The following is a 72,089-nucleotide window of genomic DNA, read 5'->3' as shown; positions in this document are numbered from 1 at the left end:
GGGAAAAGGATTGTCCCAGTTGTTTGGGAGACGGCGTGACTGAAGTACATCTAAGTTCTGGCAGGTGTTACGAATGTCCGCAACAGATGGAGGGTGTTAAGCAACGGGAGTGCAAAATGCAAAATCGTATATTCATTTGAGAAAATGATGAATCTGGTCGGCTTCAGGCGTGGTATTGTCCACACACTGACAATATAGGCGTACATCCTCAATATCTGACGTGTAACTTTCTCCACATTTTGTTCCCTTCAATCACTATCCAACAAGCTCAAGCATCTATCCTTCTGATATAACGAAGATCTTCCACTGCCGGCGACAAATGAAGACGAAACAACAATTACACCGCCGCTAAAGTAGATGACTACGCAACCAGATTTCACTCACACAACCACCCAGCTAAATATGACCAATGTACCCGAAACTCAATCTCGTTACGCTACGGAGCCCACAGCGGACACCAACGCCGTCATAATGAAGCAACTTTGAAGTTGCTCTATATGCTCGGGGGCTATTAAGTCACCAGTGGAATCTTTGCCTCCCAGGTAAAGAAAGTAACGGCTGCTGGGATGGCTTCCTAATTCGCATAGCTGATGGTAAGCTCTTTACCACATCGGTGGGAAGGGGACCAGCCGCGCAATGTGATATTGTCACGGGTTCTATCGCTACCCGGACGGCAGTCCAGAAGGACACGGTCAAAGGACGGGGTTGAGGCACAGGAGGCAGAGAGCAGGCGCTTGACCAGGCAAAAGCAGCGGCGTCCCAGAACCACGCGCACTCCGCAGAACTTCGTCTTCTTCTCCCTCCAGAACTGACACGGTTAGCGCGGGTTACACTACTCCTCCCCCTGAAAGGCGCATCGTCCCGATGCGCGCTCCAGCGTAACTGAAACGTTAAATCAAGCAGAGCTCAGAGTCAGAATACGTGGTTCTAGCGTTCACAGTAAGTTTTGAGGCGAACCACATGCACCACTTCAGGATGAGGGGGCCGACTAGATGTGCTCGGAACAATCGGAATCACCTCGTAATTCACGTCGCTTATACGGCGAACGACCTCGTATGGGCCAAAGTAACGTTTTAGCAGCTTCTCGCTGAGACCGCGACGGCGAACGGGAGTCCACACCCACACTTTATCACCCGGTGCAAAATGAACTTCACGATGCCGGAGGTTGTACCTGCGTGCATCGACGTGCTGGCGGTCTTGGATGCGTAGTCGTGCCAACTCTCGGGCTTCTTCTGCGTGCTGGGTTACCAGTTCGACATCGTCGTAAGAGTAGGCCTCCGGCTCATTGGGAAGCATGGCGTCAAGCATAGTGGTCACCTCTCGGCCATGCACCAGACGGAACGGCGAAAACCCGGTTGCTTCCTGAGTTGCGGTGTTATAAGCGAAAGTTACGTAGGGAAGAATATCGTCCCATGGACGGTGCTCGACGTCCACATACATAGATATCATGTCGGCCATAGTCTTATTAAGGCGCTCTGTGAGCCCATTCGTTTGGGGGTGGTATGCGGTAGTTTTCCGGTGGTGCGTGTTGCTTAAACGCAAGATCTCTGCCATTAGCTGGGACACGAACGCGGCACCGCGATCTGTGATCAAGACTTCGGGAGCACCGTGGCGGAGGACGATGGACTCGACGAAAAACTTCGCTACATCAGCCGCTGTTGCAGAAGGTAAAGCTCGCGATTCAGCATACCGTGTGAGGTAATCAGTAGCAACAGCAATCCAGCGGTGTCCCGAGTTGGATGTAGGAAAAGGTCCGAGCAGGTCCATTCCTACCTGCTGGAACGGAGTCATAGGCGGCGGAATGGGGTGAAGATGTCCTGCGGGTTGTACGGGCGGAGTCTTACGTCTTTGACATTCGCGGCAGGTCCTGGTATAGTGACGAACAGTCTTAGCAAGTTGAGGCCAGTAATACTTGGAACGAATTCGTGCGAGTGTTCGGCTGTATCCCAAATGCCCGGAAGTTGGGTCGTCATGACAGGCGTCCATAATTTCATTACGTAGGTCAGCCGGAATAACCAGTAGCCAAGACCTCGCACTCGCTGCGAAGCTCTTTTTGTATAGCACATTGTTGCGAAGACGTAGTGCGGGTAGAACGCGCAAGAAGACGCGTGGAATGGTGCCTTCTTGACCTTCCAGATGGGCAATTACTTCACGGAGTTCAGTGGCGTGTCGCTGCCGCGCTGCCATATCGACCGTGCTTATGGTACCTATAAAAGCATGTTCATACTCATCGTCTTGACCATCAGACGCTGATTCTATAGGGGCTCTCGAGAGGCAGTCAGCATCTGTGTGCCTGCGACCGGACTTATAAACTATTGTAGCATCGAATTCTTGCAACCGAAGGGCCCACCGTGCAAGTCGCCCTGAAGGGTCTCTCAGAGTGCTGAGCCAACATAGAGAGTGATGGTCGGTAACCACCTGAAATGGGCGTCCGTACAAGTAGGGTCTGAACTTATTAATCGCCCAAACTACCGCGAGGCATTCTTTATCAGTGGTCGAGTAGTTAGTCTCCGCCTTCGATAATGTTCGACTTGCGTAAGCGATTACACGCTCGGTCCCGTTCTGTTTTTGAATGAGCACGGCTCCGAGGCCCTTGTTGCTGGCGTCTGTATGAACTTCAGTCTCGGCGTCCTGGTCAAAGTGCCCGAGTACAGGGGAGGTCTGTAAGCTTTGTTTAAGGCGGTCGAATGCACGCTGCTGTTCATCCGACCACTGGAAGGCGACGTTCTCCTTCGTGAGATGAGTAAGTGGTGCAGCGACATGAGAAAAATTGGGAACAAAGCGCCTCTAGTAAGCACAGAGGCCCAGAAACCTCCGTACAGCGTTCTTGTCCGATGGTGTTGGAAAGGAGGCGACGGCGGCTGTTTTATCGGGATCTGGATGAACGCCCGCGCTACTGACGACGTGGCCAAGAAATTGTAATTCCTCGTAGGCAAACTTGCACTTTGTTGGCTTTAGAGTGAGGCCTGCGCTTCTTATAGCTTGTAGTACTGCTCTCAGGCGAAGAAGATGATCGGAGAACGTGCATGAGAAGATTACAACATCATCAAGGTAGACCAGACAAGTTTGCCACTTCAGTCCGGCCAAGACGGTGTCCATAACGCACTGAAAGGTTGCTGGCGCGGTACAGAGGCCGAACGGCATCACTTTAAACTCATATAGACCATCCGGGGTGATAAAAGCAGTCTTCTCTCGGTCGCGCTCATCAACTTCGATTTGCCAATAACCACTTTTCAGATCTATGGATGAAAAGTAACGGGCATGTCGTAGATGATCAAGTGCGTCATCAATGCGAGGAAGGGGATAAACATCCTTCTTGGTGACGTTGTTGAGACGGCGATAGTCAACACAGAATCGAAGAGTGCCATCCTTTTTCTTTACTAGTACCACTGGAGCTGCCCATGGGCTGTGCGAGGGTTGGATTATATCGTTGGCCAGCATTTCTTGCACTTGGTTCTGAATAACTTCGCGTTCTTTGAAAGAAACTCGGTAAGGCGACTGAAGAACAGGGTGAGCAGCGTCATCGGTAATCATTCTGTGTTTGGCAATGGTCGTCTGGCGAACTCCGGATGACGTAGAGAAGCAGTCTTGGAATTCTGCAAGCAGCGCTATCAATTTGGCCCTCTCGCTCACAGAGAGATTAGGTGCAATGCTTACACCCAAAGGTGCATCGTTCTGCTGCGAAGAGAAAGAGGAGAAAGCACCTTCGGACAGGGCAACAACTTGAATAGGGGCGGTAATGCTCTCCATGGTACCGAGAGCCGTGCCTTTCGTAAGGCGCTGTGGAGTGCCACAAAAGTTGGTGACTAGGACGTGTACGCAGCCAGTATCCAGCTGCGCGATACCTCGAGCAACACCAAGACCCCGTTCAAGAAGCAGCTGAGCACTTCCTTCCAGCAGAACTTCGCCAGAAGCAACGTGGTCGGACGTGACAGGGAGAAATACGCTAGACTGGGGCGGTACGGTTACGTGCTCTGCCAAAACGCGTGCCGTGCAAACTTGGGGCTTTGTTTGCGCCGAGGTATATCGAGGTTGACGAAGCGTGAGGCGGCGGTCGGTAAAGTCGATTACAGCGCTGCAATCACTCAAAAAGTCCATGCCGAGAATAATGTCTCTGGAACATTTCGATAGTACAACAAAAGTAACTGGGCACCTGAGACCGTTAATCTCAATACGAGCAGTGCATCTGCCGATTGGTCTCACGAGGTGGCCTCCAGCGGTTCTGATATCGGGGCCATCCCACTGCGTCGTTACCTTGCGAAGTCGGCGGCATAGCTCCCCACTCATAACAGAATAGTCTGCACCGGTGTCAACGAGTGCCGTCACGTCGTATCCGTCGATCACAACATCGAGGTTATTGTACACTGTGGCGCGACGGTCGTCGGAAGCTCCGTCGAGGAGTTCGTCGTGAAGTTCGTCAGAAAGCTCGTCAGAGAGCTCGGTGGGAAGTTCGGCGAGAAGTTCGGCACGAAGTTCGTCGGGAAGGTCGTCGGGTTGATCGTCGGTTCGCGTGGGGGAGCGGAGCGAAAAACGTGGAGGCTCTTTAACAGGAACGGGTTCGGCAACGTCACCTCCAGACGTCGCCGGGCTTAGTTTTCCCGATGAGGGGACAGGCTTTGCCGTCGATTGCTGCGAAGGGGAGATTCGTATCGGCGGGACGGTGTCGAGCGAAGGTCGCGACGTGAAGATCGGTCGGGTGGTGGTGAACGGCGCAGATAATCCGCGATCTCACGGGGTTGCTCGCCGAACTCCGGGCGGGGAGCATTCCGCTGGAAACCGCGAAGACCAAGCTCGCGGTAAGGGCAGCGACGGTAGACGTGGCCTGCTTCTCCGCAGTGGAAGCATAGTGGGCGTTGGTCGGTTGTCCTCCACGCGTCAGCCTTGCTCACCCATTGCTGCTGCGGACGACGATCGTACACAGGGATACGGGGTTGTGCAGGCAAGTACTGACGGCGAGCAGGCGGCGGTGGTGGCTGCTGCGGCGGCGGGCGACTAGCAACGGACGCGTACGTCTCAATGGGCTGAGTAGGTGAAGAAGCAACGGAGCACTGTGGATAAAGGGCACGTTGTACTTCTTCGCGGACAGTATCCGTGAGGGCGCAGGATGCCGTACCATCAGCAGATGGAACCAGCTGCCGTATTTCCTCGCGTACAACTTCGCGGATGATCTCGCGTAGGTTTGCGGTGTCGAGGGAACCAACAGGGAAGCGAGCAGCTGAAAGGTTCGAAACGCTGGGACCTCCAGCAAGGCGACGATAATGGTCCGCTCGCGTAACCAAGGCTCGCTCAATGTTCGTCGCCTCATTTACAAATTGTGCCACTGTAGTCGGCGGATCACGAATAAGCCCGCCGAAAATGTCACTCTTGACGCCCCGCATGAGTGCACGCACCTTTTTTTCCTCGGTGGCACGGGGATCGGCACGGGAGCTAAGTCGTAGGACGTCTTGAACAAAACTCGTTACAGTTTCGTCGGGTCGTTCTACTCTTGTTTGCAGAAGGTCTTCTGCTCGCTGTCGCCGATACTGATTGGCGAACGTCCGTCGCAGCTCTTCCTTACAGGTGTCCCAGGATGTAAGGGAGGCCTCGTGGTTTTTGAACCAGTGCCGAGCCGTACTGTCCAGGCAGAAATACAAATTCTGAAGACAGTTTTCGGCATTCCAACCATTGTGGCGGGCCACACGTTCGTACTGCTCCAGCCAATCCTCCACATCTTCGGAGGCATCGCCATGGAACGTGGCAGCCGCTCGAGGAGCCATCGGTAGGTACACAACGGATGGTGCGAGAAACGAGTCCGTCTGTTGACATTGGGTCGTGGTACTCCGGGCCATTGTAAGTTGTGGAGAGCCGGAGTTCGGCAACAGACCAAATTCAGGAGCAAGCCCTTGAAGTCGCCGGCTGGCACGTATCTCGGCCTCCTCGTCGAAGGGGCGGCGGCTGAGACTTGGGGGCGAACTCAGAGTAGCGGGTTTTGAGGGGCTGTGCTGCATTTACCCCGCGTCTCCACCAGAATGTCACGGATTCTATCGCTACCCGGACGGCAGTCCAGAAGGACACGGTCAAAGGACGGGGTTGAGGCACAGGAGGCAGAGAGCAGGCGCTTGAGCAGGCAAAAGCAGCGGCGTCCCAGAACCACGCGCACTCCGCAGAACTTCGTCTTCTTCTCCCTCCAGAACTGACACGGTTAGCGCGGGTTACAATATATATATTTTTTTACTCTTGACGGCACATTGTATAGTCTATTTGCCCTCCGTTGCCGAATTTTACTTGTCATGCCTATTAATTCGCCACTGATCCGAACACCTTGATAACCGGTTCACTCCAAATGACATACAACGTGCCCATCGCCCCGGAATCCACTGTAAAGACGAGGAGCGTCCAATTGTCGTTAAATTTATATCCTCCAAGATTAGGCATTCCGTTCTTTCCAAAGGTCCAAAATTCAAGGGCACTGGTTTTAGTGTCGTCGAAAATGTGTCACGCCGCGTCCATAATTGGCGGACACATATTGTCACTTGTGGAAAGAAAAATACTTCTCCGTGAGGTTTAAAACACTGCACTAGCCCAAAACGCTGTTTTTTAACAAAAAACTCAGTCTGTACAAAATATATCATAAAAGTGAACTAATCCATCCCGGGAATTGCGATCTTGTCGGCCTACTACCCGTGCCAACTTCAACTTATCGACGTTAATAATAACATTAGCAGCTTCTTGCCTAAACTTGATATCGTGCCAAATCTTGTAATATCCTCAGGCAGTTATCTATTTCTACTAACAAAAACATGGCTGAATAAAATCACTGATTCACCGAATCTGTTTGACCGGCCTCATTTCGGTCTTTTCCGCGCCGATGGCAAAGATGGTCCTGGGAAAGAAAGAAGCCGTCCACGAGCAAGTATCTTATTCTATCATTGATATCATGTCAGACGTAGACATTTTATGGATCATGTGCCATTTATCTCCAATAGCACGACTAATTGGTGTGTGTGGCATCAGTTGTGACTTTCAGCAATAACTTACCATTATTTCATCTAACTTAGTTTCCAACCATCGAAGGTACACATCCTCCTTTTCATATTTCAGCTGCAACAACATCGACTGACACAATAAGCCTCAGTCCATAGTCAGTCAGGATGAGTCGAAAGAACTTGTATATATTTGCTTTATTTTTCATTTAACCCAACTTGTTTTTGACCCAACTCGTGTCCCAGGGGAAGAGGTAACACAATCGACCTCATACGGACCACCCATCCAGGCAGCCTAGAATTCATTATGTGTCTCTAGGAAATCAGCGACCATAAAGTAATCCATGCTAGTTTCACCTTCTCATCGATAATATAAACTTCACAGACAACTATTAGCTCCTAAAATAAAGGACCCTGGGAAGCAATTACCACTGAAAAAAATTTCTGGGATGTTTCAAGTGGCTCTTCCCAGAAGGGTCAACAACAACTGGACGCTATTCAAACATAATGTGGCTCAACTGACCAATAAATGTATCCCAACAAGCAGTTTTCGAAATAATAATAGGACAACGTGATATACAAAAAAATGTGAACAAGCTCTAAAGTAGCAAACACGCGCTTTTCGCACTGCTAAGCATCAAGCATGCCTACACGCACGTGAGAAACGCTACGAAACTTAACGCACATATTTGGGCACGTTTATCAGCGTGAAGCGTTCATTTTACGAAGTTCATCTGGCAACAGGGACAACTGCTAAACTCAAAGAGATCTGGAATGTGATAAACCAGAAGGAATGCACCCGCTGACTGTAACTAATAAATCTGGGGAAAGGGTGACATATTGAATGTGCAAAAACGTTTCACACTGCGTTTTTGTCGGGTTTTTACCGACGAAACTGAAGCCCCGTGTTTACATTATCTTTTTACAATCATCACCGCCATGGATGCGATAAACTTCACCAGTAATGAAATTTCCTACATATTCGACAAAATTATTTCCTCGGCCGCAGGCATAATGAAATATATTCGAAAATCATTCGTAACATTACATATGCCTGTGCAGGTATTTTTGTTCATTCTACTAGCAATCACTCTCCGAAGGAACCATTTCAGGCGTCTAGAAAGTGGGGAAGTTCGCTCTTGTCCACAAAATGCGTAGTACTGACTCACCTCTTAATTATCGCCCCATTTCGTTAACAAGTGTACCATGAAACTTGTGGAACATGTCATTTACTCCCAAATCATGCAATTCTTGGGTTCAATTAACTTGCACAGGAATTTAGGAAGGGCTTCTCTCATGAAACTCAACTAGTCATTTTCTACATGGCATTCGTGCCAACCTTGATATTGATCGATAATAAGACTCCATTTTTCTAGACTTCGCCTCGAAATTCGGCAAAGTACCTGATCAACGCATGCTTTTTATTCTTTTCCATTTAAACGTACATCCTAATATAATTACAGGAATTAAAAATGCCTCACGCATCGCTCTCGGTCTGTCATCATTACTAACTAACCTTCTAACTCGCTTCCAGTCACCTCCAGTGTCGCACAGGGTTCTGTTCTCGGTACATTGTTATTCCTCACATGCGTTAACGACTTACCCTAGCATATCGCTTGTCAAATCTATGATTTTGTCATTTATCCCTCAGGCACTAACTAACCCTTGTGAGCAAGAATCCCTTCAAGCAGACATACACCATGTGCAAGACTGATACTTGGAGTGGAAGATGGCAAATTAGTCACCAGATATCATCGGTTAATAAAACAGTATGTTTCTTAAACATCATCTGCGGGAAGCTGTGCAATCAGAGGTAACAAGGATACATCACACTCGTTAAACTAAACTGGTATACGCAGCAGCCATCTGGAACCCTAGTCAAGCGTATTTATCAAGTGCTATCGAAGCTGTTCAAAACTAGGGAAACCAAAATAATTTACTCCTCAAACTAGTACGACGTGAGTACATCATCCCTAAAGTCGCTACTCGCCATCCTATAGCCAGTCTTGTCTTGTTGCACTAGTTATTTTATTCGCCACTAAAACAAGAACTCCCAAGATGCAGATCCCCTCGCATCGGTCATTCTCTCCAGATTTTGCGTCCATGTTCTCGTACCATCGCTTTTGCCAGCTGAATTATTTTTCATACCAACAGCTGACACCGGAACAATCTTTCCACAAATCGCTCAGATCACATGCTCATCAACATTTTCAAATACTGTATATAACTGTATATTGTGAACGCCACCTTTTTGTAACAACCTCAGAAGTGGGTTAAAGAAAAATACAGTGATGTGATGTGAGTAGTCGCAAAGCTGACCACGCTTACAAATTCCGCTGTGGAGCCACACTATTTGGGACTCTTGGCTGGCATCGTAATGCTGCGGGTCGAGTGATGCATTAGGTCTAGAGCAACCTCATTTTTCCTGAGTGCATACGTGAATATCGCTTTGTCTATCGGAGCACAAAAGTTGGGAATTAACTGCTACATTTTGGTATTCTAGCGCGAGGGTGTTAACGGTCCTCTACAAATTCTAGAGTTTTAGCGGAATACTACAAAATGCTTCTCGCAGAAGATCATAGGCAGCTGACATGGCTATACACTGATTTGTCGGCGCATATTGTGACGTCACTTGACCGCACAGCATGGCTAAGTTCGCAGGAGCTGCTCCCTCAAGTGTGCATTTGGGATGAGGGGGCTTGTAAGGGAATGGGACGCTGTGAAATTCCTGGATCATTATTCACTCATGCTGCTCATAGCTGACGCAAAAGACATTAATAAAGCCTGTTTAAAGCGATGGCTTTATATCAAAGTCGAGTAGTATTTAGATACCATACGAGAAGCGCCACACCAGCACGATGGACAAAAGTGACGAGAACACACCGCAACACAGTCACTAACTTCCGTCTGACGAAGAAAGCCAAAGAAACCATGTCGGACAGAACCTAAGCAAAAGAAGCGCATGCGCTGACCTAAGAGCAAAATAATAAATTGAAAAAAGATGGGGAAAAAAATGGGTGATTACGGATGTTTCGAACACAAGAAGGCCAGCTCTCGTTTATACAAGAAGCTGAAGGAAATGGGTGTCTCGTTTCACTTGGGGCGGTTATGTCCGAATCAGCCTGCTAGGGCCCTGGCATTGACGTTACTTTATAGGCCACTATGGCAGGTTGATACGGCTTGGTTAAAGCGGGTCTTTATATGTGGGCTAAGGAAGACGAAGAAAAGAGCAACAACGCTCGGTCACCCGCATCTAATGCTATCGCGCAATATTTGGTTCAGCAGCGTTGAACTCTTGTAATTTTTTTAATGCGGAAGCAATACTTCGCTATGTTCACAGATGTCTCTCCGCAGAATTATTATTACTATTATTAACGTGTCCGCAAAATCATATCCGCAGCAGTTGTGAGTAAATGAGAGGGCTCACAGGATCCGGTGTGCATTGTGTTTAAACGATCTAATTAATGTGGCGCTTCTGTCCGTAGGCGTCTCTAAATAATGGATGCACCTGCCAAAGCAATTCAACTGATGTCCCAAACGCAGCGCCAACTATTGAGGAACGGGAGGCTACCCTATACAGTTCCGAACGTGAAGCCAGAAAAGGCCTCTTGACAAGTGTACAGATTGTACCGGCATCGCGGTAGTGCCGGACTAGAGACCCCACCCACACAACCGACTATCTTACCTCTCAATAATGATTTTATTCAAGAACAGCAGCGCTTCCCTTACAACTGTGGAAATCACCGATCTGTACAGGAGCAGCGTCTACGCAGTACAGTTCATAGACAAGTCCCTTCAAAATACACCTTCAGAGACTTGAGCATCAGTGCATGAAAATTGCACAGAGAAGTGCATAGAGAAGAAACCCTCTACACTCAAGAAACCGGCCGGGCGAGCATAGCTACTATCACAAATACAATCGGTCTCGAATGTTCTCCAGAGAAATAGGTGCTCCTAATCCTGCCGCCGAAAGGTGGGATCTACCACACGAACATTGAGATACACATCCAAAGTAGACGCGTTCCTCGTGTGAACACGCTACGCATTCTTGGTATGTATTTGCAAAACGACGGGAAGAACAAGGAGACACTAAAAACGCCGAAACAAACCCTCGCGGCAACCGCGCAACTAATAAGACGAGCCACGGGAAAAGCGCACGGACTCCTAGAAGATGATACTCTCCGCATAATCCATACCTAGACAGTTAGTCGTATCCTCTATGCGACCCCTTATCTTAGACTTAATGCAGGCGAAACTTGACAGCTAGACGCCATAATTCGGCGAGCGAAAAGAACGGCTCTTAATCTACCAGGGAATACTAGAAACGAAAAATTGCTTGCCCTGAGGCTGTACAATACAATACGAGAATTAAGTGAAGCCCACCTTCAGGCCCAATACATACGCCTTGCTGCCACACCCACAGGTAGACAAATATTGCTCGAACTCAACATCAGCATTCCTGCCAATAATCCAAAACAAAGCACGCTTCCATCTCACATCTGAGAATCTCTCTACACCAAACCGCTACCTCAAAACATGCACGCTTTGCTTGACAAAAGCTGTAGGACAGCACGGGCAAAAGCACTGCACAAGGGGCACGGGGACGCCCCAGATGCGGTCTGGGTATATGCAGCTGTGGACGATCGGGGAGCTACGGCTGTAGTATACCAACCAAATACCGACCCCTTCAGTTTCGAACTGCCACCAGGTACCACAGCAGAAGATGCTGAAGAGACCGCATCGCCATAGCCCTGACAGGCACTGGTGCCGACTACATCATCAGCGACTCCAAAACCGCAATCTTAAATTATGTTAGAGGCAGGGTACACCTTTCTGCCAAATGTCTGCTAGCCACAACAACCCCCCATCACCCATCACGTTGAGCTCATTTCGGTGCCTGTGCACTCGGGAACTCCTGACAACGAGGCCGCCGACTCCTTAGCCCGAGAGTCAAGAAACCGGGCAAGGGCGGAACTCGGGGGGGATTTCTCGAAAGAACGCATGCATATCTTTGCTGACCTCACCGCACACTTCAGCGCCGAACGGCAACAATACCCACCACAACCGCCTCCCTTACCACCAGTGAACAGCATCTCTGGCAACGATTGCAAACGAGGACCCTCCTCACTCCCTCCCTATTATCTCACCATCAATCAATCCCGCCAACCTGCAACCTCTGTCAAGCCCCTAAAGCAATACTGACCCTTACCCTACTAACCTGCCCGTCTTTTCCTCCCCCCGGCGGATCGGTTCCACTCCGGACTTGAGAAGACTGGGAGACCACAGTACGCTCCAAGGACCCGGTGAAGCAAGAGATCGCAGTTCACAGGGCTGCCGACGTCATGGACAGATTGAACATGAACGTTTGAGTACGGTGAGGTCGTGCGGGGACTCAAGGGGACAGGGGGCCCGAATATTCGTGCGAAAATAAATGTTTTCTCCTCCTCCTCCTCCTCCGCCTCCACCTCCTCCGTGCGAATAGCTTTTGCTATCAGGTGCGCACTCTAGTTCCTCATCAAGACCACCGCGCCCACCACTTTAGAAGAGACGGTCGTCGTCTTAGATGTTTACTCTTTCGAAGATAACGCCCTCTTCCCCACAATATTCGCTCGGAGCAGCTCACTGAATGCACTCGACGTTGCGTAAAGCAGAAAATATTTTTTTGTGTGTTCAAGTCGGTATCAAAAATTCAGCCCTCCCTCGAATCGCTGCTACAAGGATGAAACCCTAATCGACAGTGTTGGGTGAAAATAGCACGCTATCATCATTCACAGTATACCTCTTTGCCTTTTCTGAAGGAGACTATGGTGCATTCATGAGCGCCATGGGTTTAAAACTTGCCTTAAAGAACAATTATTACACGCGTTAATGGGAAATGTAAAAACATAAATACATTATATCGAAAAATAATCGCAGATTCTGTTAAGTTGACCAAATGCGGAATATGTGTGAAAATAGGTCAGGTTCAATGCGGATTCGGCTCGAGGCTAGGTGATAAAAATCACACTCTATGCAATGCTCGCCAAAATTGGTTGCTGCTGAACACAGTGGAAGGTTAAATGCGGCGTATGAGAAAACATTAGAAAAATACGATAGCGGTGTGTTTTGACCCCTTGCGAGTTGATGACTATGACATCCAATGGACAGCCCTTGAAAGTGTCAGTTTTAAACATGGAAGATGGCATAGCTGTGGCGATAGCTTTTAGGTTCAGAACTCGCTTCACTCAATAAATCCCTAGGTTCACATTTGCCAGTAATGCCAAAGGTCGAGGTTTTGAGGATGCCTTGCAGTTCCAGATTGATTTGCATGGTGAAGTAGAGTTTTTGAGCTGGAAAACCATTACAATTTCATAAATAAAGAAAATGCGACAGGCCGAAGTTTGTTTAGTACCCCTAATTAAATAAAGACAAGCTGGATGAACTGTTTTGAAACTCATACAAACGAACATCATATAGGCACCACCCCAGGTAGCACATGCGACCGGCCCGATATTGGAAATTCACTGGCGACGTCTGGTCCGCCAGTGGCCCCGCATTGCCAATGCGCTACCAATAATTGTACAGCCATGCGATAACATTGACCACTCTTGTACCAGTGATTTACATGTTCCCCCATTATTGGCATTCAGGGCTATCAATGGGCAATAATGACTTGCGTATGGAATCGCTTGCAACATTGAATTGACAATGATATATGATGGTCAATATTACCCAGCCATCGGCCATGTCTTGCCTATAATTCGCGAATCATGACATACATTGGTATATATTTTCCTGCCAGTATATATGGCCTGACGGCATTAATGGGTCAATATCATCCCGCCAGTCTTAGTGGCTTGCCAACATTGTATGCATCTTCAGATACAGTGGCCGATATTGCCCAACGAGTGGTGGCCACTGGCCTACATTGGACATATCCCGACATGCATTGCTAAATATTGTTTAGCCAGTATTGACGACTTCTCTACATCGAATATATCTTGGCATACATTGGTCAATACTGGCTTTGCTTGTAAATAATAATAAATCAATTCTCAACCTGTATATCCTGATGTATTTTTAACGTCCCGAACAATAGTGTCGTGTCCTTCGCAATGGCTTTCAAGTATGCTTTATATATCGTCAATGACATAGTAACAGTAGTGTGGAGCATCGGCTCAGGCGTTAATGGCTTAGGCGTTAAGGACATGGTTGGTATAAGGTCCTTCCCCATTGCTCCGGTGGCTAAACCCCGGCCGTCGTAAGGCTTCATTTTCTAGACAAACCCTTGCCGTGAGATAAAGGCAGAGATTCTTGAGCCAAAAAGTGCTGGTAAGGAGAAAGCCCCAAAATGAATGATTGGGTGGCACTACGCATGCAAGCAGGGCATGTTTTGTGCAATGTTGCCATCGAGTCGGACTCGTGGCTTATGCCGTCTACAAAACGCATAGAAATATTCGACTGTTGCGCTTTTCTGAACTGTGAAGACGTTTAGTACAGAGGTAGAACGCGCAGCAGTTATAGACCCTATCATTGATTCTATATGTCTTCAACGCGATGAGTAAAGCCACTCATACGTCAAAATTTTAAGAATACTTCGTAGTCCTCCTCGATAAAATCGCAAAACATCAGACGCATAATTTCCTTTTCAGCTGACAACTGTCGCTGCCTATGTATAGAAACACAATACGGCGCACTATACAAGCATACACACTTCCGCAATCTGCAGTAAGCCATTAAGACGTAGCACCTTCAAAATCATATATACTATAAGCTGTCAGCCCGGGTTAATTCGTAGCAATGAGGTTTTACATCCGCATCCTGAAACCTTTTGTCCATGACTAGAAATAGAAACATAAATGCTTTATTTATGCAATATTTCATTTCCATAGTGATAGAAAAGATCAAATGCTGGAAAACAGAAGTCGAAGAGATTGTGCTAGTGAAGGCAAATGCTGCACTCTTTCGTCATGTACGCTCTCCTCAACGAGGCGCCAGTGCCGACTATATTGCGCCGTAGGTGTCTTGTAATTACAGAAGGCGGGCCAGCTGCAGCGTATTTTGTATTGTAATTTACATCCGTCATAAACTTGGACTTGATTCTTATATGCCGGCGTGCTCTGCTTTGAGTGCTTCAGCAAGGGATGAATGATGCCCGAACCCTTTAGGCTGTTGATGCAGCATAGCTTCAAAAGGTAGATCTGTCCACATAAAAAATACAAAAATTATTTCTATATATTCCCTACCTTCGCCTGGCAGAGAAAAAAATCTAGCTTTCTCAGATGTTCCGGATCGAAGTGTATTTAAATTCAATAGCATTGCACGCTGCCCAACATTTTACTGCAAGTTGTGTAGTTGTTGTGGCAGCTGTTTAACTAGTTCGGAATTAACATGTGCTGGTAAGGACTTAAGAGAAAATATTCAAGATTGAAGCATAGCAACCCCACAATTGATTACTGGAAATAAGTGTCAAAGAATTTTTTGTGTTCCAGGAACAAAACATGAATGCGTGCTCGTCACCGAAAGATTTTTCATAAAATTCTTGTTGCCTGGTCGTGCTGCGGTTCAAGAAAATTATTCTTGTCCGAAAGCTGTATAAGCGCGTATATAACTCTCATGACCTGCCTTGGAACATTTTTGTAAAGTCAGCTTTATATCACGCGTTTAGACTTGTTCCTGCGCAGTATTCTGGGAAGATTCTCCAGGCTATTATGAGAGTATTATCAAAATATATTGCGACCAGACCGAAGGTATTTCAGTATAGAAATTGCGTTTGTTCGTTCTAACAGTTTAAAGAAAACGTATGTTTTTTCTAGCAGTAGTAGACAGGCGGCGGGAGCCTTCGCCGTGGCAGCGTACGTCTTCTTAGATCCCATGCCTCAGCAGCGGGCAGTGAACGACGGGGGAGTTTCAACTTACGGTGTCATATGAAACCATGCGCTCAGCCCTGCTGCGCTCACCCGACTGGCGCCGCTAGCTCCAGCGAGCTCTCGCTCCGCTCTTCCCTGTTCTCTCTACCAGCGCAGGTGCACGCCTCGCGTTGGCTGCTGCAGCTCCCCTCGCACTCGGAGAATAAACAGTAGAGCCACGACATGCCTCGTCCTGTCTCGCGGATCTTAGAACAGTCTGCAACTCAGTGTGAGTACCATTGACCCTTTATTTTAAATTATTTTTTTTGTAACAGAGTAAGTTTTGGGGAGCATTTGTCTTGCTTTATTTACCTGCCTTGTTGCTACCCCATACAAAAATTTCCTATGGTCAGCTATAGAAAATCCTTTGTATGGTCGGCTATAGAAATTTGGCCCAAATATCTATAGCCGCTTCTATGGCTGTCGTTGGGTTTTTCTATAGTCTGTTCTATAGGAGTCTTTAACCTGTTCTATGAACTTATGGCTCCCTATTTACTGCAGTCTTTAGCATTTTTATGGTCAGGTATAATTTTTTATGGTCAGCTATAGAAAATCTTTTGTATGGTCGGCTACTGATATTTGGCCCAAAAATGTATAGCCGTTCCTATGGTAGTCTTAAGGTTTTTCCATAGTCTATTCTATAGAAGTCTTTAACCTATTCTATAGACTTATGGCTCCCTATGTACTGCAGTCTTTAGTGTTTTCTATGGTCGCATACGAACGTTTACGGCCAGCTATAAAAAATCCTGTGTATTGTCGGAGATAGATATTTGGCCAAAAAAGATAGAGCCCGCTATAGAAGTCTATAACCTATGGACTAATTCTGGTGTCTTAATATAAGTATTTGCAGTCTTTAGCATTTTCTGTGGTCAGCTATAGAATATTTGCGTGCGCGGGCGTGTGTGTATGTGCGTGCGTGTGTTCCTGAATGCGCAAGTGTGTATGTGCATGTGTATCATGCTCTATATCTTCGGACGTTTATTTTCAATTAGATGAATAAATAGCTGAAAATTGGCCAGCGTCCTCACGAATAAAATCATCATGGTCAGAAGTACTCATTGCAGGCGTACATTCATACGGCGACAGTGCTCCCGTCAGTTATACCAAGATTGTGACGTAATCCATTTATCGTACAGCGTTGTAGTTGATGACATACAGTTTCTCGTTAGATACATCACAAAACTCTTAATCAAGCTAGAGTACAAGTCGCACGAGGGATTCGAACCGACGATATATGTACATTCATATATAAGGGTGTACGCCTACTAGTCCATAGCTTTTGGTATATATTTTATACCCTATATTCTATATTCTATAGCCAGCTAAAACAGGTTATATGACTTGACGTCTGTAGATTTAGAGGCATTGACATTTCTATAGATGGCTAAAGATAACTTTATGGCTACCAGTCTATAGCTTCGAGAGCATGCACTTTTCTATAGCAGCTAAAGCAGCTTATATGACTTGCAGTCTGTAGCTTTAGAGCCATTTAAATTTCTATAGACAACTGAAGATAACTGTATGACTAATAGTATATAGCTTTAGGAGCATACACTGTTCCATAGCCAGCTAAGTAGCTTATATGACTTGTAGTCTGTAGCTTTAGAGACATTCACATTTCTATAGACAGCTAAAGGTAACTGTATGACTAGTAGTCTGTAGCTTCAGGAACATACACTTTTCTATAACCAGCTACATTAGTTCATATGGCTAGTAGTCTGTAGCTTTAGAAGCATTCAAATTTCTACAGAGAGCTAAAGATATCGGTATTACTAATATTCTATAGCTTCAGGAGCATAAACTTTTCTATAGCTTGCTAAAACTGATTCTATGGCTTGCAGTCTGCAGCTTTAGAGGCATTCAAATTTCTATATAACAGCTAAAGATAACTGAATCACTAATATACTATAGATCCAGTAGCATAAACTTTTCTATAGCTTGCTAAAACTGATTCTATGGCTTGCAGTCTGTAGCTTTAGAGCCATTCAAATTTCTATAGACAGCTAAAGATAATTGTATGTCTAATAGTCTATAGCTTCATGGACACATGGTTTTCTATAGTTAGCTATAGAGATTTTATATGGTCCAGAAGCTATAGACAAAGTGGTATAGAATTTTCTATAGCTGCCTATAAATATCTCAATGACACTTTATAGCCGACTATAAAAGTTCATAGATAGACATAGCTGACCGCAAACTTTTCTATTGATGTACATAGACCATTTTTGTATGGGACACCTCACTGCAGAAGTAAAGACTCAGGATAACTATAGGAGTGACCTTTGCGCGCCAATTTCCTCTTGGGCTGCTTCTGTTGACGTGTAATGCAAGGCTGTGTTTTACGATCGGTAAGAGTTTTTATACAGTGCGGCGTATTAACTGGAAATTAATCATTTTGTCAGTCATTGGCCCTTGATAATTAAGATTAACAGAATGAGCCTATCTGCTGTTTTTTTACGCCGAGAGTAAGGAAAGATTTTGCTTCAACTCTATTGCGCCAAACAGAAGGTATGCATTCTTCATGAATTCCAATTTCAGCACACTGACTTGGACAAACTAATTTTTTAGCAGTGGCAAATTTTACTGCTCATGAACAATTTGCCGAGACTGTACTAAAAAAAAACAATTCTGCATAATATTGTATCTTATTTTTGTTTTCGCTTGCAGATCTTTGTACGAAAGGGAAGATGGTGACATGCGAGCTGCTCGAGCTTACATCGGCAAGGTCTGCTGAAAGCTGCTGTCCTTATAACCGAGAGAAAAAAGCGCATGCTTGAGGTGCTGGCTTTTCAGACACCTGAAGCTGCCTTTATTGCGGCCTCTTCCTACAATCTGGGATCTGCCGACACCTTGTCAATGGACCCAACCAGAGGTGAAGTCCTGGAGGTCGGAAAGAATTTTGCCTATACTTCGTTTTCCACTTATGTACCTCATGCGCACCTAATAAATATCCATGAAACATGCAATTCTGGCTTTTTATGTGAATGCATGTATACTTTCAGGATGCTGTAAATATATTTTTAGCTCTATGTAAAGTACCTGCACAAAGACAAATTCAACCCTATGTTTGGCGCATGATGGGCTTAGCTGCCTCTGCGCCGTGACACTCATCAAATCAAAAAATAGTCACAAAAACAACATTCAACCATAATGTGATTGCCTGGATGCCAGTGATGTAAAGCCAGTGGACAAGCTTGGGTGGGCGATGTTGGGCAGCAGATGAGCCTAGCTGGATAGCAGTTATTAAAATCCAGTGAGTAAGCTTGGTTGTAAGTATTGGATAGCCGGTTAGAGTGGCTAGGTGTACGTTGTATAGGGGCCAGTGGGTATGCCTGGGTGGAAGATATTGGGTAGCCGTTGAGTGAGGCTGCATGCCAATAAATAAACCAGTCTGCCATTGGTGGTCGTTGTAGGAAAGCCAGTCTAGAAGGTTAGATTAAATCTTGGCATGGGCATCGCACCAATGAAATGCCACAATTGACCCCAATATTGATGCTGGTGTCCCCCCAATATTGGGCAGATGGCGGTCCATTGACGGCATGCTACTTGGGACGAAAACATTTTATAATCCTTCTTAGTTAGCACGTAATGCTATAGTAAAGTGCAGTTTCTTTCCCAAAGGATAAGCTATGAAGCAGGATCCCAGCTTCCCTATAGCTGTAATCCTTTGTTTCAATATTTCGGGTAATTGAAACGCTGTTACATGATTGGTAGAAAAAGGTGCGAGCAACAAATTGTTCCCACGTTTACTGATTTGTTTTTGTGTAGCGTAGGCTTTGTTTTTCTTATAGTGTGTTCCCCGTTCCTTTTGAAAGAAGTCGAGCAGAGAATTTTCTGCTCGCACGAAAGAAAGTCTGCTCAGTTTGTGACAGGGAAGCTGTTGAAACTTCACATTCCTGTACTAACTGCAAAATTTTGGTGCAGTTATTGTAAAAACGCACAAGACCACTAAAGGATAGGGATACATAAGAAACTAAAGAAATAAAAAACTGGGCACACAAGCTAATACTAATATATCTGTTAAACAAATGCAATAACATAGATTGTTACATTATTCTCCTCGTTCTGTTGTGTTTATCAACTGGGTTTAAACACAGTACGATAAGCACGAAATAGATTTCTGTTTTCCGTTGGGATCAGACGTTTATTTATGCATGTTTACTGCTTGGATTTGTCGACACTACAATCCGCCTATTTTGTGTTCACTCCATGGAATAGTCCCTAAATTGGGCACAATCGTGAAATGAGCAACGCAGTTTAATCTTCTAAAGTTACCGCCACATAATGCACAAATTTACCAGAAACTACACTTCTTCACCGGGTTCATACGGTCACCCGGTTTACAGGAGAACGCGTCGGCGAACTGGGGCATGTTCCTTAAGGGAACAATGCAACGTGACCGGCTGTGCCAGTATAAGCTGTACTGATCACGCCTAGTTCCTCGTTCTGTGCTGCACCACTTCAGGCAGTGCGAAACAAAGAACGTTTGCTCGTTAGTGAGCTCAACATCTGACATGGTTGCCGAGGGCTCCGCATCTGGAAGACTCCGGTAAGCAGCATAAGACAACTGGATTCCCGCAAAGTCGGCGAATCCTTCAGAGTCGATCACCGGGTCCAGACTTCTGCCCCTTGACTCGGATTCCGCCTGCACACGCCAGTTAAATACTGCAAGCACTGGGAGTGGGAATATGTGACTGCAAAGACAGATAAGATTATAATTGTTTCGGGAAAGATAGCAGCGATGGCCCTTTGTAATTAAGCCAAATGGGGTAACGCTGTGACCTCTGGGCGCACCTTTACAATAATAATAACGTCTGTATACTCAGGCTGTACAAGTCTAATAAAAGTTTTTGGAGGCACTTATATCTGAACTGCGCTAAGGTGAAAAACGTTCTTGCGACTCTTTGCACTCATTGCCGCTTTCTTGCTCATTACTTTTTATCTTTTATTTCCTTTTTGATCATTTTACTCAACGTTTTTTGCACAATTTTGAAGTCCGCGGCTGTTTTTACATCTGCCTATTACATAGCAGTCTTTGGATACTTTGACGGGTAGTTTATGTTTAGACTTTAATTCGTAACTAATTAATCCACATCAAACAATTAATGCAAACAGATGGATTTTTCGCTGGTTATCTCATACAAAGATTCTCGTACTCTTCATTCAAATACTCCTTTCACGGACGCATGAATAGTGTCCACACATCAGCTTGCAGAGGTTTTCGCATTGTAATTTGTATAGGAGATAAATTAGGTGCAAGTGCAAGCTGCAGTATAAGCGGGTGCTCTAGCTTAGTCCTGAAAGAAACCACATGACAGCGCTATTCACAGTGCGTTTTAATTCTGCGAACTCTGTGATTTTTTTCTTTCAATTGGGTTTGGGGAAACTGATTGCGCATTACATGTCTCACTTCTCCGTGTACATCTACACTTATAATCAAATTGATATATTTGGAAGTGCATATCTCGTCATTTCGAATTCCTATCAGACACTATCATTCCACTTTACAGTATTAGCCTAGAGGAAGAGTGTTTCCTGGGCTGTATGCCCATCTTGGCGAAGCCTAAAGTACAAAAGAACAGGGACGTGGGGTTTAATTCGAAGCTAAATCTCACAACGTGGGACCCCCTCTAATGGTAATGATTTCTAAACTTGATTCTCGGTATCATATGGTTGCTATTTTCTACAAGAATCAACGATCCGTTTGTAGTTGGAGATTCAGAAAGCATGGCAGAGTTTCTAGCAAACAATTCCACCAAATGCATGATTGCAATGTCTGAAGACATGCAATACCTGCATTTTCCTTCACCATGACCGACTGCTTGCATGTGAGGAAGATGACATTGGTTCTTTTGGCTCTGTAACGTTTCAGAATGCTGCTGACGTATCTGTGGCAGAGTTCATGGAACTGCTGAATGCTTATTTTACCTCCGCCTATGTCGAATAGAACTACGCAAATTTAGAGAAACGGGGCTTCTGCGCAGGTTATGCGTAACTAGGCGCTTTTGTGACCAGTCTTTAGCCCTCTGTGACAGATTGATTGCCACCAACTTCAAGTTTGAAAACTGTTCTGCTACGCTCCTAATTTTTATTATACTTGAAAAAAAGCCCAGTTAGCATTAGGCGGGATCTTTTAGAAACCACTCGTGTCTTATTCAGCATCCCACACGGAGCTTGAGATAGGGTAATAAACATAACGTGCTTTACCAACACCAAGAATTCATCTTGTCTGCTCTTGATGTCCACCAGCATTAGCGAGCAGGCCAGTCGCCTATCTGACCAGGCTATCCAGTCACAACCACTTGGTTATTTCGGTGACAGATTGTTTGGCGAAAAAGTAACGAAGAATCTGTTCCGAGCAACGTAGAGCTATAGAAAGACTTCGGTGATTCCGTAATTCCGTATACGCAGAAAACTTCCCTCAGGCTCAAGGAGGTGGCCAGGAAGGACATACTGAGGCTGGTTTCCTCTATCCTAGACAAATCTGCAAAACTGTCTTAAATTACAAACCGGGTTACCAGCGGCACAAAAGGGTGCATTGAGAAGCAAAGAAGTAAATTTGGGGAGTGTCCAAAGAAGTGGTAAACCATATTCTTTTGACTTGTTGCCAACTGTACATATAGAAAACTGGCAAATGTTTAAATGAAAGACTGGCAGAACGCAAGACAATGTGGCACAGCCAATGAAGGGAAACCTGTCTGAACAATGCTATGACGGCCCTAGTAAAACCTGCAAGCCACTGTTCGGAGACTGCACTGTTGATGAAAGGAGCAGGGATCGATGCGTACATTGAAATATATAGGTACGTTCGATTATCAAGAATGGCGCTTGGTGCGTCAAGACTTCTTCCGTGTGTCTATCAGAAAAGAAAATCTCATTATTTCTCGGTGGTCCTTGCAGGAGAGTGCGACGAGCCTCATCTCTATTTTTCTTTGCAGGGCGCTTTCATATGTATACATGCTATCGTGCTCCATGCAAAAATGTTCCATGTTAGTGCTTTGTCCTGTGTCTCATTCATGTCCTTGTCCTTTTTGCACTTCTGTATTCGCCAAAATGTGTACAGCCTTCAAATTGAGCGCAATGGTGCGACACTACCCATGACGCTACACAAAGTAAAGTTGCGTTATAAATATGATACGAATTCAAGTGCACAATTTTTCTCTGGCACGTCTGGAACAATGCCAAGCTTTTAGACCCCAATTCAAGGGTGTGACAATGCCTTTTCGACCCAGTAAGCTTTGTAAGCTGTCTCGTTTTAATCTTAGTTATATCTGACACAACGCTCCTGGCAAACAGTAGGCAAGTTGGGGGGGCCAGCCTCTACGTGGCATATCTTAGCCCAGTATCATAGCCGATAGAATCACGGCCAAAACTCTTCATTGCCGATATGGAGGTGCGGTTGCCGATAGTGTGGTCTCTCACGGGTGCTTGAAGACGGCAGTGCGCGGTAGATGAATTTGATTATCGATGTAAACGTTGTCCCATAGGTGCACCTAAATATCTATTTTCTCTCGTCCTTGAGACTTTATAGGCGATTACTGGTAATTCTGATGGCACTTTGAGTAGACTGAGAATAAGAGCCCTCAGCCGCTTAAGTTAAAACATCTAATCCTTTGACCTTAGCCATCCAAACGAGATTGTTCCTTTCTGAACATCTATTTACAAACTTTAACCAGCATTTAAGAGACAGTAGATAAATAAACAATAGAATATGATGAATATAGAATTCAGCGCGGACACCTAAAACTGCTTAGGTGTACAAACGCGAAAGGAATAGTGCTTTCGAGTGATGTCTTCGACGTGCAACAAGGTTTTTTTTTTTTTGTTGGTATTTTATTCGGCGCATCTATGACGCGGCCTTTTCCCTGCACCCTTTCAAAGACAGTTGCTGTTTGAGTGCTGACGCGACTAAGCCACGCGAAAGGCAGCCTGATGAAAACGTCTGTGTGCTCACTGAGACGCTCCGTTCTTTTCCGGTGCTTTTCTATTGGTAGCAAGCATTCCACTATTTCAATCTTCCTACGCAATCTGCACTTACATTCCTTTGTACTCATTTCGATCTTTTTCCTGCCATGTTTACTGGCTCAGTAGTAGATATGACAACTTCCTTCATTACTTCCGGAATTCATGAAGGTGCAAAAAGCGCTAAAGTATGTTGCGCACCACGATGCCGATTACAAGGATGTGCTTCTTCATAATTGGGCATAAAAGAATTTCGCCTCAGAAGTTAAGCGTTTGACAGCATGGACACAGCTTACTTGCTTGATTCCAATGATGGTACAATGGAATCATTCACAGGGCGTTCATTGCAGGTAATGCTAGAAATTTCATTACAGCAGTGTAATCAATTCTCCATTCCTCTTGCCAAGGAAGTCCAATGCTGTCAGTTAGTGGTAAAATGATACCGAATGCCTACTCACACCGAGGTAAACGACGCCCCTTTTCATATTGTTTCTTAAACTGTTTTTTTATTAGCAATAAATGTTTTTAGCTGCCGTTTAAGGGGACATTTTTACGAGCCCCAATTCTTCTTCATCAATGCACGTTTTATCCTGGCACCGAGCGAGATTTCATGAGACTAGTTAGCTCTCCCAGGCTTCGACGCACCTCCTAATAATGGCGCCACGGTCCCATATATTCACACGTAGAATATCGTCCGACGCTGGCCGTCGAGCCGGCAGCAGCTCCAAGATGGTTCCAGTTTTTTAAACCGTGACTATGTTCTGTCGTCAGCTCATGTCGTTACTCTATTCAGCAGATACTCGTATTGACGCTCGGAGAGCAGAGCACTTGAAACCGCTGCATCTCTAATTATCTTGTCAGTGTAAAGTCTCTTCGTGGCCATGTACGCATTTGCACCGTTCTCATTTTCTCTGCAGCTATCGTCAGAGCTGCTTAAAGGGTAGCTGAGTAGCCTCAGAATTCGACTTAAAGGAGTCGAATAGTCCCTTATTGCAGGTTTATGGTAAACCATGCCAAGTTGTTTTCCGCTAATATTTAAATTGACGCCGTAATAGTTTAATAAAGCTCTTTCGGAGTTCAGCCTTCCCCGCATCACAAGGTTCTGAGTAGGTACATAGATGATGACGTCATCTGCGGAGGTGATGCTTTCCCAACGCTTGAAAGCCTGAACTCAGGAAGGAAAGAATGTTAATGAAGGTAAAGGCCGCGAGGTCTTGACTGCCCGCATCAGGCGATTAAAAAAAGTAATGGGACGAAAGCAGTTGACATTTTAAACTTCACTGGTAATTGTGTTTTTTTTTTTTTTCAAGTTTTTCTCAACCAATTTGCGGCTGCCAGAAATCTCAGGAATATGCATATCATTGACTGTGAGCGCAAAACAACTTCGTGAACTTAACCTACAAGTTTCCTGCATTTTAATGCGTGCGTCGCGTGCAATTCCCAAGAAAGTTTCAGCCGCAATTGTAAGCGTAGTAATGGAGGCAAATGAAGGGAGATGTAGGGAGAGTCTTGCGGAAAATGATCGCTGCAATGTATACGCCCCGGCAGAAGTTGCTCGTGTCTGCCGACTAGGCTGTACTTCTGTGGACGGTCAAGAAAGCGACAAGGCCAGCACGGAGCTCAACTGCACAACTATGGTTGCAGAACTAAGGAGATTACTTCGATGCTACAAGAAAAATAAACCTAGGAGAATGACTGCGCCCGCTGCCGTGTTAGCGGAAAGAAAGGTCATAACCTGTAATCATTGCCCGCAACCATTTGCCTCTTACATGCTCTCTAACCTACGCGAGAGGCAGTTTTTTGTGTCAATTCTACGTTGGGGATCTTGCTAAAACAGCAAACAAAGTAGAAAACACGACAAAAAAGAGGTTTGCACTCTATAAAATTTTTTACATTTGCGTACACACCGATATTGGGAGCCCGTGCACTCTGAGCTGCCTTCACGTGACTGAATCCTATTGCAGTGCTTTTCGTGACGCCAGCATATTCAATCCGGTTCAAACCAATTCAAGCTAAGCGACGAGAAGACAACAGAAGCAGGAAGAATAAAAAAGAAAAGTAGAAGAAAGAAGATATGCAAGAGAGAAAGCCGGGGCGCCGTCGTGTAGAGACGTGGACTACCTGTTACGCTGGCTGTTTTAACTATCCCGCATTCTAATTTAATTAACAACTGTTTTTGTAGCGAGAGCTAGATTGGCCACAATCTGGCCATTTCGCCGTGCCGTTCCGTGCCTTTCCGAAGAACGAAGAAAGAAATCGTGGGCGGTGGTAGCTGGCAGTTCACATGGCCGAGCACTATCTGGATGTAGGGCTTCCTGACAACACGTTTGGCTGGAGCTGCCAACTAGCGGCTCCCCTTTTATATAGGAGAGTGATATCACAATCAGCCTGCCAAAATCCTTGCATTCATGTTATACTTTGGTCATACAGGCACGTCCATAACGCTCCATCAAAGAAGGGCTTTGTATGTTGGCTGGTAGCTTCCGCTATCTCCTAATCTCGAAGATGCACGATAGTAGAAACAGGGAGAAAGAGGTGCCTTAGTGGAGGGATTCGACAATCTCGCGACAGTAGAGGAAGGATCCCACAACGTCACGACAGTAGTGGAGGGATTCGACAACCTCGCGACAGAGACTTTCGCCGCATCGCACTTTAGTGGTCCAATTTGCCCCCTATGGCGTATATGAAGCTGAAACCATAGAATATACTACTATGTGCAAAAGCCATGTCTTTACTTACAAGGTGAACCTGAGCGTAGCCATGCAGAGAGCTCTCGCTTAACTCCAGGTTTAACCACAAGCGAAACCACAGCCAATTTTGCGTTGTTGTCAACATAACTTCACTTTACAACTAAATCGCCCTATATACTGCACTCCATGGATCATTATATTAGTCTGCTTAGGTGTCCCACTTCTATGGCATTTCCACTGAATACACTGCATTATATGGTCGTGTGTCTAAAATTCACGTTGATGACGCACCTGCATGTAAGAAGATCGTAGACACAGCAACTTTGAAGTGTAAATCTGCTTCGCAGCGTTGTTTTCAAGGTTGATAAATTTTTGGTGGGCGTTGAATTGGATGCCTCTAACGTCAAATGCGTGCATCATTTCGTGACCAGTGACCTGCAAGTAGAAAGGATGCATAGACAATCATTTATATGACAACAAACACAAAACTTAATTCTCAATTTAAGGTGCAGGGCAAGAAAAAAATGAACGCGTAGAAGAACAAACATCATTATCTACCTTTCAGGCTCCGCAAGGTGCAGCTGAGGTCTTTCGTTTAGCGTGTAGGATTGTAACACGTTTTATGTACAACGCACATGCTCTGAAGATGAGGACGCTGAAAACTATTGACCGTGACTTCTAAGAAGGCAAGTGTGTCATTATGTTTAGATAAACGAAGTTCTTAGAAGGGAAATAAAAATTAGTCAGGTTCAACGGAACTGAACCGGAAACTAAGTGTTGCGTCGAACACAACCAGCATTCCGTTGAACGCATCAGTGTTCATCGGCGTTGTAGGCAGAATCCACATTTATGAAATGAGAGTGCGATGCCGCAGACGCTTTCCAGCTCCAATCGGTCAGCGATCTGAGACGGTGAACATATCAGGAGTGCGGAACCTACTCTTCTCTTCGCACCAGCGCCCATATCTGATGGGATGCCGCTACCCTCCTCCCATTCCTCCTCTTCTGTGGCGGCGCAACACGCGGCGCACATGTGGCGAAAAGAGGTTTTGGCTCATGCGCACTGCCGCTCTTTTTCAGGCACCGCGAATTTCCAACGGTTTTTTCCATCGCGCGGTGAATTACCTCCCATATAAGCCCCCCTTGCTTCTCGTCATTGATGATTCTCAAAGGTAACGTAGAGCTTGTGGCTTACGTGATTGCTTACTCTTTGTCCTGTCTTTTTCTGCGAAGTAATATTATTTTGTACACTGATCGCCAATTAGCTCAATAGATAACGGTTTTAACGCAGTGTAGCTTATGCTACAAAACTACGATGTGTAGAACATATAGCTGGGAGATCCAATGTGTTCGTCGCTAGTACTGGTCAGCGGCAAAAAGGCCCCGATTGTCAATAACCTTTCCGATGACGAGTATTGATATGAGAAGCGGTGCATGGAGCTTGTGAGAAAGGCGGTTTAAGGTCCTGGCCAAAGTCCAGCCTTTTCTTTTATCCGCGTGAAGCGGGATCTCTTAAAGTCTAACAGAGTCTCTTGGGAAAAAAAATAGACAGGAGGAAGTCAAGCAACGAAACGAAAGGAAAACCAGGAAGATTTAACCCTGCGCCACTCTGAACCAGCGTTAAAGTATATTGCTGCAGCGGTCAGAGATCCGCCCACGAAGGTGTTGATGCTGTGCGATTCTTCCCCCTTTCGACGGGTAGCTACAGCAACAGATCTGTAAGGAAGTTAAGAGCACAGCCTTCTCCCACTGGAGTGCTTATCTCGAAGCAGTCGCGATGGCAGAATGGGGGAGCCCGCTTATAGGTTATGTCACCACTCGGAGGACTACTATGTGACGCGCGCAAAAGTTACTGCGTTGCCACAACGGAAAATAAATTATTGAGGCCCTTAAGATCCTTTAAGATTAATGAGGCGAAAACTTTTGCTATTGCTTTTCCCAGTACCACAGTGCAGGACAGAAGTTTCTTCCGTACCGAATCCGAGGTGATAACTTTAACTCGTCTTCGATGGTGCATGCTTATTGCGGAGCATGGAATTCATAGCTGGCGCAAGATGGCATGCGCCCTACTCCTTCTTGGAGACCGGTGGTGAAGGCGCCCTACGGCACCCCTATGTTGCCACGGAGACGGCAGGAACGCTAGACAAGGAGAACTGAGATACCTTGCTCACGTTCCCGGCATGGCGTAGTCAGTAAACGCACTCGTCTAGTGGTTGGAGGGATAGGAATTCGATTACCATGGAGGATGATATCCCTTAAGGTTAAGAAAGCACCCCGCCGATATCCTGCGCATTATCGCGGACGCGCGCATGTTGCGGACGGATTTTCATCACGCGAAATTTTTATGAGCCAAGTAACATTTTTGTCCTAAAGATGAAGGGCAGCCTTGTCCCTCCTTTAAAGGAGCAGTACCTCGGAATGTAGCGAAAATCCAGTCGAAGAAGTGCACTCTGTGCGCACGACCAGCGATTGTCGTTGGGTCATCGCTTTGCTGTCGCTTTTGCACAAAACAACGTACGGGCCTCATTATCGGCTCGGGATCTATATGCCAAACCATCACGCTTAGCTGTGCCAATTTCTAGCTCATTCGTTTCACTGCAGACTGTCGCTGTGGCATGACGGCCATGCCACTGCAAAAACTTTACATGAACAGGATGTTTCGCTCCGTTTCCTATGGCCGATGTTACCCCATTGCCCACCCCGGCGATTAGTACAGGTCTACTTCAGTCGCAAGGACATCCATCTAAATCTTCAGGTTGCATACTCCTGAAAAGCCTTCTTCGAACAAAACCGCCAGCTACGACCGCAGCTGGCTCTCGGACCAAGGCTCGCACAGGTAACAGCGCAAAGAACGGGACTCTCTTCTACATGATCTGGGTGCTCCTCCTGACCATGCAGTCGCAAAAGTGGGAGAGGGCCGCCATTTAGCGCACCAGACCTTTAAGCGCCAAAGAGCAGTCCTAAGCCGCTGACTCATGTGCTAGCAGCTAAGCTTAGAGCTAGGAAATTTTAGTTTGAAAGCAATTATCTAGCTATCCTTCTCCTCACTTTTGTTCGCACGACGCAGCCATTTTCAATGGCAACTGTGCTGCCAGCCGTTGTCATAACAGATGTGACTTCAGCTGCATCACCTATGGATCTCACTGTGGAGATCGAGTTGAGGAGTCGCGTTGAGTGGACTCTATTCGGCCGGGTTTACATGAATCCGATATGACGAACGATGGAACGAAAAATGGTATGGGTAACATTAAGAGATAGGAAGCGTGCAGAGTTGGTGAGAGAAATAGCTCAAGTTACTAACTTTCTAGTGGAAATCAAGAAGAAGAAATGGCATGGACAGGACATGTAGTGCGAAGAGAGGATAACCGATGGTTGTTTAGGGTAACAATCTAGATTCGAAGGGAAGGAAAGAGTAGCAGGGGGCGGCAGAAAGTTAAATGGGCGGATGAGGTCAAAACTTTGGCAGGGGTCAAGTGGATGCAGCTAGCATAGAACCGGGTTAATTGGAGAAATATGGGAGAGGCCATTGCCCTGCAATGGGTATAGTTAGGCTGATGATGATGATGATGATGATGATGATGATGATGATGATGATTATCCGATGAGCGGCGATAACGGCGCGTGAAGAACTGAGCAGACAGAAACCAATTCCAGTTTTCCCCCCGAGCATCTCTAGCGTTATTCGTACAGTTCTCATTTCCCACTGTGTGCGATTTAACTGGACAGTGTTTAGATGCTTCCTGCAGCACTTTTGAGTCAAGTCGAGTCAACTCGCCCCTGGACTAGACTTGATCCCGCGACTTTCTTGCTCGCCCCGACTGCGTTTGCATGGACCCTGTAATTGGGTTTTTCCCTGTTAACTCAGCTCAACCAGCTCAGGTCGGGTCCTTGTAAACGCCCCTTGGTTGCTCAAGCAACTGTGCCGCCACATCATGTGCCACCCCTAAGTGGGACGACTGAATGCACACCTAATAATTAAATGGCAGACTTGCTATCCTACTCTTTCTTGCGCGCCATTTCTTTGTATGGCATCACCTGCAGACCTTCATGCCGCATAAGATTTCCTCTTTCGTATTCAAATTCAGACGCAACATCGCCCTCTGATCTATAGGTGCTGAACTGCGAAGACATATCGCAGTCTATTGGCATGTAGATATGGTCACATGCGAAGAGATGAAAAGAAAACCCGACGGAAAAACTGGGACTCAAGCTCTTAAAACATCAGGACGTGTTGCGAACCAGATCGCCTGCAATCGAAAGCATGCGAAACGCGCTATTCAAGCGGAATATTATAACGCTTTCCCACGACTATTATTTTACCGCTGTTCAAGCACGTAATATTCTTCAATTGGGGGGGGGGGGAGAGGGGGGTTACAAGTGTGATGTCTTCTTATGTACCAGGAAAGTACAGCGGAAGCCGGTGTCTCCGCCTGAAACGGGAATCATTTCAGCACAACATGACCACGGCAATCCTCTGCAGGCAGTACCGCGAAACAATTCCTACGGTAGATGAGTTTGGTTCATAAGCCAAAAGGTGAAGGTTAGCAGTAATATGGACGGCGTGGTTCTGTACTATAAAGACGTATGTGGTCGGCAGGAAGCTTCTCATTTCTCTCAGGCTGATCCCGAGAAGGGTGCTCCTTTCCGCTGTGTGGTAACTGCCAAGAAACGTATTTCCGGAAGTGAATAGTAAAAAAAGGGGTCATCGGCGGGAGAAAGCTACAAGGCGCTCACACGCTGAAAGGGCGGGCTGCATTATTAATGTTGGGGTACTTTTGCTTTTAGCGATAAGGAACTTTGCTTGAAACTTTTGCTTTTAGCGATAAGGAACTTTGCTTGAAGGAACTTTGTTTCCTATTTTCCGGCATATAAAGTAAAAGGTTTGATTGACTGCATATTATTTGGGGCGGCGCCAGCGAAATGATCGCCGTGTATTCCGGACTTCAAAAATAATTTTGGCCACTCAAGATTAGCCTTAAAGTCGACGAGCTCATTTAGCAGTTTCTTCTCACTCAGTGAATTTCCATTTTAATGAGAGCTGTTTATTAGCATACAGTCGTATTTCAAGGCATACACCAGGCGCACAATTTATACCGCTTGCCCACCATCAGTATTGTGGCGGTGCCTGTGCCTGTGGACGTCGGATGCTTGTTAATATGCTTGAGAGATATCTTTACTGGGAGAGGACAGTACGATCGCCGGTTTCCTTTGGGTGCTGCATGCTGACGCTAGTTTTCGTTACACAACAGAGGAAAGCAATGTTGACACAAGCTGTCCTATGGCACGGTGTCCTTACGCTACAACGTAAAAAGCCATCCTACTAATAATAACCAGTTCTGTTCAGTTAGTCACAAGCAGCGACTCTGTGCTGAGGGCGTAATCTTGAATCAGTTTCAGCTATGCTCTCTGTGTGAGGTTATGTTCAGTGGAAGAGGGTGTTTATTTCATCGATGTGAATTGTGTTCTTTCGCTAAGGCTATAGGCTGTATGCGTAGCTCCACACGTGTATTATCGGTTCGCAGATGTGTATAATGCAACTTCCATCATCAGATCTCTTTAAGAACCCCTAATTGTCTTTCTTTCACCAGGCAGAATCATCGGTATTGGCGTCATCTTCCTTATAAAATGAGCCCGGTATTTGATCTCGCGTGTGTTGAAGTCAACATATGATTTGATTGACAGATTCCCCTGTGCTCTTAAATTAACCGAAAAGTGCACCAGCGTGCCTACTTGAGAGCTGTTTTTCTGAGTGCTTCACGTGTCGCAAAAAGCTTCTATTTTCGTCGATCCAACATCATTATTGGGTGCTCCAATGTATACTAAAACTGCATATTTGGCTTCACTTTTGTATAACGTTTCGAAATCTGCAGAGCATTTGAACATACTGCTTTAATGATGCTTTTATTTTATTTGGTGAATTCTTCCACGCCAGCTCGGTACACTTGTGCAAAAACACTTGAAGGTTGTTATATATCCCCATTCATATGGTGCCCCCCAATTTTGCGGATAAACCTGGCAACAACGATAGCCAAGTTTTATGGGGAGACGGAGCTTAAAAGCCCGCCGAGCTTTAGAAGCATTGGCATTTGTAGACTTTCTTTAGACCTTTTCAGCGTTGCCGTTCTGATTGTATGCTAGGTAACCGCGGTTAGTGCAGAAAAACTCAGCTCACCAGCGAACTTCTTCACTGTCTGATCTGCTCACCACATTTGAGTGAATGCAGTGCCACACATGCGTAGCCATTCGTACCTGTCCGATAGCTCCATAGTTGAACGCGGCTGGGGCACCGGGGATGAACACTGGCGGCTGCAGAATACCGGCCAAAATTTGGACGGTTGTCTCATATCCTCTGTAAACAGCGTTAACGCTGGCTGTGTCGAAGCTCACGTTGAAATTATGCCTGAATGTGTTCATCGTCTTCACACGCCGCGCAGCCAGGTAAGGAGCGGTGAAGCTCTCGGCAATATCCGGCACCTCCACTGTATTCATATAGACCAAAAAAGTGCTAATCACTCAGGTACGAATTATGAACACAAATTTTTTCGAAGCGCATTGGAAAGCGACACAATTAAGGATGGCATATTCGTTCAGAGCTAAACAAAAAAAAACAGATTTCTAATCACCACAAATAAGTAACATTTGTACAGCGCGCCCATAAATCCACAGATTACATAATAACGGACTCTAGTGGTATTCCGCTACAAAACACGGCCAGTGCTGGTACGGTCATTTTTAAATAAACTTACAGCGCTAAGAAAGGTTATTCTCTATCTGCAAATTGTTTTTTTTTTGTAGCATGCTGAAGAGCACAATTTCAGTTCTTTCCACCATTAGCTTTGAACTACCTTTTTGCGCATGCTGAGGAGCATAATTTTAGTCCCTACCACCCCTGCCTTTGCAAGACCGCCAACAGTACAGGTGATAATGTGAGAATGTAGTCGTCCTAGTAAGCCAACCCCAGCATGGGGCTCTTCCTGCCAACGTTAGCTTCTAAGGTGTATCATTTCTTTAAAATAGTCTTCTCGTTCAGCTCTTAGCTTAGTGGTGGATTTTCACCCCTGACATGAAGTTGGAGGTTTACAATTAAAAAGCCATGTGATAGCCCTAAATACTGTGATGTATCAACAGTTTAGGAATGCACTTACAAAGAATAATCACCTCTTTATGCTTGCAATGAACATGCCCGATATTTTCTTAAAACACACGAATGGCTGAAGCAAGTAAGAGTTACGGCTGAGCCAGCGTAGCAATAACGACATCCATCTGTCCTGCCAGCAATCGAATTTTAGAGCACGTCCCCTCCTTGTCATCTCAAATTTACCGCAAATTCGTGCTAAAAAATTCCGGGATTTAACACTGGCTAAATTGATTACGACATAGGCAGGCACTGTTTCGCATTGTTAGGCATGCATGTTCGTGGTGGTTCGCGCTAAGAAATAGCCACTTTAGTGCTGTGCGTGCTTTTAGGCCAAATTGAGTGTATTTTCTTTACAGTTGGCCAGAGCAGGCCCGTGAAGAAACATGTTTTTCTTGGGTATTGAGGGGTTAGAAAGCAGGAATCACCATCAAAATATCACTAGAGGGTCATGAAGGAGCCTGCAACGGTGAAGCATTGCGCACAATGTCACAGTCTCTTATATGTGTCTGCATTAAAGGGGTCATGCAATGCCTAAAACGGGGTAAAACAAATCGCTCGAGAGATAGGTACTCCCTCACAGGTCAATTCACCGCAAGAATTTTTTAGCTAGCTTCATTAACACCAGAGATATCGGCGATTAAAAATGGCGCTCCTCCTCGCTCCCCTCAACTCAACACTCCGAGACACCAGAAAAAAAACGAAGAAAACAGCTCGGGAACTCCGCCCCGCTAGCCCCGCCCACGAAGCGCCATCGGGTGACGCTCGGTTCTCAGACTTCCGGTCGTCGCGCCTGTTTTCCCCCGAGCGTCGCCTATGCATTCACGGTCTGCCTTTGCCGTCCCGTCTGCGTTTGCATAGCTTTCAACCTTGCCTGCTGTCTTCCTCGGCCGCCGGTGTCTTCAGTTTCTTGACCTCTCGGAATTGTGTGCGACAGCAGCCCGAACGACTCGGGTCGTTCGCGAGCGCATACCTGCAGGTGGGAGTTCACACATACCGGCGGCCGCCGCGGAGTGAGCACTTCCCTTCATGTCCCTGTCCCATTCAGCGCAAATTAGCGTGCACTCCTGCCGAGCACGGCTTTCTACAAGACCGCTTTCTTCTCTCGCGCTGCCTGGGTCAGTCTCTTTGGTACCGTCTTCTGCGGTTTGACCAACGGCGGCCGGTGACCCCTCGCGGAGTTGACGCGATAGCAACGACTCTGCATGGATGCTGGCAGACGATCGAGCGTGCGAGTTGCCCGCGTGCAAACATATGTCGTCGTCACTTTTAGTCCGGAGCTGCTTTCATTATGGTCGGCGAGAGGCATCTCTTGTGCATAACGAATGGAATGTATGCGCGTACGTATCACCGACGAGAGCACGGACTGATGGTCGCTACAGAGTTTGGATATCGGATATGACAGGTGAGCACGAATTATTCGTCCGCGAATCTTAAAATTGAGATTAACAAAAAAGATAGTGTAGTGTTTTTTTTTTTTTTTTTTTTTGACGTCCATTCGCACATCGTTTAGGAAGTGCCAATGCGCAACGTGCACGCGTGTTTATGTCATGTGTACGCATCGTCCGAGCCAGAATCGACGGCGCAAAACATCAGCAAAGCAGCTCGGCACATTCAGTTCGGCAGCGCAGGTTGTCACTGATTTTCGCGCCGACACGCAAGAATCGCGAACATGAGCATGCGAGCGGCTACGCTAGAGACGCAGCGAAGCGGGTGATTCCAAAACGCCGTCCGCCGTGGCTTCGATGCAAATAAGGCCTAGCGACGACCAGGGAGCAGCGCACGATCGGAGTGCCGTCGGACGCAGCGCCCGCGGACGGCATCGCTGCGGTAACCTGGCGACATCCGGTGCTACACATAAGCGGTGCGAATTTGTGTACTTTCGCGATGAAGCTGAGGAGAGACCTTTTTTGACGCACGTTTCATTTATACACGGAGGTTGATGCTGCCTTTTTAATCGGTACGGTGTTGAATCGGACCTGCGTGCTCTTTTCGCACTGCTGCACCGACGCGCATTTTCAGTCGGACGCACACAGTTTAGGATCCAGAAACAACGGCGCAAAACATGAGCAATGCAGCTCGCCACATGCAGTTCGGCAGCGCAGGTTGTCACTGTTTTCCGAAGCTACACGCAAGAATCGTGCACAGGAGCACGCGAGCGACTACACTAGAGACGCAGCGAAGCGGACGATTCTAAAATGCCGTCCGCCGTGGCTGCGATGCAAAAGAAACAAGGCCTATCGACGAGCAGGGAGCGGCGCACGACCGGAGTGCCGTCGGCCGCAGCGCCCGCGCCTGGCGGCATCGGGTGCTGCACTTAAGCGGTGCGAATTTGTGTAATTTCGCGATGAAGCTGAGGGTACACCTTTTTTTTTTGACGCACGTTCCATTTAATTATTAACACGCCGCACAAATGGTCGATGCGGCAAAGACGAGACGGGACTACAGTACAGTACGTTGCTGCGCCGTCGGTCGGTACATAAAGGTTGATGCTGCCTATTTAATCGGTACGGTGTTAAATCGGACCAGCTAGTGCTCTTTTCGCACTCCTGCACCGACGCGCACTTTCAGTCGGATGCCACCACCTTTTCGGTTGACATCGCGAACCGAAGCGCCAAGCTCGGGTTCACGCATGCATTGCAGCACTCGAGCAGACGACTTTCGCAGCTACCGGAAGTGTGTCAGTGACGTAGTGGGCGTCGCGGCTGCACCCAATGGCAGCCTGTCGTGGCCTGTCACTCTGGGACTGGTGACGTAGGAAATCACGGCAGAATAGTCCCAAATTTCGCCGCCACGCGGAAATGGCGCAGCCCGCGAATTTCAAAAAACGCTGTTTTTAAAAATTAATAACAAATCGCTGGATTTTTTCCGATGAGTTTTACTTTGAACGAATGCTCGGAAGCATTTGTTCTGCGCATTGAAAACGTTTGTCAGTGACCTTTCTAGCCGTTTCATCCCCCCTTTAAGTGGCTGCCTGTATTCAATCGAGTGCCCTAAGAACTGCTATAGTCTCTCGATCGTGTAACAAGGGAATGGCTCTCAGAAGGAGTAGAGTAGGAGCCATTATCGGGGGTTAGTAGTATACATAACCTTTATAAGTTCATAACGTAAGCCAAATTTTTTGTCATGTATTTTGACGCCTGGCTTAAAGCGTTATCGAAACTATTATGAGAAGCAGGTAGGAGTTTTAACTACGATACTGAAAAACTACTCACACACACATACGTTTGCTAGCAGGTGAACGGTTTGTGACAAAAAAGAAAGATAGCTTAGCTCTGCTATGCTGGGATATACGCAGCGAAACGCAATTACTATCGCGGGATCAGAAGTTAATTTCTCCAGTTTCCTGCGCTGTTCGCCAGCAGCTAAACTCTCCTTGGCTTCCATATCAAGCGCGTCTAAGCTCACCGGCGTTCTGTAATTCGTTTACAGGAAAGGAAAGTCGCAGCATCTTTCAGCCGCGGAATCCAAGAAGCGCCGCCCAGCGGCGTTGGAGCGCACTCGTTCCCGCTTTGTCCTCATAGCTGACGGCAGATGGATTGTTGTTGAAAACCTTTATTTCCACCGTGAAGAAGCTCCGTTTCGGACTCCCCGGCACGCAGGCCTGATGGAGCCTTACTCAGGAGCCTCGCGAACTAAGGTCTGGTGAATATACTTTGTTGCTTCACGGCCTCAGCCGCCAGGCGGACGGCTTGCTGCTGCTGAGTGGGGTCCTCGCTTCGCAGCAGGGTCTCCCAGGCGTATCTATCTATATTTTCTTTAGCTCCTGGGCTGTTGTTACATTCCCAAATATTATGATCTAGAGTGCGCCATCTCCCACATGTTATGCAATGTAGATCCTTTTCATATTTTGAAATTGTTGCATATACCCAAAAGGGACTAATATGATTGCCCCCTTGTAGCCTCCTCCATGCAATTACCTCTCCGTTTCCGAGGGAACGGTCTGGCGGCGGATAGACCCTTCTGCTTAGTTTATAGTGCTCTGTAACCTCTTTATACGAGATTAGGCTATCTTTTACATCCATGCAAGAGGGCTGCTCGGCAGCCGCCCCGTGATAGAGAGCTCGGGCAAACTTGTGAGCAGCCTCATTCCCTGCGATGAATTCATGTGCTGGTATCCATATAATTTCCAAGTTGCGCTCAAGCGGCCTCCATTCGAGGACTCGTTTAGCTTCTGATATTCTTCCCTTCCCAAAATTTCTGACCGCATTTTTGCTATCGCATAGTATGAATTTAACCTTGGTACCGACACAAGCGAGCGCTACTGCTAATTCCTCCGCCGCGTTGGCGTCTCTAGTGCGACTTGAAGCCGAGCTCCTGTTCTGTCGACTACTGCGGATACGGCTGCTCCTTGCCGTCCACATGCAGCATCTACGTAGGCCACTTGTTCTGCTGGTTGTTCTCCCATTCTTTTCTCGTAGGCTCTGGCTCTATGCCCGCGCCTCTCTTTATTATATTCGGGGTGCATATTTTTTGGCATAGGCGGGGCGCGTATCCTGGCTCTTATCTCTTCCGGGATATCCACTGTCTTATGAGCAGTGTATCCCGGTTTGATGTCTATCCATTCTAGTATTTTTCTTCCTGTTTCAGATTGGCTAAGTCGCTCCAGCTGAGCTATTCTAACTCCCTCAGCTAGCTCGGCCCATCTGTTGTGGATACCCATTTTCTCAAGACGTTCCGTTCATGTGGATATGGGAAGTCCCAGAGCCCTCTTGGCACATTTCCTCAGTATCCTGTCTAGTTTATCTATGTTGTCTTTATTCATATTTAGGTACGGCGTTGCATAGCAGATTCTGCTTGTTATGTACGCCTGTGATATTCTTAGGAGGCTTCTCTCTTTTAGGCCTCTCCCTTTTACTGTTATCCTTCTGAATATGCCTTGCACTTAATCCGCATATGTTGCTAATTTCTTTATGGTATTGGTATTGTTGCCTTTATGATTGATAACCATGCCCAGGACCCTCCTCTCCTCGACCTGCGGCACCTCTAGGCCCTCTACTACCACTTTGATGTTTATTGGCTTTTTGTCTCTGCTGTTGGTGTTGTACCTAAAGAGCTCCGACTTCTGCGGTGAGCATGCTAGTCCTCTGTCGGCTGCATACTTCACCACGGCGTCTGCAGCTCTCTGCAGGCTCCACTCAATTTCTGTATCACTTCCATTGTTCATCCAGATGTTAATATCGTCAGCATACATGCTGAACTTTATTCGAGAGATGTCATTCAGCTTAGCTGGGAGGCCCCTCATTGCTATGTTGAATAGAAATGGAGATCGAAGTCACATCCTTGACGTCATCCTAATTTAGTTACTTAACTATTTTATTCTTTGGTTCTTTCAAATTACGCGCCAATGGTAGCATCTGTCACTCGCGGAATCCCGCTATCATCCTCATGGAAGACAATCGGAATTATGAAGACCGGTTCTCGACGCTGGGCGTGGCACAGCGGTAAAGCGCTTGGCTGGTTTTCTAAGAAATGGAGGTTCGGTTCCCTTATTGAGACTATTTTTTTTTTAATGAGGAGGAGTCGCACACCCCTTAAGCGTTGCTAATCCACGCCGCCAGAGCTTAGCGAGGGGGCTGCGCAGTTGGCCATGGCTGTGACGTAATGGCATACGGCATACAGCATACGGCATACGCGAAGCTCGGCTCCCACCTTCGTAGCGAAAACACGTTTTGGCCTCAAGACTATGCCACAGCTGGTTCCGCAAGTGGACCCCCACAATGCGCGCAGCCTGTTACAAGGAGCTGATGCAAATCAAGTGGCGCCTAGGAAATAGTATAGCTTGCTTGTGCCTCTTCTCCTTTACAGGACTGGCTTACAATACTTGTCAAAAGGCCAGACGTTAAGGAAAGAAGGTGAGGAACACTAACTCTACATTTCTCGTCTTGTTGGGGTGATAGGTGAGAAAAGAGCGACACATCTGTCGCCAAAGAAAACTGCTTGGACGTTTCACTCCATGAAAGTGCTAGCTACATTATGATTCACACATATCAAGATGGTTTTGTCCATGCCTAGAAAAAGGACGATAAGTACTCGGTGGATTCACGTAAACGGCCATGCAATCAGAAACTCCGCTTTTCGGCACTCACCGAATAAGTTTTCAAGCATTGACTCGGTGCCGACTGTTTCCGGGTAGGCCAACATAAACCTCAGCTCCAAGGCCTTCTCGTAGATCATGCATAACAATTTGCCATTGATCCACTCGGTTTGCTTCAGCTTGTTCACCAAGGCTTTAATCATATTCGCAGTCAGCTGCTTGACGGAAGTGAGCGCAGAGGGCGTCAGATCTGTAGAACAGAAGGCACGTTCAGGTAATGACAGATATGTCCAGCATCACGAGAAATAATTGAGAAGCAGGGAGAAGCATGGAACCTTCATTTCCGTTTGTCTACTGATCTCTAGGGGTGCTCAGTTTATTAGTCGATTTAACATTTATTACAAGTAATAAAAATAATACTCATAATTCTAAGGGCGGCTGGAAAGATCCAAATCACTGCATAGTTAAAATAATGAAGATGCCTAAATTGTAATAAACAATGTTCGACGCAACATTAGCGACTATGCAGTTCGGCTCGAGGAGTTTGATCAGCCTAAGAGCTGGAAACCGGAGAGCAGGTGTGGCTTTTGAAGATTTGTACCACTGTTTAGCCGAAAATAAAAACCGCAAGAAAGGAAAAAGTGAGAAAAACACACATTACAGCCTTGATGATACCATAACCCCATTATAAAGTCTTGACCGACCTTATAGGCTAATTCAAAAGCAATAAGGCGTTATCCTTAATGTCCGGTTGTGGAGACACCATATATCAATCACGCCAGTTACGTCTGCAGCTGCGGCACTGCCGTCTGTGATAACAATGAAAAATGAAACACAATGGAACGCCCAATTGAAAAATCAACTTTCACCTTGCGTTGACCCAGCATCAACGCGCAACCTTGCCCGACCTTCGTCCAAGTGAGGTCAACAAGGTTCGGCAGATGTTGGGATTTGTTATCAGAATTATCCCGGCCAATCGTCATCAGCCGAGATGATTGCAAGATCGCAGGTCAACCTTGAAGATCATGTCCATCCTAGCAGCTCAAAACATTGCCTGAATGGTGTTAAACGTTAGTCTTTACAACTATGCAAACAAAACATGCACGCTCTGACTATATTGGGAAGCGAATACACTGACCCGCCTATTTTCTACGTGGAATGCTTCAAGAAAAACTGCTGCTTTTGAGCTATGACTTTTGCCCAAAGTGTTTGCTCCATTAAAGCCAAATACATACTTGCATGTAATAAATGTTTACCCAGTTTGCTAGCTTATTCTTTTTATATATGGGTCCGATATAGCACTTTCTGCAAGACAAGATGATCATATACCCCACTTCCAAGGCACATCTAAAATAGCCTTCTTCCCGTTGCTTTTTGCAACCATGCTCACCTGCAAGACATACGCGATGACGCAGTTTAGCCAACTTGTTTCGCGCAGGTCTAAGTGCCGACAGACTGCCTACAAACCGGCCTTCTTTCTCATTCCCAATCGACACGCTTGCGCCTCACTTGCTCTTCTTCCCCACATAAACATCTTTCCACTGAGGGAAGGGAAAATTCCAGAATTCTGCCAAAGTGTCAAAGTCCGTGGAAGGCGGCCAGTGGGCATAACAATGTCACGGAATGCGTCCCACAGCAACGGCAGCACACTGAAGTGCAGTGAGGCGCAGCCATTGAGCGCAAGGCGCCATTTATCGCCATTTATCGCCACAAGCGTCCAGCTTGCCCGGCAGAATCGGCAGGTCCCGGCGTTCTAATGCGGTGGCCATGCCGACGTACTCAGATGCCACATTTACGCAGTGCTCACACCAGTGCGCGAAGTTGATGAGAATGTAGTGCGTGTTGTTGAAAAGCTTGTGGAAGTTGCATGGGTTCAGGTTGACGATGACTCCGATGCTCGCAATTTCCACCTCGGTCCACGTGGAAGTCGTGTCGGGCTTGAACCTTCGCTTCCTAGGCTTGTACTCATCTTCCTTTTTTCTATTCTTGCTCGACGAAGGTTCTTTATCCTGTGTCTCGACCTTCAAGGTCTCGTGTCTCTGCTCACCCTCTCCGCTGCTGCCCTCCATAGCCTTTGACTTGTTATTGGTCTCTCAATCAACGCCTTTCCTTTTCGTGGGCTCCTTCAGCTCAGGCATAAGGTTTCAATTGAATACGCTCACAGCTGGTTCCTTCATTGAGCACCAGGTATATGTCATTGCATGGAACATTAAATTAAATTGGTTCACAGGAAGGGAAAGGCGCCGTAACTGTCACACTTGCTCTGTGGACACCCGAACCGCGCCGTAAGGGAAGGGAGGAAGGTGGGAATGAAAGTGGAAAGAGAGAAAGAGGAGCCGTAGTGGAGGGCTACGGAGTAATTTCGACCACCTGGGGATCTTTAACGTGCGCTGACATCGCACAGCACACGGACACCACTTCGTTTCGCCTCCAATGAAACGCATGGAACATTCCCCTGCAGCTACGAGGCCGCAAAAACCAAAACCGCAATCCCAGTATTCAACTTAAGCATCTCATGTGTTCTCTCAGTGAGCTGCGGCAGACGCTTCACATTCGCAGCGGAAGACCCATTCTCCTATTGGAGGTGGTCTCTCATACCATGCTGTAGCAGCTGCTACTGCTTGAGCTCTACTTGCAGCTCTTGCTCAAAGCACACGAGCCACTCCGTGTGGGCCAGACCACCATCCACCTTGACGGCAAGTAACAAACGCTTCAGCAGCTCCCGTTTTTTGTGCTTACACTCAGCCAACAGCCATTCTTCCGGGCCATGAATTTCTTTAGCATGCCTGGCCTTGGGTGCCTTCAGCTTCGTGCTCAACTATTGGCTTGGGCTTCGGCTTCTCGTTCCCATGCCCACGTAGCCTTCCACTTCCCAGTTCTTGGTGCAGAGTTCGTCATTCTCGGCCCGTTCTTCGTACAACGCGCGACGCAGCTGCTCGACAGCAGCCTCATGTGCCTGGATAAGCTGCAGCTTATTTTGGATTAGATGGATAAGATGAAGCCGCATGTGCTTGTTCAAGTCGCTGCTTGGCCCCTTCGACTTTCGCCTTCTTGCATGATAGCTCACTAACCTCATGCCTCTGGGTCTCAAAGGCCTCGGTAAGACGGGCACGTAACTCCACGGGAGGTGACTTCTCTTCACAGTGCCGCTCCAAAGTGTCCAGACTACACCTGTGCTTCGCCCATCTGCCTCCAGCTCCACCTGATGCGCCTTGCTCAGTTCCTTAACTTTGACCTTCGATGTATAGCGTCAGTATTATGGTCTTCGGGGTTCAGCCGCTGCCTCGACTGTGTGCACACTATCTCGACGGTTTCGGCCTGCCCTTGGGTCTGCGCCAGGTGATGCTCCACCTCCTGCCGTTCGCGCTCCATGGTCTCCCGGTGCGAGTGCTCCAGTTCCTTCTCTCGCGAACTCACCCATTTATACACCGGGGCTCATACCCGCTGTCTCTTCACCTCCAGCTGGTGCACCCACCACTGCAGCTGTGCCGGCTGCTCCTCATCAAGCTTCTGCTGGGCCTTGAAGATCTGTTGCTCAAACTTGCTTAGTTGCTCGTTCAACTCCTACATCAACTCCTTCACCTTAGTGGCTTGCGAGAGGCAGCGCTGATGCTCAGCCTACAGATAGCCCTCCCGTTCGGTCAGGTGCCGCAAAAGTGGGCCTCTATCGAGGTCCCGCTTGCGGCACTTGCCAGCCACCTCGACGGCGAGGCTCAAAGCGGCAGGTATCAAATTTGGGCTCCCAAGTCGGACATGGCGCTGGACCTCGGTAATGAGAATCACGTCAACAAAGGCCTCAGTGGCGACCATGGCCATGGCGTTCTGTGGCGATTCCAGCAGCGACAGCCGGGTGCGCTATGGAAGCTGAGGGAAGCTTTCCCAGATTGCTGCCGCCGAGCACACAGACGCTGGTATCGGGTTGCGGAGCTCTACCATCGATCTCATTTGGCGCACAGTGCTCTGCGGGAATGAGCAGCGTCCCCTCGCTGCCACCAAAATATTGCGGTGCAGGATGGCGCTTAAGGACAAACACAGGCACCAGCGAAGACAAGACGTGGACCGAACGGACATCTTTTTTCTCATCCCCTATTCACACGCTTACCCCGCGCTTGCTGTTCTTCCCCACCGTAACAATATACACTACCCCAAGGGACATCTAAAACTGCTTCTTAATGTTTCTTGTTTACGACAGCGCTCACCCCCACCACAAATGTGGGGGCTCGGTTTAGTCAACCGTATTTGGCAGATAGAAACCAATTGGCACGTTGGCCCTGCTGGCTACCTTTATGAAGTTATGAGACACCTTATACCCTCTTTGATTTGACTTTCCCATGTTCAGACACAGCCGCCTTTTGACGGGATACATACTTCTTGAAGAGGGTTTCAGCAACTGCCGTGAGACACGAGCAAGGGAAGCAAGTGGTAAAAGCCTATGTACCTGATAGTGAAAACAATGAATCATTCACCGTGGCCCCGACTTTCGAAGCATCAATTCCAAGCAGTTAAGTATAATTGCTCTTTTAAGTCTTGCTGTGGGACGAGTCATAGGATTTGAGTTCCCTTTGTAGGGTAAAGTTACACCACGCGGGTCAGAGCCAAGTATTGCTTGAGTCTTGGCCGCCCGTTATGTGCATGCGCGAGAGCCGCCGAGTTCGAAGCGACCAACCAGACGTCTCATGCCTAATGGTCATTTAATTGATACTGAAAAATAAATTTTAAAGCTTGTGTTTCACATGGAAACCGAACATCCATCATCACTTTATCCCCAGCCCAGCGCTTTACCATTGCCCTACGCCCTAGATCGTGTAACGTTCTTCATAATTTCCCTTGTCAACAGTGAGAATAATAGCGGAATTCCTCTGTGACAGATACGGCGCCTTTCCATTCCTGTAGACGAATTTTAGAACGCCGGTGAAATTTAATGCGTTTAATGAAATGCTGCTGGTGCTCGACAAGTGGCACGCGATGTACAGTCATGACAAGACGCTTTCCCAGAGCGGCCGTGAAAGAGGCCCGGAACAATGGATCTGCACAGAGCGAGAAGAACGCCTTGCGAAAAGACGTCGTCAAGAAGCCCAACGATAAACAACAGCAGCAGCCAGAGGAAAGTAACGAGAATGACGAGAAGGATGAAGAAAGTGATTTCAAGAGTGGCCGGTTCACTGAGCACACCAGAAACCTCAGTGAAAATGCAAACTCAGCACCAAGCATATCTGTAACTTTACACTATGTATATCCATCAGTAGCAGAGTTAAGCCAGTGCCAAATTTTTCGAATGCTGGAAGTACACACAACAAGCTTTCCCCTTAGATACCCTCAGCTTAAGGTCTAAAAAACAAATCGCTTCATTTTCCGGGAGGGTAATAGAGAACGAAAGACAGGGTTATTTCTATTCAAATTAAACTTGCCACTAAAGTTGCCCAGTTGATCTGCTCCTCGCACCCTGTTGCATATTTATTGAAAATCGTTTAGGTTTACGACGGCAAAATTATAACAAAAATAAAGGCATGGTCAAGTTCTTATTAAAAACTTCGCTCTGTCACCTTTGTGAAAATATTGTGCAAAATTAAGTCGCAGGGAATATACATTCTGCTTGGCTAAACCGTGGGCAGCCCACCACAGTGCTACATTGGGCCATGTTTGACTGCCTAGCATTGGGCACCGAATAATTATCTACCATTGTGCCGAGCTGTGGCTGCCTCAAAGTACTGGGTCAACCTCGCGGATAAACAGCCACGGCCACACTTTGGGCCATGGTTGCCAGCCGATTACTGCGTACAAATTCATTCCTTAGTATTTGTCATCAGCTGGCTGAAAATATTTGACCAACTGTTAACCTACTGAGTGACAGCCTACAAGGGCCCAGGCCCTAATATGGGCCATGCTTGGCTGCCGACCACAACGTACCAAATATTTCCTTAGTATTTGTCGTCAGCTGGTTAAAAGTACTTGGCTAACTTTTAACCTGTGTAACTGACAGCCGACCATGGCCCATTATGAGCCTTCATTGGCTACCCACAGTACCGGCTGCCGAGATTTTCCGAGTATTTTATCGATGGTCGGTCGTCAATTCAAGTTGGGCCAGTATATTAACCTTTTCTTTCCTAGACTTTGGTTGCATATGCTATAAAAATGAACCTTTCTTTTGTCACCAACACCTGCTCCGTCGCCTTTGCAGTATATAAACGCCAAATAGAGCGATTTTTATATTACATTTCGCGTGACGCTCTACTACTGTTCTATAGAATTGATACGTGGATAACACTGGATATGATTTATTGATATGAAGTGCATGAATTTGACAAACAAGAAGACTGCAAGGAACCCGGATATAACGCAGCGTCCACGTCGGTTTCCCTCTTCGTCCTCATACCAATTTGACCGCTTCATTTCAAAGAATCTATCACTGTCTCCGATCTCGAAGGCTTATATTGCTATGTGGTATTTCAGTAAGTAGTGTTTATCGTTCTGACATTAGAGAATATTTAAAAACAGAACGAAGAAATACACCATAAAATTATGGCGACTTCTTACATATGTCAATATCTCTAAATCTCTCAGAAATTTCACTTCTTATTTTGCACGAGTTCTTTGATTGCACATTTAAGTATTCTTTCTTAATAAGGCTGGCTACTTGCAAGCTCCACACAAATTATCAATGTGGTTAAAAACAGTGGGCATAAAGAGAATGCTAATTAAATAAATACATAATGGTATAAACAAGTGCATATGGCTGAAAAATAAAGACTGAAAAAATATTGATTTTGTCTGACAATGAGCAAGACAAAACCACACTTACCAGGTGCAGCTAGGCCTCCGCAAGACCTTTGAGAATTAGGGTGGCGAATCTGCGTCTTTTCTCAGTAACATGACCACAATTTGAAGTGCCAAACGGGAAGAAGCTTTCCCTTCACTCGTCTGGCCTGATAGGGATCATTTCGCGTCGTTGCTCCACAATCTGCCACTTTTTAGGCGCTAGCAGTATCGTTATTTTCCATCAGCAGCTTACTATTTCGCCTTATTTCGGTGTCAACTGAGGTGAGAGGTCATTGGGTTGAGGCGTGTAAAGCATTTTACGTGACTGACTATGTATACACGATCATACTGCTTAACATAAAAACGCAACCAATAAAAAGTAAAATAACATAATTAGTCAAGCTGCCGCAATATTCGCTTTTTGGTGCGCCATTTATACGTTCTTTACAGCTGTATGAAGCATTAGAATACGCTTGTTATACTTACACGAGCTGACGTAGCGCTGAGAGACAGCCAAAGGCATCACATCGACGACGATTTCGTAGCAGAAACGCAGTACGCTGTCTGGGTCCCCGTGAAAACTTTTCGTAGCTTCCTCATACATATATTCGCCGGAGGCAAGCGGGAGAAGCCGATGAACAAGGCTCCAAGCGATGAGTAGCCGAGAGTCACTGCGCGCCATCCGCCTCTCGTCCAGCAGCAGCACCACAAGTGCCACTGAGTTGTCTGGCATATCAACTCTATTGAGCCCTGTGATTTTCTTGGATGTGGCCATTTCGATCAGGCGCACCCAGTCGTCTGGAACAGATGTGTTGATAGTCTTTTATTCGTAATATGAGCGGGGAGATTTTCCTTAGCGCAATAGAAGAAATACCTTTCAGAAATGTATGCAGTCGTCATTCATATCTAGATCGGCAAACAGGACGTCGAGGAAATGTACTCTGTCAATGATGCGCGATACAGCGGTGAATCAGTAGTGAGGGCGCTCGACTACTTAGCGCGGAGAATTTGGCTGAATCGCGACCGTGGCTTGGTTGGAAGTGAAGAGCAGGCGTATGCGTAATGTGTGACACTCTTGAATGGTACATACGCCCTGGAGCTCATAATTATTCGAATAGCACTGCTTGCGTCCCTTATAGCCGGAGACCCTTGGTAAATAATTTATAAACCAGACGAAGCTAAGCCAAGCCAAAATAATAATTCAAACCAATCTGAATGAATTCAGACCCGTGCAACATGAATAACGTTCAAGCGCACAGTGATAACTGTCAAATCTGTGTGAGCGCAAGAGGGGCAAAAAGTCGGCTAACATCTAGAGACTCTCCCGTGTTTGTATAATATTAGAAAATGTGCATAATCTAGCTTAAATACACGGATATTCTTATTTGTGATAAGATATATTTGTTTTGTTCCTGGAATGACACTGTGATAGTTATTCAGGCTGTTGAATTTCTAATTGCATGCCGACGGCAGATGGGAGTTACAAATACCTTGCAGAATTACACACAGCGGCCTTTCCGTGTTTATAAGAGGCATCGACACATTACACACACTTCTATATAATTGATTTTGTTCACTTACGGCAGCCACAGCTAACCCTCCGTTTACACTCATGGACGCATGGCTTCTCCAGGTGCAGTGCCTTCGCAGTTGCCACCCAGCCGCTTCGATGAGACAATCAACGAAACCTGAGCAGTACGATTCGATGGAAGACGACCATTTTTCGGAGAGGTGCGTAGACAAGGCACTAGGGGCAATCCTTTACAATTGCTCGAGTTTCTATGTTCCCCTCTCTTGCAAAAGTTGCAATAACCTGTAGTCTCTACCCAGCAACTGAGCTGAGAAGTTTCTCGCTCACAGGCTTCTCAAGGGGTTCCCGTGCCTAAAAGTTAACAGTCGTCATAACTCCTTGCGAAAATGGCCACTCTGTTGTGATGAACAGACCAATACAGCCGGGCAAGTTGTGATTAAAAAACTAATTATTCATGTTTTGGAAGGGAATGTAGTTTTCTCGCTCTCAATTGTTTGACCCTATTTTTTAGGTACGTCGCGTGGCTAACGCCCCCCGTTGAAAGCTCAGTGGACAAAGCATAAACTGAAGTTGTGGATTGGTATTGTATATAGTTTTTGTAATGATTTGGTAGGCTCTACGGCAAGGTTTGCCACACTGCGGCTTTTCGTCGGTCCAAGTGGGCTTTGGAATCTAACCTCGAATCTAACGCACACTGTCGGGTACGTTACACTGAAGGAGACTGTTGCGCGCGCGCCCCTCTATGCGTTTGTCCTTTTGTAGGCGTGTGGAGAGAGAGAGAGAGAGAGAGAACGGTATGAGAACAATGGTGCCTACAGGCAATGGTGACCCTCGATTGCACGTTCATCTTTGCCTAGCCATTCTTGGTCAAGATTGTGTCTTGCAATAATGTTACAGCCTTGAATAAAACACTTTCCCGCCCTCCCTCCCATTCACCGATAGAATGGCTGAAAGGGTCGGATACGAGCTAACTAGGCCCCGTTTTCAAACGATTACAGAAAACCACAGCACTTTCAGCGCGTCCTGGTAGCGTGTAGCTCACGAAACTTCAATGCGCATTCGTCGATACAGGTGGACCGCAGGCCAAGATGGCTTCCTGTCAGTATTTCAAACCTATCTTCATACTAGAAAAATAAATGAAAACAAGATGCTCTTCAAACAGGTTTCTTGAAGCGTCATCTACGGAAACCCCGCAACACGTCAGACTACAAGCATGTATTGCACTCATAACAATTAACGGCATTATACACAACTCCTTTGGGATCCCCATTAAGATATCTAAAAAAATCAATTGAATATGTTGAAAACAGGGCCACAGGATTCATTCCCTCCTCATATTCATGTGACGTAAGCATGTCATCTATAAGATTACAGTCAGGTTTACCTAATACTCCAACTCGTAGCAGCATTGCCATTGTCTTGTTTCAAAGAATTTTTATTTGCCACTAAACCAAGAACCATACGATTGCGCACTCCCGTCAGGCAGATCACATCGAATCGGTAATCCGCTACAAGATCAACGTCCACGTGCCCACAATACTGGCTTTGACAGTTCGCTTTTGCGCTCAAACAGCAGCTGACTTAAACAGCCTTCCTCGACATATCACTACCATAACACGTTCAGCAACATTTACGAGTGCTCTATAAACCTCCATTTTATAAACCTCTTTAAGGAAAATAAAGTGTAATTTCAGTAATAAAAAAGCAAAACGAGAAAAGTTGAGCTGCATGACCCCCTCGCTGACTGTAGCTTCGTCCAGATCCCGATATATTGCTTCTAAGCGCAAGTTGGGCACAATTAGTAGCTTTAAACAATTTGATATGTTTCTTTACAATTACAGGCGATACCTCTAATTAATGAGGTAATACTTGGGCGTGCAGTGAGCTTTACAGAAGTCAGTGTAGAGTGACCAAGAACTCACCTTCTGACGCGTATCCTTCTGTGAGGCTTCCTAGTTTGCCAACAGATCCAGAGAGAGGCTGGAAAATCTCCTGACGGAGAGATCTAATGAATCTCATCACTGTTGTGAAAGGGAAAGAAGCAATGTGTTAAGGAACTTTGTGCAATCAAAGAGAGTGGTGCAGCAGCACTTCTGAAACGTTCGGTCACACGTATGAACAGATTGAAAACCCAGATTTTTCAAGCTGTGGTATTAATTTATGGATAATGTCCTCCACCTTGGCGAGTCGTTGGCATATTTTCGTAATTTTTTTCTGAGTCATCTGAATGTAACCGCGGGAAAAGAATTGCCTTTCTTTGGAGGATATGGAAGTGGACTAAAACCTGGTGCAGTGAAACTTTGGCTTCAAAATGTGTGCCCAGCAGCGGTAGGGGATTGATTAAGATGCCCAACTACTGTTTCATTGTACCCGGATATGAACGCGAGCGCTGGCAGCTGCATTTCAATGGAGGCGCAACAGAGAGGTGCCTGTGTGCTGTTCTACATCGAAACACGTTAAATATTCTCGAACGGAAGAAATTGCTCCGTAGACGGCAATACTGCAGCTTTCTGTCTTTTGTACTTTCACCGGCCACTTCCCTTCCAGCGCAGTGCAGATCATCGCAAAAACGTCCGAGATCAGTGCGACACCCACAATGAGGGAATGCGTAAGCATTCTGTAGAAGAAACACGAAAGAAGAGGAGGCTTCCAGCTTGTGACGTCACGCTATGACGTAGCACCCCATGATAGTTGGGTGGCACGGGACTCCTATTTGACGTGGACATTACCTTTTTTGGGTATTGCGACGTCTGATTCACTTAATTGGCTATAAATACCTGACAAATTACTCCGCATGCAACACATATTTCTGCAACGAAATGCGTCAGTTTCTATTTTGTGTAACCATTCGTTTTCTTACCTTTCCGTTCTAACCAAATCCTGCCGACAAACTTCTGGTGGCACAACCTTGAAAGCAACCTTAAAATCTGACATGTACTGCTCGTTCGGATCCACCCAGCGACAAGCTAGACAGGGCTGACGCGGTGGCCCCATGCGCCCATGTACCCCAACCCGGAACAATACCACAGACTCTATCCTGGTACATACCCTAAAAATATATGCAAGGTCTGCCACACTGATATAGCCACTTTAACTCGCATGCTCTAGAATTCTAAGAAAAACTCGCACGGTGCTAACTCCGGAGCCCTCCCGCCGCGGTTGACCACTGCCTTGCTCAGCCCCAGACCCAAGGCCCTGTCGGCGAAAGCTCTGCAGGCCAAAACTCGCACGGTGCTAACTCCGGAGCCCTCCCGCCGCGGTTGACCACTGCCTTGCTCAGCCCCAGACCCAAGGCCCTGTCGGCGAAAGCTCTGCAGGACCATAAATAAAGTTGTTCCCAACCAACTGCTTGTTCCCGTTCATATACCTTTAAAATAGGCAAAACGCTCATTCAAGGGTGGTATTATTGCGAATATCGTGGCTACTCACAACTTTCGCTCGTATCATTAGATTCAAGCCATTCTTATACCCTAGGAAATTTTGCCCGTATTATCATCTCTACAGAGATGTAGGAGCGTACCCACCGACCAGCTCTGCACGAATGATGTCCTTGACGATTGCAGTTGCGTTCATCTGCGGGTCGTAAGCAGACAAGTAATCCGCGTAGAACGATTGCAACCTCCGTCCGCTAAACTTTTTCCGTGAGTTCTTCATCCAGCTCTCGTCTTCTTCATTTATCTTCATCTGTAGCAGTTAAAAAATCCCAAATCAACCGCATAATACGAGAATTTGCTTCTTTTTCATATACGCATACCCGTAAAATAAATATTGAATTAAAATCACACGTTGCAGTAACGTTGGTGACATTAGTATCTTCTGCCTCAAAGGTGGAAGCTTACTGGCTAGCAGTCCGAGCGCGGAAGAAAAATGTGCCAATGGCATCATAACACCAGGCAGAAACGAAGAGCCCGAAATCACCGCAGTGTCTACTGCGGAAAATAGCGTAGTTCTTTTATGCCACACCGGAGCTGTGTAAAATGGAATTACCAAATTCGTGTATAGGTTTCATGTATGCTCAGCATCAATTGCCAGCTTAGCAATGACGCTTTGATGGCGCATTTTAGTCACAGTAATGTGTCGTATGATGGGGCGTTATTTCTGAGATTGAAGGATGCGGACTCACGTATATCTGGCTGACCGAAACACTTTCTTACTTATTGAGTACTGCCCTCAGGGTAATAGCGAAGCGATTTGTGGTTGATCAAGGCCTGGAGAGAAAACACTTTCGACAAACATTCGCACCTCACGGAAATGGACAGTGGCCGGCTGCACAAATCAGCAAATAATAGACTCATTTTCAGTATCTTTCGTAGTAAATTAGTAGAGAATAAATTTAGGGCCGAATAAAAAATAAGACAGTTTGTGTCACCTTGATTAATATTGTTACGAACGGAGAGAAGAGGGCAGTGGCGCGGGCCGGAGCGCGCGCGCTAGGCCCGCTCACAGATTCATTAAACGTCATCTCACGACCATCGAGCATCTTCTCTCTGTCCTCTGTTCTTCTGTTGTTATCACTTGCCGCCACGTAACATTTGGTTGGAGGTGCGGCCTTGCAGCATCGGCGCTATCTGTAAGCCAGGACCATCGACCGAGGGCCCAGGGACATTGCCCAGCAGCTTCACCCCAGCTCTTCCAGCCCAGACCAGACCAACTACCACCGCCCAGCCCCAAGCCCGGACCTGAAGACAAGAAGAGACAGACCAATCAGAACCGAGACAAAGGACCCGAAAGACCAGAATGACCCGAAGAAACCGATGGACACGAAAACGCAACCCCCGCCCAAGCTGCCCGACGTGACCTCGAGCCATCGATCCCATGGACTCTGGTGACGGATGGTTGATAGCTCCAGGGGAGGCGGATCACCCGTGCATCAGACATCGTACCGGCAAGCCATTCTATTTTTACTTCTTCCTCTTCTTCAAGCATCCAGACACGCCCATCATCATGCCATGGAATCATCATCGGTAAACTTTCTCGTCTACGATCGGGACGATAGCTCGGTGGCTCCGGGTCATATTACGGACAAAGGAGGAAGAAGAGGGCAGTGGCGCGGGCAGGAGCACGCGCGCTAGGCCTGCACACAGATTCATTAAACGTCGTCTCACGACCGTCGAGCATCTTCTCTCTGTCCTCTGTTCTCCTGTTGTCATCGCTTGTCGCTACGTAACAATATGTATATGTAGTATTTATGCCCTATTTTGAGAAGAAACTTTGTTTTTATGTTGGCAGTGAAGACATAGCCATATACAAAAAACATGTAGCTTCCGAACCTTAGTGGCCATTCACCATTAAATCGTCCTACACTCATATATGTTCACGTCAAACGCTAATAGGAATCATCAAATTAGAATTTGTTTTTTTAGTAACTACTCACTACCAACAGCCTGAACGCAGGCCCACAGAGCAGAAAAGTTGCACTTTTTTTGCGGTTGTTTGCTGTGCTTATACGGATTGTAATGGGTAACTATACTCTGATTACAGGCACGAAGTGACAGGACAGCCCCATTATTTTCTTTGTTTCAAAGTCTATGGTGCGCTTCTGTTCACACCAGTGCGTATGTAATGACAATGGCAGCTCGAGCATATATATAGCTTTTAATTACCCCTTTTATATTGCGAGACAATTCATAGGCACCAAAGAAGTGCATACTAAGGCCAGTCACCTATGAAGCGCAGCTTCCCAATTAGTATGATTACGAAGCTTTGCGTCGGGCGTCATTTTAAACCTTCCTTCTCTTGTATCTACTGCTTCAGCCTCGCAGTCTTATATTGAGGTAGATCATAAATCTAAAGAATATACAGGACTTCCGACAGGAAATGTACTCTTAAACATCCCGTCTTTAGACTGATGATTAGGATTTGAACACTCGCACAGTCACTTGCACTTGGCTTCGCGCGGAAAGGTAGAGGTTTAGAATCAACAATATACCCACTCCAGAGGGCTGATAGCGGTGACGTCTGCCCATTGTCCCGAAAATAGTATCATAGGCATAGTTTGCGTTATGCAACGTGCCAGCAGCGGTGAAATGTAACACTGAACCCGTTAGAACATTTAGTGAACCCTAAGAGCGTCCTGCGACAGACATTTTATGGCAATGCATCAGTAGTAAATGAAGGCTTAGCCGCTGGGGGATGACGGTTGAATGCCCGTGGGTATGAAATGCCACTTCATGCAACATTTCTAGAAAAAATTGACGGCTCAACAGGTTTATGAAGATCAAACATCAGAAGCGCGTTGTTCGTAGTTTTAGCACTTTCTCACACTTTTTTGGCATACCATTTTTCGCCTGAGGATAAATAAACCGAACTCCTTACAGTAAGATAGTGGTTAACAAGCAGCACATAGTTTATCGTTTTATCTAACACGCAAAAATGTTATTTAAGTGACTAGAGCTTCAAAACACCAACCAGTATTCAAAGCGCTGCGAGAGCTGTTTGATTGTGCAGCTTTCCTTCTGTTCACGAGGCTGTAAAAAGAGAATACTTACCGTTATAACGTGCTCCATAGAAGCATCCAGTGTGCTGCTGAACCTTACAAAGGTAGGAAAGCCGTACACGAAACTTAGGTAGACCAACCAGTGCAGGATGTCGAAGTCGTGGTTGGGGTCAAGATTCGAAATATCAAGGCAGAGTTCGTTCAAAAAGTTCTTCATTGCACCCCTCTGCACCGGAGGCAGCAAAGAAAAAATGGCAAAAGGTAAGATGAGGTCTTATTTTTCAGACTTGAATTATCAGGTGCGAGCGTAAAGATCAGTGCAAATCATTGTTACATTCACGTTAGTTTTTTACTCAGACCACGTTTTTCGTTCGCACGAAGTTATTCCTCCTTGATTTCATGCCACAAAGTCTAGAACGATACCTGAAGTTCTACAAGTATGTACAGAGTAGAGCTTGTCATGCGGTCGCAGTGTTGGGTCTGCAGCCTTTCTTCGTTTGAGCGCAATATGCTACAATTTTTGATGCTCTCTTCTTAAAGAAAACAATTGAGAAATTCATAAACGGCCCAGCTGTGATCTTTTGCGGTGCTGAATCCTAGCTGTTGTGCATGATAATAACTCTGCTCTATTGAAATACTAAAGAGGAAGAATAAAGGCTCATAATGCTTGGTATATATTTTTATTAAGCCCAGTAACGTGTTGTCTTTCAGCTCCTGTAGAAGGACGACAGCTACTGCAGATGTGTTAGATGACATATTCGATTTTTAAACATTGCCATGTTCTTCATGTGTTCTATGTTTTGTGAGTTCCGTAGCTTTGATCAAAGTGGAATTCTTGTTTAAAATGATGCCAGCGTCATCTGGGTATCGACCAGTAAGTCAATTTTGGCTTAGCGCACCAGCTCTTGTAATCTGGGCATCATAATAGAGCCTAACAAAACTACTTAGCGCCTATTTTGTTCTCTTACCTAACTTTCGTGGAGTAAAAAATTACTCGTCTTATTCTCTGTCATGAAATCGGCGCACGTTTTAATTAAATCAGTGAGGGCGCGAAAGAGGCCCGCGGGGCGTCTGCGTAGAGCATTGCAGCACATTGGAGAAATGTCTCTTCACTGCGCGAGGGGACACCGTAGCCTTCCACGCATCGACGTCACCCTCCTTCTCATCACTGGGCGGCGACTGTGACTGACCCGCACGGAAGGTACTCGTCATCTCGAGAACTTTATACAGCGCCTAACCAATGACGGCGCGCGACTGGGCGGGAGGACGAATAAAAGGGTGAAGTTACGTGTATTTGCGCGCTGGCTTGACGCCTTGTAACCGACAGATGCGGCGAGCAATATTTATTGAGGTCGCGTTGGTTGTGGTAGCCGGCCAGCGTTAGAGGCAGTGTTGCGGCGTGCTAGCAAGTGCTGCTGCCTGTCTCCTGGAATCAACCCGCTGTTCGATGAGCCTGAGACTTCTGCGTGGGAGTGGGGCTCGTCTTACAGGACCGCCACGTCGTGACAATCCAGATGTCGGTCTTCGGCAGTTCCTGGTAGTAAACAATTTGGTGTTTGCGTGTTTGAACTGCTGAATTGTTTAAAGTTGCAAAGACTGTGTGCTTTGTGAGATCCTCTTTAGTTGCTTGCTTTCCATTGCCTTTCGATGAATATTATCGTTGTGTTTTAAGCGTTAGTGTCAATTTCTCTATATCGTCTCTTGATGTGTAGTTTTTCGCCTTGATACTTATGCCTCTAACCTTTACCATGACCATAAACGGTGAAATCTGGGCACCAAACGGTCACCCCTTCTTCCACTAGAGATAGTTGACTTCAGGCTCAGCTTGCCACGCAAGCTGAGTGCATCTCCTCTGAGACCAGAGCTGTTACCCCACTCACTCTAAGGGTGTCCGGGAGTCCGCGTACCATTAGTGGCGCATCGTTATTAAGACTATTGTTAATAACGAGCGACAATTATTCTGTCATCAGCGACAGAATAATTAGTGCAATGAGGCTCAGAGGACGAGTTGGAAGAGTTTACGAAGCGGTCGTAAAGAGTGTAGTTGCAGAGCTCTAGCGAGAGGTGGCGCTGCGCGGAAGCCGTTAGGCGAGGTTCGATGACCATACTTTAAGCTACACCTTAACAGTCCAAGCTTCAGACGTGCATCTAAAGAAGCAGATTGAGGCTTGCACCCAAATGGGGTTGTCCAGAGCCGAACTACGGAAATGGGCTACACAGAAAGAAAAAGAGGTAAAGAAGATGGGGGAGGGCTCGAAAAAAGCCGAGGAAGAAAGAGCATAAAAGCAACTGGAAAGGACTCGAAAAGCTGAGGAAGAAAAAGAGAGCAGAAAAGAAGCGAGAGGTAAAATTTCAGCGGGAAACGGAATTGTGTATTCTGAAACTTCAGCTCCAATGTTCAGGTAAAAGCAACAGTTAACATGAAGCGCACAGCCCCAGTGAAGGATATAGCGGCTTGCGGATAGACGCAAGCAAGTTGCTTCCGAAATACGTCGACAAAAGAGACGATCTCACCTGGAGGCCCAGCATGTCCTGGTAGAGAGCTCGGGCAGCGGTGGCGGCCAATGATGTCCCGGAATAGGGTCTTCCACTCAGCTTCACAACCAAACGCACCTCAATTCCCAAATCAAATCATCTTAAATAAATGTTTTTTCCTCCTCTTCGGCGCATACCTCACGCGCTCCGAAAGATTCGCCAAAAGCACAGATTGAACAAACGGTGAATGTGGTACTTTCTTGAACAGATGCCTTAGAGGCGAAGCACAAAGCGTGTTCGGAACATTTTCTTCTGAGGGTGAAGCCAGCTATAGTAAGACGGAAGCTGCCTTACTTAAAAGATTTCGATTCACTGTACTGACGGGCTCTGCGAAAGTATCAGGACTGGAAAGCCCATCGATGGCGAAACCGCAACGCAGTATGTGGCGCGATTGAGTCATTACTTTGACCGCTAAATGGAACTGTCAAACATAAAAGTGAGGTATGTGAGGAGAAACTATCCTAACCAATGACATATCATTTTTTAATATTTTGGGCAGCGTCACAATACTATATGTGATCTAAGTCTGACACTTTATTGAAAAGAAAGGAAAGTTAATACATTTGATGAAATGATCGATCCCTCGACCAGTATTTGAAAGCCCAGGAAAAGGAAATTAAATAACAAATATTGCCGATTTCAATAGGTAATCAAGTACGAAGTAGGTGCGTAGTACCGCTTATTCCCGTTACACCTGTCATGCTTTATTACACACATCTACGATTTACACTCTCTTCAATATCTTCCCTCAGCTCGCGCAAGAGGTGGCCAGCAGTCACAAAGATAAACAGCTCCGACGGTTGCACTTCAAAAACACACAACACACATACCTAAGGCCGAAACATTCCGATGGCTGCCCTGGGTCGGTTGCGCGCGGGCGGCGGTTTCAAAGGGACGTCTATCCAGGCGTCTTCCCGAGAAGATACCCAGAGCAGCTTCCTCTGCCACGCTTTCTCCACAGCCCGTGTTTCGCCGCGATTTATGGCCGCCGCGCCCTTTCCCCTCAAACCGAGAGACAGAGCAGTTAGCGCCGAACCCACAACCACTGCGCTAACGCTGTGATGTTTGACTGCTCTGGTTTGCCTCCTGCACGGCACGGTCGAAGAACGACTATTCCGAGAATCGGAAGGGACCAAACCGACGGCGTCGCCTAATTCCATGTGTTCCTATACCACTTCCGAAGATCTGCGCGACCGTCATAAACAAACTCGCGTCAAGCTGCCACTTGACCTTGGCAGCCCCTTCGGAATGGACCCGCGATGAACACTTCGTTTTGGGAGAAGCCCACAAACTTAAATGTCGATTTATGGACCTGTGGCTTTCCGGTTCTGCCTTCGTAACTGTGGTACCTCAGCACGTCGAGCACGGCGAGCCTGCGCCGCAGTGCCAGATGACACGGCTTCATCCATTGCGACGCGAAGTAAACGCACACACGCTTGGTCAACGATGCATGCCAGCGCCGGCCGCCCCGTCCGCAACTGACAGGTCCCTCTCTCAATGTCTTACTCCATGCAGTCTCTCCGCCCCCTTAGAGTTAAGTCGCTTGATGCCGGCGTCGCCACTTTCCCTCCTTCCTCTTCAAGTTCACGGAGAGACTGATGGACAAAGAGAGAGAGAGTGGCTTCTAGAACAGCTCTGCGGCCGCTCCACCTCAATGCTGAGCCTCGAGACGCGCACGTAGCCACCTTCTCTTTCTTCACTTCAAGTTCACGGAGAGAGAAAGTGAGCGGCTTCGGACAGACATCGGTGAAATTCGTGATTGCGGCTAGTAGTGCTACGCACCAAAAATGTCATTTCTGAAAACCCTCGATGGCCCGAAACCCAGCAGGTACAAACTAGTCTTAGGTCACCCCCAAAATGCTACCTCTGCAACTGACTAGAAAAATATGTACCTAACTGCCAAAAACGCACAACTAATAATCCATCCGTGTGTTTGAAATGCGGAAGGAAGGACCACAAAGTGATGCCATGTCGCGACGCCGAAAAGGCAGCTAGCTCCCAATGCTACATGCGCTAAGGCTCTGTCAGGGTAGGAATGCCACCTTGAGGAAGAGGATGCTATTGGCTTTGCGGAGCTCAAGAATGGCATGAACGTCCACGTGGTGCAGCTAGAGCCTGGAGGAGGAGGACGCTGCAAAATTGGCGGAATTGACGGAAGGCAAGAAAGTTCTTGTTATAAGCGCCGTAGTACTACTGCGCAGCCTGGATCGGCGAATAATTGGATGCTGGTTTCAAGGTGAAAGCTAGGAGGCCAATCAGTTTCCGTGCTGCGAGATACAGGTGCAGAGCTGTTATCTGAAACGAAGCTTGGTTAAGGATGGTGACTTGACCGGTAAAAAATGCCCTGAGAGGCCAATTTACGACTGGATTCAGCTGCCACCACAGGATAAATTTGATGTGTAGATTAAACAACTACTGTGGAAAACTGACAGAACTCAGCACGGAAAGCCCTATCTATGATCTGGTCTTAGGCAACATCAATGGGGCAAAAGTTCCTGAGAACACAGACCAAACTCCTACGCCTGTGCGTTGCAAGAAAAGGGGAAGACGGGGAAATCAAGGCACTGAGAGCTCGGAGGTAGGACCACGAGAAAGAAATAAGGAAACAAACACCCTAGGAGGAAGCTCAATGGAAAGGAATGGCGCACAAAAATGAGTCAAGATTGCCTAGGCAGCATTTTGTGCAGGTAGCAGAAGTGCTTCTTCTGCTCATGAGAATATTTTTGTTGGGAATATTTTTAGCAAGACCTCCATTGCCCACAGTCCCTATTTCGCCGTGCCGGTCCGTGCCTGTCTGGTGCCTGTCCGTACCTGTCTGAAGGGCGGAGAAATTAGAAGTGATGGGTGGCGGTAGCTGGTAGGTGACATGACCGAGCACTAACACGACGTAGGGCTTCCTGACAATATGTTTGGCACGAACTGCCAACTCAGGTACCTCTTTTCATTAGGGAGGGTGATACCAAAATCAGACTGCCAAGGCCCTTGAATTTCCGTTATCCCTAAGCCAAGCAGGCACGTTCAAACAGCTCAGTTAAAACGGGACTTTATATGTTGGCTGGTGGTTTACGCGAAGGTGGGAGTGAAAACAGAGAGAAAGAGGTGCAGTAGTAGAGTGCTTCGGACAACCGCGCGATAGAGGCCTTCGCCTTTTCGCACGTTAGTGGCCAAAAGTGCCCCCTATGGTATAACTAAAACTGAAACCATAGAGTAAACTGCTATGTTTAAAAGCCAAGTCTTTTCTTTCCAGACGAACCTAGCGTAGTTATGAAGGTAGCTCTCGCGTAACGCCAGGTTTAACCACAAGATAAACCACAGAAACGCCTTCGGCGGAAGGAATACCGGTACCTCGGGAAGAGTACCACTAGAATGGTTCTTATTGCGAGTGTGCGCGTTAATGCAGCTGCCCTCGAATTCGTCGGCCATCCTGGTTGAAGGCGCATCTCTAGATCACAGTGGTTGTGTGATTTAAAACATGACTCCCAGCCACGCCTAAATGAATGTGCGGTAACCTCAGCTAGCAACGAAGATGAAATGCGGATAATAGAGCCTAGAATTAATACAGATCCACGATAGCAAGAAGTGTTTCGCGCACTAACGCCGTAAACATGTGTGCAACGCCAGCGGAATTGTGAATTCAGTTTAAAACTGGAACCTAAATTTCGTGAATTTTGGAAACGTGGTGTGCTATAATTGTACGCTGCCGCATGATGCGTGTAGTGAGAGTCAGAATGTAATGATCTGCACTTAGCACGTCTTGGATGAGCTAGTGTAACTCTCGTCGTAAGAGAGCGCCACAGTGTTGTCGAATAGCGGCATACGTTGAATGTTTGTGGAGTTCACAGTGCCATGTTTATGGGCGTCATGTCACTGTGTTACATGGTTGAAACTTATTTCTGTTTGTGACGCTCATGCTAGCATGTATGAATGTGCGTTATGTCTGCATTTTCTCCTTTAAGTTTGTGAGCGCATGTATGCACGCGATGTTTATGTGTTTGAAAATATCGTAGGACAATAATATTTAGGGAGGTGCAGAGTCACGAATCGGCGCACGATTTTGATAAGTAAGCGCAGCGCGTTGGAAGCCCACGCAACGTCTGCGTAGCGCATTGAAGAAATGTCTCCTCCCTGCGAGGGAGACCGTAGCCTTGCACGCATAGGCGTCACCCTCCTTGTCATCACTCGGTGGCGACGGTGGCTCATCCGGAAGGAAGGTTCTCGTCATCTCTAGAACTTTCTACACCGCCTAACCAATGACGGCGCGCGGCTGGGCGGGAGGAGGAGAGGACGCTTACATGAGCAAAGTTACGCATATGGGCGCGCCGGCCTTGCCGCGTTTAACAGATAGACACGGCACGCTCTAATTACTGAGGTCGCATCACTTGCGCTAGCCAGCCAGTGTTAGACGCAGTGTTGCTACGTGTGAGCAAGTGCTACTGCTCGGCTTCTGGGCTCAACCCGCCATTCGGCAAGCCTGCGATATCTGCAAGGGAGCGGCGCTCGTCTTACAGGACACCCACACCGCTACTCTAGACGTCAGTCTGCGGCAGCGCCCTGTGACCAATCATGTTTGTTTTACTCTCTCATGAAAGTTTTGTCAAGCCTCTGTGCTTATTGAGATCCTCTTTTGTTGCATGATTTGCCATCTGTGAATCTTGTCTGCGTTTTAAGTGTCAATGGGAAATTGCCTGTAACGTCTCTTGCTCTGTATTCTGTTTGTTTTTGTTTATTTGTGGAGGTCGCCAGTCAGGGGCCACCGCGGGCTCATTTATTTGAGCAGAAGCTGAAGAGGTAGCGGCGGCGCGTATTGCCGTTCCCCGAAAACTGCAGTAAAGAAAATGCCGGGTGCGTCATTCAAAAATAAAACACAACCTTACGTTCTGTTGGAGCATGAAGCGCAGCACGGGAACGGAAATGCACCATTATTAAAATAGCCTTCTGGATTAAAATAACTTACTGTAAAGAGCTTAATGCATCGGTCTTGTCCGTCGCGCCACCTTTGCTACGTTGAATAAGTTAAATTGAATATCGGCGCGGCGTAATTCCTGTAAAAGGGTTTGAAGCGCTCAGAGGAGTCTCTGGACGCAACCGAAAACAGACATTCACTCACTGAAGACAGGTATCGAATACGGGGAAGGTAACTGTATAGTGTAAGCGTTGCCATAGCGTGATATCATGGCTGAGTTGGCGGCTGGTTTTGCTGCTAATAAAATTAAAAACATCGCAATATGCAACCTTAAAGGGAACGTACCCAATGAAATAATTCAGTAATTTATTTGAAAGTTGTGAATGTAAAAAAAAATTAATAACTTGAACGTACAGGAATCGAACGCATGTTTTAGAATCAGGTACGTGGTGTTAATTGTGCAACATAAGCTACGGGAAGTGCGGTCTTTAAATGTTTTGCTATTCGTTTTGATTCAACGCACTAAAGATAGCGTGAAGGACGCAACTGGAACGATCAGAGGATTACTGAAAGCATTTTTATTCTATTTTGTTCCAGCAAAATATTTTATTGCGTATGCATTATAGTTTTTGTACTGCATTGTACACTCAAGAAGAAATGGGCATAGGTAGGACATATAGTCTGAACCGATGGTCGCTTAGTGTAACAAACTGGATTCCAAGGGAAGGAAAGCGTAGCAGGGGGCGGCAGAAAGTTAGCTGGGCGGATGAGGTTAAGAAGTTCGCAGAGTCAAGTGCATGCAGCCACGCACAGGACCTGGCTAATTGGAGGAATATGAGGAAGGCCTTCGCCCTACAGTGGGTGCAGTCAGGCTGATGATGATGATGGTACACTCAACAACACATACAGCTTTACCGACTTCCTTTTTGTTGCGTTTTATGTTTGAGTGATGCACCCGAAACTTCCGTTGCTACAGTTTTCGGGGAATGGTAATAGGCGGCGGCGGCGGCTGCGGCAGGGTCCGGCCCAGGCGAAGGTGCCGAACACTCCGAAGCTCTCGTGCCGGCGCTGCCTCGTCCTCTTCGGCACGTGCCGGGCGCCTCTTCTTCTCATGCGCCAGCGCATGTAGTGGCGCTACAGTGCATGTGGTTGCTCCCGAGCCTGTGGGATCCACTTCGTAGTGTGGCGGACGCTGCCACGCGAGTCGCAAGAGTTACTTCTAACTCTGACCTTTGCTCTGGCACCCCGCCGGGGTGGCGCAGTGGTTACGGCGCTCGACTACTGTTTCCAAGGACGCGGGATTAAATCCCGGCCTTGACGGTCGCTTTTCGGTTGAGGCGAAAAGCAAGGCGGCCATGTGCTGTGCGATGTCAGTGCTCGTTAAAGAACCCCAGGTGGTGAAAATTTCTGGAGTCCTCCACGACAGCGTCTCTCATAGCCTAACCTTGCTCTGGCTTCAACTGGTGAAAACTGGGCACCAAACGGCCAGTTCCTTCTGTCATTACATGCAGTTGAATTCCGCCTTAGCTTAACACACAAGTCGAGGACATCTCATTTGAGACCGTGGCAGCTACCCCCCCCCCTCCACCCCTCTAAGCTTGCAAAGTAATAACACTACAATTATTAACGAGTGACAGTCACTCTGACATCGCAAACTCTAGCAGCACAGCCTAACAAGTGATCCCTATATCGAGTGCGCTTGGAAACGCTTGTGGAAATGTCATTTAGGCTGGTTCATGCACAGAAATGTGATCGCTTAGTGATTCTCCTTCATGACCTATATCCAAAAAGGTAAAATAAAAAGCGCTCTCAAGTTATTCTGTGCCTGCTTGTGTGACCCTGGTCTGCAAAAGCAATGTTATGCTCCCTTGTACAGCATTTTGTCCATGAAAATGACCACGCGCTTTAAAATACTCGCGCATTATGGGGGGCGAAAAGAATGTTAATTTTATAAAACGTGTTCTATATCGTTCTACAGAAGTCTTGTGGTTCACGTGACATAACTTCTTTAACATGAGAAAAAGCAGGTTGAAAAATAATGCGAACTCTTCAAGCAACAAGCCCTGCTTGGTTGGGCGACCAACCGGAGCCATTTCCGACTTCTCACCGGATTTCCCACTGGCATACTAAGTCTGTATAGTTATGTTTTAGTAGGTGCCTTGAATTCAGAATTGGTCGAGCTTAGAGCAAAACGTATAAGCATAAAACATGATTGTCAAGCTCTCGAATGCCGCCTTCCTCCTCATCTAAACGACGCCAGGATCGCTTAAAGCGTGGGTCACAAGACAACACGACCAAGTTTCTTAAAAATTCATAATGCATTAACTCGAAATCTTTACCAAAGTTGATAATATGATTTCTGTGTCAAATTTTTTTGGGTTCCTTCATAGCACTTAGGCCACTAACATTTATTTATGTGTTTATTTATTTGTTTGTTTGATTGCATGTTTGTTCTTTTCTTATGAGGTCTCTGCTACATTGCAAGGGGAGAAGCAAATAAAATCAGTTTACCCAAGAAACTGGAATATAAGTATAAAATGTGAAAATAAAAACATTCGAAACATTATCAAGGCAAACATAACAAAGATATTAGTGTAAACAAGAAAATATTACTTGCCCCGAAGGTTGATGGTTTGCGCAAGCGTAACTATGAGTGCGAGAGAGAAGGTAAAAACAAATGCAGCTATTTTGCACCATAAGGCATTAGTTACATCTTGCAATATGATATCTTCAGTGTCCGATTTAAAATAAGCGGTGGTTATGCTTATCAACATTTACCTATAATATTTGCAAAAAAATTATTAGGTACAACGACTGAAGAAATTATCTCCGAATTCTGTTCACTTTGAAAGGACGTCGTGTAAAGGCCATAAATCGGGTTTCGAATTATTTCGACCTTAGTTAACCCTTATTGAGTTTTGAAAGATGACGACATTGCTGAGCCCTTACCTCATAGTGCCGGTCGTCGAGTCCCAGCCTGACGCACGCCCGGTACAGGGCAGCGGCCTTCTCTGTTGCTTTCTGGAATCTTAACGGGACGGGTATCGTAAGTAACATTCTTCTGATTGCGTCTCGTGTTTGGTATATCATCTGAAAGGACGATCAAAGCAGCAGCACTGAGGATCCGTGAACGCTGCGTTTCAAACTACGTGAACACAGCAATGTTCGCATTGTTCATTGCTTTCTCTGCTTTTCATATAAGGAAACACTCGGGTGACCAGTACGAGCATCACACTATAATTGTTGGTAGGTTCAGCAATTGAAGACAGTGTGCTTGAAGTCCTTTTATTTGTGTATTAATTTATTACTTGAAATGCAAGAAGGCCAAGTGCGGCTGCCCATCACCTAGCCGACAAAGCTAAAGCAAGTTATTTATTACATGAAACATTTTTTGAGGCTTTTGAAAAGGAACCTGTTGCGACAACAAAACTTTCTGTAGTAATATCACAACTGTGTGCAGTTACAAAAGAAACGCACTTCATGTGTACAGAAAATTGTAAGGTTACGTCAGAAATAAGAACAATCTACAGCATTTTGACGTTTTTATTCGACATGGCATAGTTGATAGAGAAGAAATGGGAGAGCACGATTAAGAAAAAATATAGGAAAAGATTCATTGATCTTAGAGAAAATACAGGATGTCACAAGAGCAGAGTTAATATAAAATTGAGAAATATAGACAGGTGAAACCTAAGTTGGATGTCCACATTTCTATAATCGTATAAATGCACAGATTGAGTGGGAAATCAACAATACGAAAATTATTTATATTCCGCGATTGACACCTTTTGGAAGCGAGAAAGGAGGATCAGTAATGAAACCTATGCTCCAGAAACATTCGCGCGAATGCAGAAAGCTGAGAAATATTCTATGAAAATACATCTTATCACAGAACAAAATATTTAAATAGAAGAAAACTGAACACTAAAACTTGTTTGTTGCGAAAAAGAAAAGTTTCTTTGGTGCATTATGGACACAGTTGCTTATGTGTCATAAAACTACGTATAACTAATAAGCATGAAAACGTTATTCTCCACGGGTGCACGTTTTCAAGCGTTGGTTTGGAGCCATACAGCTCAACAACAGCGGCCCGCCAAAAATGCACTGACCTTCAGAAATACGTCTCGTTGTCCCGTGGATGAACTGCACACGAAGTTGTAAAAGTCGTCGCATGGCGCATACGTCCTATTGAGCGTTTGCTTGATAAATCGTGCTGCAACCTCAGTCCCATTATGACCTAACCGAGTTGTATACCGTGGTGGCGTTATCGCTGCCGTCGCTCTGGTCACTGTGAGTGGGATGGTGATACGATCGTTAGATTAGGGCCATGCAGACAGCGATTAACCATTCGGCTGAACGTCACTCCAGATGCACAGCCGGCAAAATTATTCAGGTGGCTGTATAGGTGCTTACATACATCCCGACAATGGGACGTCACACCAAAAAGCTGTGCTTTGTGGTGTGTCCTCCTATTGTACTTGTTCCTCATCGCAAAGGATAATGTACCAACACGCACTGCAAATGGTTTTAAACTACACAGAGAGTTTGCCACGTACAATGAGAGCCTAGTTGTGGTTTCACGGGAAACGATGCTTCTATAAACCACAAAAGGAAAAAAATAAAGCCAAATCGCACCCAATAAATTTTTTGCTAAAAAATGCACTTTTCTCATCTGCATATTCTTCCTGGTTAACGTTTTGCAGATGCCTTTAAACTTTAAAGGAGCTGAAAAGACAACCTTCACATCAAACCTCTGCCAATCTTTTTCAGCTGGTGCGAAATGCCGTGCACATAAGGAAGGACTGCGAAAGGCTTGTTTCCATCACTTTGCTTCTGAGGCGAAAGCTCTTGGTGCATTCTTAAGTTTCTTAGGCAAGTTTCAGCAACGCCAATTAGAAGCCTTAAGGGGTATCCAGAAGAACAAAGCCGGCCCATTTGGAGCAGCAAGCTATCCTCCATTTCATAGTCACATGACTTAGTGAGGGCCTGCTCCACGCAGGACAGCGCGATGCCTCTTTTGAAAGCTTGGTGTGCCCGAATGCAAAAGGAAGAATGCCCTTATCTCCTCTCGTTTTATAAAACCAATACCTGTGGTTGCTTGAGAACGCCAGACTGATATCCAAAAATTTCAGCTGGGAATCTGAGGGGCATTCTGACGTGAATCGGAGCCCATGATGTGCACGCGAGAATAATGATAAGATATCTTCAGTTCTGGTCTCCGAGTACAAATCATACGGCAGTCAAATGAGGAAATCGTCGATATACCTGAATGACCTTGTAACCCCCAACTCAGTTAGCTTCGGATGTAGCGTGCGGTTGCCTCTGGCCAAGTACAAATCACTCAGTATGGGCGCAATGCATGGGCCTATGCAAATTCCATCCTTTTGAGAGAGAACCACACTCTCAAATTCGACAAAAAGTGAATGAAGGTAGGCTTTCAGTATGTTCAGAAACCGATCATTGCAACACCACACTTGTTCCGAAAGCCAACTGCCCCGTAGGCGTCAATGCATTCTTCGACAGCAATAAGCACCTCCCTCTGCGGAATATTATAAAAGAGGTCATTGACGTCCACTGAGAAGCACAGCCCCGGGCTAGACACACGCAGAAACCAAATGTGGTCTCTCGAGTCCTTAATTAACATGGGGTCTTCAACCGCAGAAGGTCCATACCGCCCTGTAAGAACTTTGCCGCGCACCTCTGCCAGGTGTCCCGGTCCTCGACAATCACGCAGAATGGCGCTCCTTCTTTGTGGGTCTTCACAGAAAAGAAGGGTCGAAGCGCAAGATTATTGCTATTTTTTATGTCTTCAGCAAGGTGGTGCAGTCCCCCTCCTTCACAAATATTAGCGGCTTGTGTACGAGCAGCACGAAATCGTTTCAAGTCGAGCTTTTTTCTGCACTCGAAGTTCTACATGATACCTTCCTTCGCCTTTTCTCTGAATTCTTCTTTGTACATCACCGCAAACTCACCGGTTTTGTCTGTCAGAGCGACGCGTAAGTCCGAGTCACGCAACCAGTTGACAGCTCGGTCCGGACTCAACCGCTACGTGTCCCCGTGCGTTCGAGTAGCCCCCGCAACCTCGCACAAGGCTTCAGCTGCGCACACCTTCCTGTCTTCCTCAGGCGCCCTGTCTGCTACCTTGTGGACCATACTGATGATATCAGCGCCGTCAACTCTCGGTTGCACAGTGAACTTAGGCCCCTTGCTCAGCACATCCTTGACCTCCTTAGGTAGCGTTGACGTCCACTGTGCTTCTCAGTGGACGTCAAGGACCTCTTTTATAATATTCCGTAGAGGGAGGTGCTTATTGCTGTCGAGTAATGCATTGACGCCTACGAGGCAGTTGGCGGTCAGAACAAGTGTGGTGTTGCAGTGGATCAGTTTCTGAACATACTGAAAGCCTATATTCATTCACTTTTTGTCGAATTTGAGGGTGTGGTTCTCTCCCAAAAGGATAGAATTTGCATAGGCTGTTGTATTGCGCCCACATTGAGTGATTTGTACTTGGCCAGAGGCAACCGCAAGCTTCATCCGAAGCTAACTGAGTTGGTAGTCACAGGGTCATTCAGGAATGTCGACGATTTCCTCATTTGCCTGCCATATGATTTGTACTCGGAGACCAGAACTGAATATATTTTATCACTATTCCCGCGTGCACATCATGGGCTCCAATTCACGTCAGAATGCCTTTCGTATTACCAGCTCTAATTTTTGGATATCAGTCTGGTGCTCTCAAGCGACCACAGGTATTGGTTTTATAAAACGAGAGGAGATAAGGGCATTCTTCCTTTTGTATCCGGGCACACCAAGCTTATAAAAAGAGGCATCGTGCGGTCCTGCGTGAAGCAGGCCCTCACTAAGTCATGTGACCATAAAATGGAGGATAGCTTGCTGCTCCAAATAGGCCGGCTTTGTTCTTCTGTATACCCCTTAAGGCTTCTAATTGGCGTTGCTGAAACTTGCCTAAGGAACTTAAGAATACACCAAGAGCTTTCGCCTCCGAAGCAAAGTTACGGAAACGAGCCTTTCGCGGTCCTTCCTTATGTGCACGGAATTTCGCACCGGCTGAAGAAGATTGGGCAGAGGTTTGATGTGAAGGTTGTCTTTTCAGCTCCTTTAAAGTTTAAAGGCATCTGCAAAAAAGTTAACCAGGAAGAATCTGCAGATGAGAAAAGTGCGTGCGACGTTAAGCATGTTTCGCCTTTTGTTCCATGCTCTAAGGGGGTAGTTTACAAAATTTCCCTCTCTTGCGGCAAGTGCTACGTGAGGCGAACTGGGCGATGCCTCAATGAAAGGCTTTTGGAGCACAGGAGGAAATGTCGTTCCCTGCAGGGTGCAGAAATCTTGGCGAACCATTGCCTGAAACACGAGTGCAGCCCATATTTCCAAAACACGGTTATTTTGGCGAGGGCGACAGAAAAAAAAAAGCGTGAGGTAATTGAGGCCTTTCGGATAGTTTCTGGCAAAGAAGGCGATTACTTTAGCGCCAATTCTGTAGCCCTTTACCGCTTATAAATAGGTATTTTGAGAAGAGACAAAAGACTTGCATGAGGATCACCCGCGCGTGTCTGTTAGATGCGGGGGGGGGGGGGGGGAGGGGTTGAGTGCGATATCATCCCGTGCTTAGATATGGTGTTTATTTTTCATACTTTAATTTTCATGGTTTCGTTCCTTAGTGGTTCTTGCTGTTACAGTGCACTGTCATGAATTATGTCTATTCACAATCCTCAGATTATGTCGCGTGCTTGTGATTCCTTTTTCCTATTCTAAGGAAATTGGTAGATTGCGCTTAACCTCAGCGCTTGTCTAGTTCCTCTGTTCATGTACAACTAAGCAGCGCAGCATTTATGAGAAGATGTTCCAACTAGCCCAGGCCCAAGCACTTCTTGCTTGTCATGCCCACATCGAAAATGCAGCAAACACGCTTACTTCAAAACTGACCACCTTTCATGGCGCTTCATAAAGCCATAAATAAGGATGAACGTGTGTACGTAATGTTCATGGTATACGTATAAGTCGATATCTAATCACATTTGATATTTCGGCAGAACATTTAGTACTGACCTATAGAGTATCAGAAATATTATCAATAAAAAAGCTTACATATTTTTCTCTCAACTCAGACGCCGACCCGAGCAAGCAAAAAAGCTTTACACACCGGTAAAACAGTTTGATCAAGCAAGAAATTGTCACTGGTCAGGTGAGCCCGCTTGTTTACGTTTCTCACTGAAGAGCTAGCCATCTGTGGACAGAGTAAAATAAAGACGCGAACAAGATTTTCGCCTGCGTTCGGCATTTTTTCCTGCGGAGTGGGTGGACCAATGATAGATCTCCGTAGCAGCCACCACTGCTGACTTGCTTGGCAGTGCAATGTGCCTGAGCATGGGGGTACGCCCAAGTACGTAATCTCGTTTCTGAGGTAAATCAGACACGTTTAAACATGTCTGACAATTCTTCTAGGTATAGAGGGCTAGTAAAAGGAAGGTAAAGGTAAAGAAGAATTTGGGCATAGGCAAAAACCAGATGTATGCGATGAGGGACTAGACGGGCGACGTCATCACGAATATGGACAAGATAATTAAAGCAGCCGAGGAGTTCTATACAGATCTCTACAGTAGCCAATGTAGTCAGGACCGTAACGAGATTGGCGATAGGGAAAAACAGTCAGACGTCCCACCAGTGACGAAGGACGAGGTCAAGAAAGCATTAGAAACTATGAAAAGTGGGAAATCAGCTGGAGGGGATCAGATAGCTACAGATTTGCTGAAGAACGGGGGGGGGGGGGGGATATAGTGCTAGAAAAACTGGCCACCTTGTATACGCAGTGTCTGGTGTCATCGACGGTACCGGAATCATGGAAGAATGCAAACATTATCCTCATTCATAAGAAACGGGACTCTAAGCATCTCAAAAATTACAGACCAATCAGCTTACTGTCTGTTACGTATAAGGTATTTACTAAGGTAATCGCTAATAGAATCAGGACAATCTTAGACTGCAATCAAGCAAAAGATCAAGCAGGCTTTCGGAAACGGTACTCTACTATCGATCATATCCATACCATCAATCAGGTGATAGAAAAATGCTCGGAATATAGCCAGCCCTTATACGCAGCATTCATTGATTACAAAAAAGCATTTCACTGAGTTTAACCCTCAGCGGTGGTACATGCATTGCGAAATTAGAGGGTAGACGAGCTGACGTGAAAGTGCTGGAAGATATATGTAGTGGCTGCACAGCAACCATACTTCTGCATAAAGAAAGTAACAAAATTCCCATAAAGAAAGGTGTTAGGCAAGGAGACACAATCTCCCCAGTACTAATCACTGCTTGGTCAGAGGAAGTGTTCAGAGGGTTGGAATTGGAACAGTTATGGAAAAGGGTAGTTGGAGAATACCTCAGTAATCTGCGATTTTCTGATGACATTGCCTTGCTAAGCAACTTCGGGGATGAACTGCAAATACTGCTTGATGACCTAGACAAGAAAAATAGAAAGGTAGGCTTGAAAATCAATATGCAGAAGACTAAGGTAATGTTCAACAGCCTCGGGAAGGAACAGCAGTTTAGTAGGCGAATATGTCTACTTAGGACAAGTAGTAACCGCAGATTCAGACTATGAAAAGGAAATAACAAGAAGAATAAGATTGGGATGGAGCGCATTTGGAAAGCACTCACAGATTGTGACTAGCAGCCTACCGTTATCACTCAAGAGGAAAGTATACAACAGTTGCATCTTACCTGTACTCACCTATGGGGCTGAAACGGGGAGGCTAACCAAGAGAGTTCTACTTAAGTTGAGGACAACCCAGAGAGCTATGGAACGAAACATGGTAGGGGTAACATTATGAGATAGGAAGCGTGCAGAGTGGGTCAGAGAAATAACTCAAGTTACCGACATTGTAGTGGAGATTAAGATGAAATGGGCATGGGCCGGACATGTAGTGCGAAGAGAGGATAACCGATGGTCGCTTAGGGTAACAAACTGGATTCCAAGGGAAGGAAGGCGTAGCAGGGGGCGGCAGAAAGTTAGGTGCGCGGATGAGATTAAGAAGTTCGCAGGGGTCAAGTGGATGCAGTTAGCACAGAACCGGGTTAAGTGGAGAAATATAAGAGGCCTTCGTCCAGCAGAGGGTATATTCAGGCTGATGACGATGATGATGTTGATATCGAAGGAACACTCGATGGCATTTACTCTTCAAAAAGCACGCATTTGATGGCCACTTTCTGACGCTTCTTTCTGCGACCCTTAAAG

The 72,089-nt window shown here is 46.4% G+C and overlaps 1 protein-coding gene across 1 annotated transcript; it reads right to left on the bottom strand.

Annotated features, from left to right (window-relative positions):
* Positions 1-20,144: 20,144 nt before the first annotated feature.
* On the bottom strand, positions 20,145-56,925 carry LOC146181089 (neprilysin-3-like). The gene is made up of 8 exons (XM_084575706.1): positions 56,911-56,925; positions 54,449-54,622; positions 51,485-51,644; positions 46,916-47,227; positions 39,726-39,923; positions 32,751-32,980; positions 26,794-26,937; positions 20,145-20,495 (listed from the first exon to the last, which is right to left on the bottom strand). The coding sequence occupies exons 1-8, from the start codon at positions 56,923-56,925 to the stop codon at positions 20,145-20,147; spliced, it is 1,584 nt and encodes a 527-aa protein (XP_084431832.1).
* Between the last annotated feature and the right edge of the window lie 15,164 nt (positions 56,926-72,089).

This window comes from Amblyomma maculatum, chromosome 8 (genome assembly GCF_055883805.1).
Source record: "Amblyomma maculatum isolate TAMU_Amacu chromosome 8, ASM5588380v1, whole genome shotgun sequence".
Lineage (NCBI taxonomy): Eukaryota > Metazoa > Arthropoda > Arachnida > Ixodida > Ixodidae > Amblyomma > Amblyomma maculatum.
The sequence above is the reverse complement of the archived record's forward strand: the minus strand, read 5'-3'. Positions and strand labels throughout refer to the sequence as shown.

What these genes read in the sequence shown, in the direction of transcription:
- LOC146181089 (XM_084575706.1), bottom strand. An exon ending in CTATGGAGCACGTTATAACG is followed by an intron (nt 51,645 to 54,448) that starts GTAAGTATTCTC and finishes TAACTGCTACAG; the next exon opens with ATGAAGATAAATGAAGAAGA. An exon ending in TCAGCGCTACGTCAGCTCGT is followed by an intron (nt 39,924 to 46,915) that starts GTAAGTATAACA and finishes TCTGTTCTACAG; the next exon opens with ATCTGACGCCCTCTGCGCTC.